Raw genomic sequence first — 72089 nt, forward strand, 5'->3', positions numbered from 1 at the left:
AGTTTATGACACGACCTGTTTGTATGGATGAAGGTTGCAAGTTCCACGTCATTACCTGGGAAAAGTATCGCATGTTTAAATAAACTGACACATCATAGTTACTGAATACAAAGACTGAGTATAGCGTTCCCACGATGACTCAAGAAGGCCTCTTTTGTAATTCTCCATATTACGAACTATGACTTATAAAGTGATATATATGTTCCCCATACACATTGGGTGGTGTATAATTAGAATCGGCGTGAACGCTGTTTTTTGTGTTTTTAAATGTGATCTCTTAGCTCACCAGGGCCCACTTGCACAAAGCGATCATAGCGTTACGACTGTCTTATGGCTCTGTGTATGGGAATGACGATCGTCGTAGCTCTAGTGAGTGAGTGAGTGAGTGAGTTTAGTTTTACGCCGCACTCAGCAATATTCCCGCTATATGGCGACGGTCTGTAAATAATCGAGTCTGGACCAGACAATCCAGTGATCAACATCATGAGCATCGTAGCTCTAAGATCGCTTTATTCAAGTGGGTCCTAGAAGATAATCGTAATTAGTACATCTTTTACCTTTTGGAGGTAAGTGAGTGAGTTTAGTTTTACGCCGCTTTTAGCAATATTCCAGCAATATGGTGGCGGGGGACACCAGAAATGGGCTTCACACATTGCACCCATGTGGGAATCGAACCCGGGTCTTCAGCGTAACGAGCGAACGGTTTAACAACAAGACCACTTTGGGTTTTTGGTTTTTGTTTAACGATGCATTTTACGATATTCCAGCTAACAAATGAATCTAGAGCAAATAATTTAGTGACTGATATTATTAGCAAAGGAAGATGCAGTTTGGTTAGCTTAACATACTATGGACTCGACCAGCTCGAGTAATGTCCCATGCTACCTGGTTCGGGGGGCTTGTGAGGTAGGCTAGTGGTTACAGCGTTCGTTACGCCGAAGGCCCGGGTTCGATTCCCCACTTGGGTACAATGTGTATTTCTGGTGTTCCCTGTCGTGATATTGGTGGAATATTGTAAAAGCGGCGTAAAACTAAACTCACTTTGTCAGTTCTGGGGTCTTCTCAGTGTGGCTGTCGTGGCAGACCCCGGGAACGAGACTATGTCCCACGCCGCCTTGGTTCGAAGTCATGCAATCACCTCAAGTGACTGAGTCTGGCGAACATTGTATTGAGTTCGAGTGAGTGAGTGACTTAGTTCTACGCCGCTTATAGCAATATTCCGGCAATATCACGGCGGAAGACACCTGAAATGGGCTTCACAGTAATGAGTTCGAAACCACTCAGGCTACTGATATAGTTTACAAAATATGGAGCGTATTTACTTTTCAGTTTGGCATTTAATAACATACTGGACTGGGGGATATTGTCGATACCTTAATGCCAAGCGTAATCATACCTAGACACACATTTGTATTCTCAGATATACAGCAACTGTTGCAATTTCATTAAGATTCACATTAATGTTTGGTTTGGTTTCTCAAGAGTTTTTTAACTACTTCGCGGAAATTGAAACTCTCCCAAAGTTACTGTTTACTATTTCTGAATGCCATTTGCAGCTGAAAGGGCAGATCTTTCACAACGCATGCTCAGAAACGAGTACGCCTGCACGCGGGCTGCCGAAGGATGGTGGTGGTCTGCGTCACACAACTTGACTCGGCGAGTGTCGGCGGTAAACCGCGAGCGATCGCTCCCTCCCTACCCAGATCCAACCCAATTAATACACATTGCATTGAACCTGCGAGCCGAGGCAGTGACCGAATACCGCCGAGTCAGCACATACGGCTTTACTGGACCGAGAGTAGGATGGGAATAAGGGAAGCCAAGGAAAAAACTTTTATGATGGAAAGTGCAAAAGAAATGTGAATTTATTTCATTTCTACAAACAATTGGATTATTGTATTCTGTGATTGTGTTTTAAGAAAAGATATGTCGTATTTTTCGTTATGTGAGGCGCGGGTATGATATGCCACGGAGTAACACCTTATCAGGATATCAATTAATATCTACACACTTGGAGGTAGGTAGTGGGTAATTTCAAGGATTTCGACACTCTACGAGGAGATTTTCATACCTCACTGGGATTATATGCAGTACGAGTAACCCGGGTATATTGGTGAAGTGCGCGGCGGCCGCGACGTTGTGCTGTGAGTGTGACTCAAGGAAGATATATGCTTGACGTCCAGTGACAGGCGGGCAAAACTGACAGGATTTCTTAAGCGTTTTCCACAGATTATCTGCGCAGATTAACGGATTAAAATGTCTGGTGTAGGGATTCTACTGGTGCTATCTTTGGGATGCTTCCTCGGGACATGGGGACAGATGTGGGAATGGGGGCCCGACCTGGAAGGACCCTGGTGTGCAAAGCGTCGGGGGCAGCAATGCTGTGACGACCGGGACGACTACTGTTCCGTCCCCATCCTCGGCACCGAGTGCTACTGCGACGTCTTCTGTAACTCCACGGCCTACGACTGCTGCCCCGACTACTGGGAGCACTGTCATGGAGTAGTGAGAGAGAGAACCACGCCGCTCCCCATCATCTATACCACACCCCGGATACCCGTAACGACAAGTAAGTGTTTCACCTCCCATCTTCACCCCTACCGCCTTATATAGCCCTTTCAAACAGTACACCCCGGATACCCGTAACGACAAGTAACAGTTTAACCTCCCATATTCATCCCTACCGCCTTATATAGACCTTTCAAACAGTACACCCCGGATACCCGTAACGACAAGTAAGAGTTTAACCTCCCATATTCATCCCTACCACCTTATATAGCCCTTTCAAACAGTAAGTCCAAAGATAAAGCATTTAAATCCTTTCTGATGCAAGATTCCGATATTTGTACCAGTAACCACAGTCCTTAATGAATTCCTCGTATATCACGACGACGTCTTAATTTATGTGTTGGTTACGCCTGTGCCTTAATTAACAGGGAACGAAACTTTGAGGTGAACCCCTCTTGTCTTGAAAGCGTGTGGTCGAGTTTGTAAAGTAATAACAATTTGTAGAATGAATAGAGTATGTATTATAATGTCCACATCATTGGTGACGTGTGTTCCGCTGATACAACGTATGTAGCTCCCGACTTGGACATATGTTTCTTTCAACGATAATTACATCTGGGATTAAGGGTTGCACATATTGTGGGATATAGAAGCAGTGTGTGGCGCAAGGCGGTATGCTGAGCCCTTCATTCTTAATGTCTCTTTACAAATTCCGAAAGCTGCTAAACAGGAACACCTTTATTATGGGTAACCATTTTGATAACATTATTACGAACAGTTACTATAGAACCTTAATTCATAACAGTAAATCAATAATGTTATATGCGTATAAACTCAGAAACACCGTTCGCTGTCATTTCATCCGTGTATCGTTCAGACACTGTCTTCGATGACAATGCAGCACCGATTCCGGTACCTCATATGGCGGGCACCTGTCCTTCTAACCCCTAAAAACCCAAATCCCCAACCCAGACCTCCCCCAGCTATTTCCTTTCTGGTTTCCGAACACAATATGTATCCGTTGGACATTCACTATCGGAGACACTCCGAGATTGCCAACATACAGTCGTATTAGTCTGGATGAAAAAGCGGTCTCAAAAGTTATGGTCTTGTTATTATTTTTCTAGTTTAGCTAAAGCGATGAGAGGGGAACATATTTTTCTTCCAACCAAGAATACAACAGGGTACATACTGAATTCGGCTCTTGTATACCCTTGTATACTCCCAGACCCAAGAGTTAGTGAGTGAGTATGGCTTAACCCCGTTTTAAGCAATATTCCAGCAATATCACGGCGGGGGACACCAGAAATGGGTTTCACACATTGTACGCATGTGGGGAATCGAACCCGGGTCTTCAGCGTGACGAGCGAACGCTTTAACCACTAGGCTAACCCACCTCCCCTTCCCAGACCAACGAGGAAAAAGTAAAAGGGAGTCCAACTCAAGTCTAGTATGATGAGGCAAATCCAAACTACCTCAGCTCTCTCTTGGAATTAACTATAGTTCAAGGCTCCGCTTTGATCACATATTTCTGTAGATATATATTTTTAAATAAATTTACTTTATTTCTGGGACATAATGTCTGTCTAAGACAATGTCATTGTCGAGCGTGACAATGTCATGAAAAACACATCATGAAGTCGTCGAAATGTATTTGATTGCTACATGAGAGTGACGTACAGGATACAAAACGTCCACGTGAGGGGTTACAATCAGCAGCTATTATCAACCTAAACACATAAAGGAACGCGCCGATACTCAACAAACAGTTTCTTCCTGTAACCTTTAAAGTCATCCGTCAACCTGAAAACATCAGTACGACATGATGATAAACACTGTATGGCAATCTCGATCATGTTTGCACTGGTAACTGTTATCAGTAGCCTGTGCCGTAATGTTTGCTGAAACCCTTAAATCTTTTCAGGTCAGGAGCGTTGTAAATACATATGGTAATACTAATATATTAAACGATTGGTTGACATGTAATGTTAATATAATATCTACAGATGAAGTTATGGAATCTTAAGTGTTCTTAGCGATATAAGACAATACTGCTTCATTTCTTATTGTTCTTTGTGGGTTAGTGTAATGTCTTTGTTGTGTAGGTGACAAAAGGTAAGATGGATGAAAAGGAATTTAGGATGACAGAAAATGTATGTATCAGCCATACCTGGCTCCATCACAATCATGAAGGAACTAGACACCAATCTGGTACTGACAAGCATGTTTTCTTTATTGTTTAACGCCACAGTATCCCAGCACTCTGAATACCGTCCGTTAATATTCTAGTCCGAACCAGACAATACTGTGATTGATATAATGAGCATGGATATACACACTCGGGATATCACATGCATCAGAGATCGTGACTACCAAATCCCGTTAATCGTCTGTTACGACAAGCATGGGTTGCAGAAGACCAAGTATCACCCCAATATTTAACAAGGACTCAGGGACTTATTAGTTGTTATTTTGATATTTTTTATTTCTTGTTTGAAGTCACTTTATGGGGGGAGGATACACGTTGTTGCTTTACGTATTCGTTTTCTTCTTAATGCGACGACCCGTGAAGATCCGGGGTAGAATAGTTCTTCAGCAACCCATGCTTGCCACAAAAGGCGACTATGCTTGGCGTAAGAGGCGACTAACGGGATCGGGTGGTCAGGTTCGCTGACTTGGTTGACACATGTCATCGGTTCCCAATTGCGCAGATCGATGCTCATGCTGTTGATCACTGGATTTTCTGGTCCAGACTCGATTATTTACAGACCGCCGCCATATAGCTGGGATATTGCTGAGTGCGGCGTAAAACTAAATTCACTCACTCACTTAATGCGACGAATCGAAGGTTTAAATGAAACCAGATGATAATACATATCACAAATCGGTCTTTTATATATATCAGTTTTCAGCAACATATAATCCATCGATTTACATGTTCAGCTACGTTTGACAATGTGTTACATTATATATATCTCGGAAAAGAATAAATACAAAATACATAATCACTGACTACCATACCCAGCGTGTTCCGTAACAATGGTTTTCGCCCATTGAAGCAGTTTTCCAGTAAAATGGGGGACATAAGGGCGTTATCCACTATACCCAATGGTAACTCTCACCCCCACCTCTTCTACAGATACTAGTATATACATTAACACTGTGTCAAGCAAAACACAACCGACAATTATGAAACGATTTGTAAACATGTCACAGGTTATTTTCCGCTGCAATGCAATCTGTCAGCCCCAATGTTAACGATAACACGTGCTTCGCGACATTATCAAGATGCTGTCTGACTCAAGTTAGATTATATATATTAACTAATTACTGTCTGCATCCAGTTACGGCAACTCGTTAGGCATATAGGATAACTACACTTGACTTTCATCATGACACACAATACTTATAATTAATACTTCAGTCAAACATTCATCAGTGCAATACTATTTAAGCTGCATCAAATACACGTGGTTCCCTTCGTTACTCGATACAACTACTTACAGCGTCTGTCGACGTCAGCCGGCATGCAGGGGGTTTAATTATGGAGTCCTGGAAGGGCTATCGACAAGCAAAATTTGTCAGAATTAATATATTTGAGCGTGGTCTTCGTGTCTCCTGATATTTGGATAATCGTGATTTTTTGGGCAATTGTTTTTGTAAGGTGCAGGGACAGTGAGTGAGCGAATATGGTTGTACGCCGCTTTTAGCAATATTCCAGTTATATCACTGCGGGGGACACCAGAAATGTGCTTCACACATTGCACCCATGTGGGGAATCGAACCCGGATATTCGGCGTGATGAGCGAACGCTTTAACCACGAGGCTAACCTTCCACCCCGGTGTAGAGACAGAAACATGTCGGTTTTAATATGATAAAAATAACGAGGAACACCTAATGAAAGCGTCCTTATCCTGTTAATAATTACACATTACGTTATGCAAATTGTATACTAAAGCAGTCATTTTAAAGATAACATTACACAGATGGACCATGCCACTGAGACATGAGGATGGTTGCCCTATGATGCTGGGCGTACAACACGGAAGTGATGAGAATGTTGCCAAGTTGAACAGATTAGTCTGGTTCCTGCTCACGCTAGCGCCGGCGACATGAACCCTAATGGCGATGCGCTAAAACTGCAAAGATCAACAGCGTGCATGCATTGTTGCCATTCTCCGGCAAACTGTCAGGAAGTGTGTTGGATCCACAAAAACAGCAGATTGGGAGAGAACCTCACCCGCGATCCAACGTAGAACATATGTAACCCTAGTCTAAACATCCGACACGCGAGACAAAAATTATATGCCCAAACAATTATCAAGGTTGTCCTATAAATACAGTGAGCGCAATTTCGTCAAGGATATCACTGTTGCTTACTCAGGGTATATTTCTCTTCCATAAATACTGGACCAATACAAAAGAAATTAAGGAACGGAATTTATTCCGGTGAGATTAACAAAGACGCCATTCTCTTATGATAATTACACGCACGTGTAGAGAGGAATACATATTTATTGAATACATGAAATCAAGACCGTCAGTTATCTCTTCTTGGCGTAAGGGGCAGGGGGTAGTCTAGTGGTTAAAGCGTCTGCTCGTCACGCTGAAGACCTGGGTTCGATTCCCCACATGGGTACAAGGTGTCACTAACTCTTCTGGATTTAACGATGTGAGCTATACGCCAGTGACGGATATAGAGTATCTGTGGTCGTGATTCAAATGTAACCAGCAAAGTCTATTTGATTTTGATTTCAATCTTTCACTACTCTCAGAGAAGAAGGAGAAACATATTTGAAATATTTCTGAAGATGTGACCTAATACAAAGTTGTTATATTAGTGATCCGAGAGTAATATCACTATGGTACATATTAGAGTCGGATAGATTATATTGGAGATTACATCAGGGCTCGAGACAAGTGTTTGAGCTATTGACTGTTCTACATTAATGCATTAAATCGGCGCGGTGGGGTAGTCCTGTGGTTCGAGGCTTCACATGGAGACAGTGTATTCAGCTCATTTCGGGTGTCCTCCACCGTGATATTGATTGAATATTGCTAAAAGCGGCGTAAAACCATACTCACTCACACACTCGTGTATTCATTCACATTATGTTGATAGTTTTCTTTGGTTATTTAGCGTTTACTCTTTTAATCTTTTCTATTGTAAACCCACAAGTTGTTGGGTTTTAAAAAAAAATCTGCTTGATGTGCTGATATAAGTTCTGATTAGTATGCGATTTAATAACAGTAATTAATAAGCGAGATGAGGCACAGTCTTCATGATTCAGTTGAGTGGAGTTCATGTATTTGTGATGCTTGTATCGAGTCAGTGACAAGAGATCTGTAAAGACATACCTGTAAGTTGCTTTAGGTAAGCACGTACAGTGTTGTCCGAATAATGGATTATCGAAAATTTCCTGCGTATTTGTACGCAATGAACAATAATTACCAAATGGTGATATATTTGCGTATTTTACGCAAGCACGTATCTATTCAGGTGCTCTAATTCATTCGTCAGTAAGTAGCTCATTTATACTCTTGAACTTTGAGATGTTGATCTCCCCATCTTCGTCATGCAGTCTGCTGTAGGTGTTCAGGTATGACACCTGATTTGTTATACCTAACACCCAGTTTAGAACCTACATCTAACACTACCTTCGCCCTCTTGTCTTAATCGCTCATACAGCAGATCTGCCAACAGAATGTGAAATGGGCCTTGCATGCATGGCGCTTATAAAAATACCCCGAACGCGAACAAAAGAAAGTATTTATGTGTTCCGCCACGTTATGAAAGAGCTACTGAGAAGCATCTCACTGGAAGGACATAGAAGGAGCCTAAGCCTTGACCCCCCCTGTCCCCACCCAGACACTCAGAAGGTCCTGCGGCCCGTTCCTCAAAGCGATCGTAGTGCTAGGGTGATCGTAACTCCCATACTTTAACATAGACTTACGACTGTCGTAGAGCTACGATCGCTTTGAGGAACAGGGCCCTGGATCATATTAAGTCATGGCATTAGCATTTAGTGATTTTACATTGCACAGAAACATCTTAAACCGTACAGTGGCATCTGCTTCTATTGGACATTTCTTAGGATTATGGATAGAGTTAATTTTATCATTTGATATGAGTTTTCCTGTTATGTTTATAAGATCACATGACGTTAGTCGTCCTTTCTTTGTTCATTGTTGACTCGCATTTGCAGTATCCCTTGTAGGACCTGATAAATGAGTTTGGAAGATCATCCTGGCAACAGAGTGTCCTCCCATTACGCAGACAGGCAGTTCGCAGACGCCGTAAAACAACAACGGTTCAATGGACAGATTAGGCACTCCCTGTTACCTACACATTATAATGGAATAGTCCAAATAAAAACACAAGAAAAAAGCTGAAACTATATTATTTACTTGGCGGAAAAGACACTAATTTGAATTTTGATTGCTGCAATATTTAAAAACAGTTGATTTTCATAAACATTTCAGTTTAACCTTCTCGTCTAACGGGAGTTAAAAACACTGATATCCTATTATTGGGAGAGGGCTTTTCTAAGATGGATAACTGTGCTCAATCCTTTTCTTGAATGAACAAAATATGTTGCAATCAATAAACACAATCAAACCTCTCAGGGACAAACCTGTTTTTATATTCGATAGTAATTGTTAGTAAACAATTATGAGAAGAGAAGACAGATTATCATTTAATCACAACAAAGTTCTATTTATACACAGTGAAACTTCTCAGTAACGAACCTGTTTTAAACTCACCCTACTCTACTCACTAGACAGTGGACCGTTCAATTATACCCGTAGGTTGTTACCCTAATTAACCTTCTGTTTCAGTGTCTGTCAATTGACTGTCTGTCAAATGGGTGTCTGTCATATGGGAGATAACTGGAAACAGGATGGCAATGAATGTTCAATGAATCGAAATTTGGTTTTGTTTTCAAATAGAAAGACATTTCTAGAGAAATATTAAATTGTATATGGATGATATTGCGGATATGTAGGAATTATAGTTTTAATTTTACATAATGATTCGGAATCAAGTACAATTTGAAACTTTGCTCAAAGGTTTCTAACTTTTCCTGTAGAAAATGAAATGTTTCCTCAGGTTACCCTTGTTTCAGCACAAGGATATCATGGCTGCAATATTGAAAAGTTGCCTCTTCGTGCGTGTGACAGGTACCTTATCTCCTATGTCTTCAATATACATGTACTACGCACACTTAGCTAAGGATCACAAAAATTCACAACTTTACTTAAGCGTAGATTTATGCTTTGAAATTATATCCATATAAAACTAAATAAATAGCAATATGGTAACCCCTCTTTAGGCAAACAGTCACTTTAATCTAACCTTGCACTTGATACATGCCTAACCATATAATGGTTTTCATGGCACCAAACAACCATTTGCAAATCATGGAACGAGTCATTGACAAATAAACAACACATGTACATGTCAATAGCAGGTATGGGATCCACAAGATGCAATGACATACTGAAACCTAGGATGCATGTTTACAATACGCTTAGATATTTAAACCAAATTTGACCCCACATCATAGTTTTCTGTTGAATCCATGATTTGATCCTTTGCAATGTGTGAATAGTATAAGATACATTTCGTTCTGTAGTTTAACTTCTATTAACGTTTTAACCTTAACTTCTAAAACGTTTTAATATTTAAGACCTGTGTTGATGGGAATAACATTGGGTACACCAGTATCTTAGTTTTATAATGAAAATAACTTTACTATAATGTTTGCATACTATTGCCAGGTGAGCTCCAGTGCCTCCTGTCTTTTTATGTAGACGTTATCTGAATAGATACCAATTATAATATGATTTGCTGGCTGGCATTTCAAAAACGTCAGATAACTAATATCCATCACCAAATGTGGTAGTTTGAATGACAGCCTGTGAGAAACACATCCCTTTATTTGCTTGATAGCGAGTATTTTTAAGTCTCTTCCCTTTGAAGTTCCTCTTTTTAAATAGCTGCGGTTTAAATGTCCAAGACGAGGTAACATGAATGATGTACTGTATTATTATGAGTGCGTTATATGTTGTATAATATATACAGATTGACATTGTCAAGACAACTCTGAGCTTCTGTCACAAGGTTGTTGGCTTGGAGGTCTGTCGAGGGGTTACAGTTTTCGTTTGACTTGAAATGCGTCTTACAGATACACGATAATGAATACCACTTTATAAAGAATAAAGGCTTTAAAATTTAAATACTAAGATGCACTGAAGCCTTGCGAAGTTACTTGACTCCATACCCATGTATATATGTGTGAACCTGTTCTCGTCGCTGTATGGCTGATATGACGGTAATTTTGATTCACAAACATACACCAGGGGTCGGTTCCACAAAGCGATCTTAGCTCCATTAGAAGGCTAGAGTCCTAATATCGACACTCCGCTTGTTGCGAAGAACAGATAAATCGAGCTATTTTAGTACCGGGGCTACTAGATATCAAGCTTTAACTATATATCGCTTTTATTACAATTAGACGTTTCTTCGACTACATTGTTTTGTCGCGGGGCAGGGAACTGTCTCCTTTTGCGACGACCTGGTATCATCACTACTCTAGTGAATTCTGACAAAGTTGGAATGTAAGATCGACCCCGCTATAAGCAGGATTTTTTGTGCCTATGGTGTTTTTTCGCTTTTGTTACGTTATGATCATGGGTGGGGTTTTGTCGCTTTTGTTATAATATGATCATGGATAGGGTTTTGTCGCTTTTGTTATGCTATGATCATGGATAGGGTGGTATCACTTTTGTTATGCTATGATCATGGATAGGGTTTTGTCACTTTTGTTACACTATGATCATGGATAGGGTTTTGTCACTTTTGTTACACTATGATCATGGATAGGGTTTGGTCACTTTTTTTACACTATGATCATGGATAGGGTTTTGTCACTTTTGTTATAATATAATCATGGGTAGGGTTTTGTCACTTTTGTTACATTATGATTATAGAAAGTGTGTTGTTGCTTTCGTTATTTTGAGCGATAACTTATCCATTAAACAAATGCAAGACATGTACTTCCGAAAACAAATAAGACGCAAATAGACAATACATATGCTGGGCTAGGAAGGGAAGGACAGAAACGTGTTTTCGACTGTCCTGCGGATTACAGGTATATTTACTGATGTTGTACAGACCTAGGTGTTAATCCGTAGTGACTTACGTGGTGTGTACGAACCTACTTCAATAGCTTTACGCCGAATACAATTAGCTTGTCCGTGGGACATGAGGGAAACATGAGTGTTCATTTCTAAAACTATTCTTTGGAGGAAGTTGGGAAAAATAACTTGCCCATGATTTCAAGTCCATTTTTACTTGCAGGATGAACACTGATAATTGAAATATGCAAAATGAGGTATAGTTTCAAGATATAGTCAACTGATAAAATGATAAAAATCACCGGGCAAAAGAAAGTATATACTAAATGTCTTAAAAACAGGATTTAACCGAAACGAAGTTCAACGGAAAACGAAACTGAGCTGAAATCTCAAGTTATCAAATATGAATTACCTTATCAAAGACATCACCATCGTAAAGCCATTTCTTGTTTATGTTTAGCCACCATCTAGCATGAAGGTTCACTTTGCCCGGCAATTCACATTATACACACTGAGTATGGATATACAAAGGTGGTGTTTGAACGACTTGCATCAACAATGCCAGGGCTGCCAATCCGAAGTGAGTGAGGTTTAGTTTTAGGCCGCTCTTAGCAATATTCCAGCAACATCACGACGGGGGACACCAGAAATGGGTTTCACACATTGTACCAATGTGGGGAATCGAACCCGGGTCTTCGGCGCTTTAACCACTGGGCTACCCCACCGCCCCGCTGCCAATCCCCCAGAGCAAAGTCCCACATAAGTAAGGTCATAACCTAGTCTGCCATACAGACCCTGAAACAAATACATGTATATCCAAGAACGCCCATGCAAGTCTAGACTTCCAAAGAAAATGAAGAAAGTTTCTGATCTTATATTTTATGCTTATTGTTTATGAACGGTATTTTTCTGCAAAATATGTTCATTTCAAAGACTAGACGTTAGTCTAGATCATAGCCAACGGATTGCCGGAATCGTTGAAATCAGTCATAAAACATGTTTTATTACATTTTATGGTGCACAAAAGTGTATCAAAATATCACAATATTAAAATTAATTACGTCAACTTCAAGCCTCCCTTGCTCTGAATCAAATTTAGAAGAGAGTATGTTCATCTCTTGGATGTCTTTGTTCAGCGATCAGTTGGATAAAGTCATTGGCGCTATCAACCCAGTGACCACGAATGTAAACTGATAAACCACAAAGGCACCTGGAAACACTTGTACCCTTTCAGTCTTTCAGAGCGATTGTGAGTCGCTAGCCTCCCTTTTATCTACTGTATTCAGAATTCCCTATACGTTATTTATACATAGAAGTCCAGGTTTTGCCATTGTATTACGTTTATAGTTATCCACCCTTGCCTTATACTGAAACCGACCGTGAAGGTCCGGGTTAGAATGAACCTTCAGTAACCCATGCTTGTCGTAAGAGGCGACTACCGGGATCGGGTGGTCAGGTTCGCTGGCTTGGTTGACACATGTTATCGTATCCCAGTTGCGCAGATCGATGCTCATGCTGTTGATCACTGGATTGTCTGGTCCAGACTCGATTATTTACAGACCGCCGCCATATAGCTGGAATATTGCTGAGTGTGGCGTAAAACTAAACTCACTCACTCACTTATACTGAAACCCATAAAGAGAAAATCGATTTGAAATGAAAGACTAAGAATCATGTTAGTCATATATAAGACTGCTGAACACCCCTATTTGCATAGAGTAATTTACACAAGTCACAGATCGAAAGTCGTAAGCACATACCCATCAACCAATATTATCCTGAAACTCTGAGCGTTTTCTTTTGAGTGTCCAATTTGCGCTCGTGTGCTTCCAAACCTTCCCGGCATGAAAAATGAAAACGTTTCCCTGTACATTAGCACGTGAGTAAAGAAGTAGGTATTCTGCTAAGAACCATTCAAAAACCATGAATATAATTCAGTTAAGATGCGTCTATCATCAACATACATTTCCAGGAATGTATTTAATAACGTTACATGCATCAGCGTCTAAGGAATTCACACAGTAACTAGTTCCCTTGGAGTGACACATGGTAGATACAACTTGTTACAGCTCCAAGCACTTTCACAACGGCGCCGGTTAAGCGACAAAAGACCCGCTCCGACGTCATAGACTAAACTAATGGCGACGACATCGTTTCCAGATTGGTGTACGTCGTCAACATATCACCCGCCGCGAGAAAGAGGGCAAGGACAAAACCTCATTGTGTTGAGGAACTGACAGGACAGAAGGAGGAGATGCTCTGCATACATGATGTGTATGAATATCTTGCACACTTTATGTGTGTGTGTGCAGCTTGCACCACTGTATGTACACAGCTGCTGTTCGTATTTGTTCAACCACTGACTTCGGAAATGGGAAGCAGCTTGAAGGATATGCTGGTGAGGGAATCGTGGTTGCTGCTTGACCTGCCAACCCATGTGATACACACACGCTTCCAACCTGCTGATTGATTGTTCCCTCTTAAACATCTCCATTGCAAACTGACCCATTTCTGATATTGACAAAGAAGACTGTAGAAGCGATGTAATAAGAGTGCAGGATGTCTGAACCTGACTGGCAAGAGCGCATATTGCATTGTGAGAGCAAGATGCATTGGTTAGTTGTGTGAAATACACAAGCGAGAGTGCATGCCACGTTATGAGCGCAAGGTGTCACTGTGTAAGTTGCAACAGTCTGAAACAGACAAACCAGAACGCATACGGTATTATGAGTGCAAGATGTAATGTTTAGATGGCAGTAACAGACAAACCAAAACGCATACGGTATTATGAGTGCAAGATGTAATGATTAGATGGCTGTAACAGACAGACCAGAGCGCATACGGTATTATGAGTGCAAGATGTAATGTTTAGATGTCTGTAACAGACAAACCAGAACGCATACGGTATTATGAGTGTAAGATGTAATGTTTAGAAGTCTGAAATAGACAGACAAGAACGCATATGGCATTAAAGTGCAAGATGTAATGTTTAGATGTCAGAAACAGACAAACCAGAACGCATACGCTATTATGACTGCTAGATGTAATGTTTAGAAGTCTGAAACAGACAGACAAGAATGCATACGGTATTATGACTGTTTAGATGTCTAGATGTAATGTTAATGAAGTCTGAAATAGACAGGACAAGAGCGCATACGGTATTAAGAGTGCAAGATGTAATGTTTAGATGTCTGAAACAGACAGATCAGAGCGCATACGGTATTATGAGTGCAAGATGTAATGTTTAGATGTCTGAAACAGGCAGATCAGAGCGCATACGGTATTATGAGTGCAAGATGTAATGTTTAGATGTCAAACAGACACAGATGTAATGAGACCAGAACGCATATGGCATTAAAGTGCAAGATGTAATGTTTAGATGTCAGAAACAGACAAACCAGAACGCATACGCTATTATGACTGCTAGATGTAATGTTTAGAAGTCTGAAACAGACAGACCAGAGCGCATACGGTATTATGAGTGCAAGATGTAATGTTTAGATGTCTGAAACAGGCAGATCAGAGCGCATACGGTATTATGAGTGCAAGATGTAATGTTTAGATGTCTGAAACAGGCAGATCAGAGCGCATACGGTATTATGAGTGCAAGATGTAATGTTTAGATGTCTGAAACAGACAGATCAGAGCGCATACGGTATTATGAGTGCAAGATGTAATGTTTAGATTTCTGAAACAGGCAGATCAGAGCGCATACGGTATTATGAGTGTATGATGTAATGTTTAGATGTCTGAAACAGGCAGATCAGTACGGTATTATGTGCAAGATGTAATGTTTATGTCTGAAACAGGCAGATCAGAGCATACGGTATTATGAGTGTAGATGTAATGTTTGAATGTCGCATACGGTATTGTGAGTGCAAGATGTATAAATGTTTAGATGTCTGAAACAGACAAACCAGAACGCATACGGTATTGTGAGTGCAAGATGTAATGTTTAGATGTCTGAAACAGACGGACAAGGTATCAGGAGTGCAAGGTCCAAGTTTTAGAAATGCCTTTTGTCATTTTGTCTTGAATGTACGTCGAGTTGTCTATTATAACAATTGAAAGCGTCTGAATCAGGCTAGGAAGGTCACCTGTGATCTGTTAGTTATTAAATACATCGCTTATCGACCATAAGGATTCCGGGTTAGATCAGATTCGCAGCCTAAGGGGCGACCAAACAGATTGGAACTTGGTTTCATATCATGTCATGATATACCGACGTCGTGGAATGTTTTTCAGTATAGCAATCACCTTATTGTCTGGTCCAGATTGGATTATATACAGACCCCATCAGATAGCTCGAACATATCTGAGTGTGGCGTTAAAATCAAACAAACAAAACAACTTATTGTCCGGCTCACGAGTCCCCAGAAACGCATGATGGATAAGAAAGGTCCAGTTGTGTGATAGACAAATTCTCTAGTAGTAGGAATGTTATGTGGAAGATGCATTGCAAAGCCGCGCATCCTTTCCTCCCCTTTATGCATCAACTGTACACTTTGCTAACATGTCTTTAGAGCTTTAATAGATGAACGGCATCCAACACGATTTGTTTGATTTGTGTGGGGTTTGGAGACTAGGGATAAAAGTTGGGGGGTGCCAATGAACCACTTAAATCGGTTCCTTTGTTAAATGCTAGAAATGTCTATTAACTCATACCATTATAAATTAGAATGATACCCGTTACAGCTAATAATTTACGACACCGAGTGTACTTGAACACCCAGCTCATTCAACAGGTACTTTTAGAGTTTTTATGCGAAAGTTTAATCACCTTCTCCCTCTCCTTTTGATCAGTACGGTAGAGTGCCTGCTTGACCCGGATTACCGAACGACGTCAAGATCCTAGTATTGACACAAGTAAACCATCTGGGTCGAGCACTTGAATAGACTGGGGCGTCGTGGAGAAGGTGTTCACTGCAATCCCTTTCAATGATGATAAGCAACATAAAGTATTTAAAACCACCTTTTCATGCTGCACATGGGCTCGAATCCTCTTGCGGCCCTGTGTGCTATGTATTACCACAATCTCCTATTTAATTACGTTCTAGAGGTCTACATGTAGGTGCTGCTGAGATTTATCTCTGTAACAAAAACCGTAAGCATGCTTGAATCTCTTTGAATTCCTTTTCGTGAATCCTTGTGAAAATCAAGAGGATGGTTTTGGAAATTCGTGCATGGTGGAAATGTATACGTTAATTTGATGAACATTCACGTCGAATTAATAGTGAGATACTTCGCATTTTCCATTAGTTCTTGTAACAGATATGTTTGCCGTGGTCCCTAATCCTTTCAACCAAACTGAGGACATTCTTTGATTACTTTTTACCTTGGTACAGTCGAACACCGTTCGTGTCGAAGTTTAAGTGACGTACGTAAATGCTTCGAGTTATCCAAAGTTCGACAAAATCGGAAATTGTTGACTAAATTAGGAATATGCAGGGACAATTTTTTACTTACGACAGTAGGTTCGACACATTTAACTTCGACACAATGAGTTTCTTTTCAGTGGGTCGCTCTCAGGGTATTCGATTGTAGAATGTGTTCATTGTGTCGACTGTTTTTCAAAATATCAGTACTCATGCACTAAGCAATCTTAAAGTATTATATATAGTTAAGGTGCTTTTAGCGTTAATCTCCATTTGTGTATGAGAACCCTGGGTCCCCCTTTCGTACAGTGTCACGGCTGTCGAAATTCCCATAGTTTCACTTAGATTGATGACAGTGTTAGAGCTGAGATTGCCCAAGGTGATTACAACACGTGAACAGGCTTATGTCGTCGTACCCTAGTACCTCAACAACGCGGAACGTCCCCTGCCTGTCGGTGTAGTCACAAAGTGCCGCGATATGGCAGTATTTTTCTGTCTGTGGAGTTCAACTGAGGGAGATGTGAGTTTAGATGGGTTGTAACGGTCGTGACAGGGTACCAGAGGGGGAACTATGTGCTACGGTTTAGTGCATGGGTATAGGGGCGGGGACAGGAGCGCTGAATTGTCAGGGTTGGATTTGAAGGTAGGGTGTGTTGTGAGGGTGGGGTAGGGTGCCGGGGGGGTGGGGTGGGGGACAGGGGTCAAATTGTCAGTGAGTTTAGTTGGGACAGGGGGGGGACATCGGGATTGGCCCATTGGGGAATGTGCTTGGGTGTGAGTGAGTTTAGTTTTACGCTGCTGTTAGCAATATTCCGTGATTCATAAGTCAGGTGCGTCAGGGACTGGGGTGTCAGACAGGACTGGTGTGTCAGGGTAATGATCTGACGCGCCAGGGTAGTGATTGGGTAAAGGGTGGATCTGAGGTGTCAGGGTGGTGATCTGAGGCGACAGGGTAGTGATTGGGTAAAGGGTGGATCTGAGGTGTCAGGGTGGTGATCTGAGGCGCCAGGGTAGTGATTGGGTAAAGGGTGGATCTGAGGTGTCAGGGTGGTGATTTGAGGCGCCAGGGTAGTGATTGGGTAAAGGGTGGATCTGAGATGTCAGGAATCAGTCACCATCCTGGACGTGGATGGGGAAGCTGAGGTGTGAGTGATGGGTCATTCTGTTAAGATGGTACTGGAGGCTTTTCAGTCTCATCCCAAACAAAACATGCTCGATGCTGTTGATGTTCAAATTCGTTCAAAAATAAATATACTGCGTGACATCAACTTTTAAAATGAGGAAATGGCCCAATTTTGAAGAATAATCAATATCTAGTCGTCCATCCTTCTACACTCAAATCCAATCCACTCTCTAAAACCTAGAGTTCCTGATTCTATCAAGGCTCTCTATTGTACTGCATTCTGTGTTGTACACAACACTCACGAAGTGGGGCTTATACACAAACAACCGTGCTGATCAGTGCAAAATGCATAGCTCGTTATGGGAAAGTAATTTCGTTTTCAGTCCATGTACGTGGTTGCTGAAGTCTGACTTTTGAAATGACTCACAGCCTATCATGTGACCTTCTGCCTTGCGATATTAATGACAATTAGCTAATGCAACGTTCTAAGGTCGGATGGTCGTGACACAACAAAGACCGAATTCGTGTCCCTGTTGCGATTTCTTTGTAGCCTGAATCCTCTTCCAAAGCCAGTGAAACCCAGCTGGTCTTAACCCCATTATCCCGGAAACCCAGCCCTTTGGACGAGTGCGTGCGTGCGTGCGTGCGTGCGTGCGTGCGTACGTATGTATGTATTCAAACACTGTGCTGTCAGTACCCTCATAACTCCAGACATTTTGGCACACTGCTTTGGCAATGTATCAAACCATACGATTAAATTTACAGTGTATATGATTGCACTTGTTATGATTTACTTCCTAGGTTGCTTTCATAGAATGGCATTGTGCACAAATAGATACATGTCGCGACTGTAACGGTGTCAAGTTAGTTTGCTGAACAATCGTTGGCATTCCCGAGTCGGTTATTGTCCCGAAAACAAACCTGAAGGAAAGGAGATATGGGGTTTTCTGTGGGGAGCGTAGATCTAACGTGTGTTTTTATTTTATATCATTTTAGAACAAACAAATTAGCATCAATGCTGTGAAATACATGCTTTACTCTTTGTATGTGTCACAGGCCAAATAAAAGTGAAACGCTGCGTAACATTGAAAAGATTGGAATCTGTTTAACCAAACGGAAAAGCTACGCCAGCTTTGGGGAATCATTGTTTTAAGAAAATGTCATTCGACTTCGACAGTAAGAGAACTGAACGTTCAAAAATACAGAGAGAGAAAAGAGATACGGGTTGATCGAACCACATGTAAGTAAGGTTGAGGCAGTGGGGTAGCCTAGTGGTTGAAGCGTTCGCTCGTTACGGCAAAGACCCAAGTTCGTTTTTTCAATATGGGAAGAATGTGTAATAAAGCTCATTTCTGGTATTCCCCACCGTGATATTGCTGGAATATAGTTTAAACTGGCGTAAAACCTTACTCCATCACTACAAGTGTAGTCGAGTTATTTATATATCTTGATCAGCTGTCGGCCTCAAATTATGATTTTGTGTACTGAACTGAGCGTACTTTAGTACTTCCGTCGACCCTGTAAACATGCGAGCAATGTACATCGCATGATGAGTTAACTATGACAATGCACTCTCTACCTCAAGGGGGTGCTAAGTTTAATTGTGTCGTAAGGCGTGGGTTTGTATCATTATGTTGTTAGTTAAGTGCAAATGATGAGTCCACACGTTTTGGATGAACCGAAAACTGGTTTGAACTTTTCATTTTATGCAATTACGTCACTTGTTACCTCCGTAATTACCTATCGTGTGGGTTTTCCGGATTTGAAATGAATACACACAATTACATAATTGAGACATGAGGGTGTCTCTACATGATATGTGACTCTTCCTATGACAGGGGAAGTGTGACAAACAGGCGTCGTGACATGACCGACATATTGGATTCATTCGGCCTCTTCCGTGACAAGCCGAAGGTTTCGGTTGATCAACGGAAAGAGACGAGTGATCACGACTGTCAACGATCCGAAGTGAGTCTTAGACGTAGTATGGCGGCAAAGGACTACGATCAATAATAGTTGGACGGTTTATAGACACAATTGTGATACAGACAATCGCATTAGCACAGCGAGGGCCTTGTCTCATTATCATAACTGACTATATGGGCTGCTATCACAACTGTATTAATTAGTGCGGTCTGTATATAATCATATCTGTAGTATGGGAACCAGGGGTAGATATCACGAACAGAGCCATGACGTCAGACGGCATATGACATATGTACAGTTAATATTCCTTGCTTCCTATTGTTTTTTAAAACCTCCACAAATAAATATCTCTTATTAAAAAATACTAGTCTCTCGTACAGACCCTGAAGCAAATATATCCAAGAAAGCCCACACAAGTCTAGAAAATTTGGCAAGTCTAGATTTCCTCAGCTTCTGAAAATGAAGAAAGTCTCAGGGCTCCTTTTCATTATATATATATTTTTTTTAGTATGAACTTTTTTCAGTAAAATATGTTCATTTCAGAGACTAGTTGTTAGTCTAAAAAAATACATAAGACTATACTTAATCTACATGCCATCGAACATATCAACACTTATTTTGCAATAATCTGTTTTCAAGTACAAGTAAGTACTGTCAAATAGAATACTAGTAGTCGATTGTTAAATTCATAGTGCCCGCTACGCAAAGATCTGATATCTACCGTGGAATGACAACCAGGAACTGGGCATCAGCCAATTAGAAAGAGGTTCTCTACACAGTGAATTCACGGTCACCCCCCGCCGCGTCAGAGAGCAGCGCGTAAAACATGACTGCCCCTTTGGCAATCGGTTTGATCAGAGTACTCGCACGTCACTGAGAAGATATTTTCAGTTATATTACGGCTTGTAGATGGACGATGGAGTGAGCTTGAATGATACAGGGTTAAGATATTTACTACTTTGGTGAAGTCCCAAGTGTATGGTGCTAAAAAAATTAGAATCAAGAACGATCCTTGAATTTAGACCCATGGCTCATACTAAAGGGACGCAACTCTGCATAGCAAATTGCTGACGTAACCGCCTCTTGTTTTTTTTAAAAAAGACTAAAACATGATCAAGCACTCAGGGACCGAGACTGTGATGTGGTATGCTTCGTAGCGCCTTGGTGGCCTTGTGGAAAGAGTGTTAGTCCGCAAAGCGGAAAGTCGGGGTTTGATCCCGGGCGGTGCGTATCGACAGATGCACTTGTTGTTACTGACTATGTATGATGTTGTCTGACGATGTACATTAAAGGGGATGTAACAAAGACTCCATAGACAGCTAGTTGTCAGTACGCCGTATTTAAATGTAACGTCGGGTAGCGGCATGGTATGTCCCGGGGATACCGCAATAACACCGGCGCGCACGCACATGCACATCGCTTTATAATTGCATAACTTTTGAGTGAGTGAGTCCCGGGTTTTTAGCGGGACGAGCAAACGCTTTAACTACTAGGCTACCCCACCGCCCCGCATACAATTTGAACATGAAATATCACATCAGACCTCCGTATTCCTACGGTGAGGCCTGGGTATGTCCGTTATAGGCCAACTGTTAACCGCTAAACACTCTTGGCCACTATTACTCTCACATTACCTGCAACAACATGGTATTTTGAAATCACACCACGGATGTATACGCCAATGTCATACTGAACGTCGAGAGCGTTTTATCAGATTCCAGACATTGACTGCAGCGTTCAGCAATATGTGACTGGGTAAATCCACCCTTCATGACCTACTTCAGAGCAAAGTATCGACAAGTCAGCGCAGCCACAGTTGTATTTTCCGCCTCGTCTTAAAATCCTCCTTAGACGAAGTAACGTTCACGGGTCGTAAAGTATTGAGTAAAATTTCCCTATTAAGTCTAATATGCCATTGATGAACTGACACGAAACTTGATAGATGGGACCCCTTTAGACCTGAGTACATGTTGTGACATTAACTATTGGTATTTCGTTTCTTTTTTCATCGCACATTTTGACAGGCTACGTTCTGCTCATATTTGCGTTCCTGACATTTAGCTTAACATCCGCTTATCTCAATGCTTGAATGATACTAGGGTTGAAACGGATACTGGGAACATCTTTTAACAATTATTTATTATAATGATTAATTATACACACGAAATATCATTAAATCTTAGATAACAGTACATTAGCGCATGTTATTCCTTTATACCCTCATTTGTCTTGCATGGACACTTATAAAAGGGGAGGTGGGGTAGCTCAGTGGTTAAAGCGCTCGCTCGTCACGCCGAAGACCCGGGTTCGATACCCCACATGGGTACAATGTGTGAAGCCCATTTTCTGGTGTACCCCGCCGTGATATTGCTTGAATATTGCTAAAAACGGCTTAAAACCCAACTCACTTACTTATGAATATATTTTAGTGGTCCTTGGGCCCCTCGTGGGACTCACTAACTCACTCAAATGTGAGATGTGGCAATTGCAGAGCAGAATCAATCTCGTGTACAGGATCCGTCGACCATTAAACTTGGAGGTGATGGCATGTGCCCTGGCTGACTGTTTGTGGTCACACCCAACGACACGGTGATGTTCATACCGTCAACCACTTGGCGGCCTGGCCATGATTTGGTACATCCAGTCTCCGGCAACCGTATCTTTCAAATTCACATTATTTCCTAACTGTATAACGCAGTTTGAACTAAAGAAAGAAAGATATTTTCACCTAGTTTGAATTTGGTATGCGTTAGATATAAAGTATTTCATTCGGACTGGGTGAAATGATACTGTTTAATTTATCAGCAATATCACAACGGTTGAACATGTATTGTACCCATGTGAATGAATGAATGAATGAATGCTGCATGAATAATATAACATTTCCAGCAACATCAGTGTAAGAGGCTTCAACCATTGAAAACGATCGAACCTATATGCCTGCATTTAGTCGCAACAACTGATTTACGAACGACAATGTTCCGAACACATCTCTGTTACACGCCTCCTACTCAACCTACTGTCAATATGTTAACGGAACGGTGGGGTAGCCCAGTGGTTAAAGCGTTCGCTCGTTACGCTGAAGACCCGGGTTCGTCTCCCTACATGGGTACAATGTGTGAAGCCCATTTCTGGTGTCCCCCGCCGTGATATTGCTGGAATATTGCTAAAAGCGGCTTAAAACCATACTCACTCTCTCACTCAAGCATGTGTTAAGAGGCATCCCCTCCAGGTCTGACACCACACTCAGTGTTTGTTTCCACGGAGGACGGAACGAAGAACAAATAACCAATTGACTGTGGCCTTTCTGCTTCAGCTTAGCCTCCGGTCACATTACGGGAAATCTTAGAGTTGTATATCAAGGAATATTGTTGCAAGGCCAAGGAGGGTATTCCAAATGTCGGAGCGTTACTTACACGGAATTAGATGAGACATCGTATTTCCGTGTCGCCCAACTTGTATGAATCATGCATTGCACTCTTACAACGTGCTACAACCCATAATTAATTATCGGTGGGCCACAGAGGACCGCATTAAGGCATTCAGAAAACAATAAAAAGGCAGAAAATAGGAAATAAACTCAACGTGGTTCAGTTAATTAAAATAATACACTACGGTATTTCACTACTTGGATGTTAATTAGTGCATAATCTGGGTTTTACAGCACACGGGCATGAGCGTCCAGTAGCCACAAACACACAGACGGGGCGCAGAAAAAGACTGTAGTGCTTCCACTGTTTTCATTGTCCTATATTCCTTTATTTACAAAACTCTTGTAATTGAAGTAACGATTAAATCTTAGATAACAGTACACTAACCCATGTTATTCCTTTACAGCACCCTCATATGTCTTTCAAGGACACTGGAAATAAATTATGGGGCCCCTGGGGCCCGTTTTGTCTGTTAAGACAGGACCCTGATCATACATGAATGTCAACATTCAGATTAAGTGAGGTGAATGTTGAGGAAAGTTATTTTAAGATCATAGTGTTAGCTGCAGTTGCCATACCTATCTATAACGCTGGAGGTCAGTCGTCTCAACCGTCGGAACTTGATGTAGTGTTGCCTCCTTGTGGTGTGCCATAAACATGTTCCAGGGTTCGAATCCCGGTACACTTACACCTGCCTCTCTATGGGCTTTCCTCCCACATCAGGTATGCATTGTGGTGCTGAACCTCACTCACTCACCCACCCACCCCCACTCACTCACTCATATGTCAGATGTGGTAATGGTAGAGCAGAATCTGCCCCGTGTACAAGACATGACGACCATTTGGAGGTGATGACGTGACCAGACTGATTAGCTGTGGTCATGTCCAACGACACGGTGATGTTCATACTGTCGACCACTAGGCTCCTTGGCCGTGATTTAGCACATCAAGTTTCCGACAGACCGATACCCATTCCTGTATTTCAAATTCACGTTAATTGGCATTGACATTTAAATTAGAACATATTACCGTAACAATGTCCCTCCGCCGTGTGCACCTTATGTTCCTGATTACAGAACAACAAGTAACAGAATGTGTTGATTGGTACAAGGTAAAAACTACACCTCATAAATTGGGCCCGCGTAACACACACTGTAATGGGAATATCCTAATCACATCAAGGTGTTGCACCAGACAGTCTACTTCTCCACCCCGGTCCCGAGGGGGCGGATAACTACTACCGGGGGCAGGTAATGAGGCGCCCTCATAGACGACGTGCAGTCACACCCCCTAAACGCCTTCGTGATAACCGACAACGTGATCGCCAGAAAACACTTGTAAGTAACGGCTGAAGTTCTTGCCGTTAGATAAAACCCAAATGTCATCCGCTGCAGGCTGGATATTTTGGGGTAGGTGTTGGAAAGGTTACGGGGGCTCTGGAACACAGCGGAAAGCTGCGAGCCATGCTAGGAAAACTTACAATGTTAACAAGGACCCTCGTTTATCCACAACGTTTGTTTGTCTTAAGATGTTTTCGGGTTTTCCTAAAACTCGCAAATGTTTGACGAATGCGGCACTAGGCCACACTGAATGGCATCCAGACGTAAACTTTGGATTGCGTCCGTGTAGGAAGTAGCGTTTTCTGTACGTCAGAGTCCGAGTTTTTTATACAATGTGTGTACAAACCTGGCTTTTTACTGCATTTTTACGGGATGTGAAATGCTGAGTTGATTTACATGTTCGCAGTTGAATTTATGTTAAGAATTTGCTGGTGTATAAATAAGCTTTAAGATGTTTGACTGTTCGTGAATATCATTTAGGTTACGTCCAAGAAATGTATGTAATCAAGTTTTTATTTTGTATTTTATTTTTTAATTTATATATCTGGTAAACCATCCCGAAACAGACGAGTACAGTCCAAATACACATAATACAATCTAAATACACGCGAATATAGTCCTCGTTTAAACACATTAATACAAACACAAGTGTCATGTCTGCACGAATACAACGCCAAAACACACATGAATACAATCCCAAAACGGTTATGAGCAATCGCGCGATAACCTTTCTCTAAATACAAGGAAAGTGTGAATGTGGGGGATGCCGCTGTCAGTCTGTAACCGTTTGTGTTGGATTTCATTGCAGATATGTTACATACATTTGTGTGAATTATGTTCTTGTGTCTAACGCCTATTCCGGTGAGAGACGGGGGGTCAAAGGACACTCATTACTGGCACGAGGCTACGTGTAGTAGGTCAGTTACGTGTTACATTTTCCTGTTGCGAAATACCGTTTCTTCTTCGTACGTCCTTCCGTTTCCAGGACCACCCGTTTGTAGATTTCTACTTCTTGTATGTGCTTGAAGAAAACTTGAAAGAAATAAAAAATAAAATGTATTCCATGTTTTGATCATAATCTTATTCAATACTTCACATAATTTGAAAAAGTAGGTAATTAAAAAAATAATACTGCATCTGGATTAAATGAATTACGGTCATCCAATGAACACAAACATTTTAGCCTGTGTGTTTGCTTTTTCATAGTGTGCATTGAAAGAGCTTATTGAAGCCTTGTAGTGCGATATTTCACCACTTTGGGCACTATGGCAATATACATATATACGCACAAAATAGTACAGGTGTTCAGTCATAAATATCACATAGAAAAATGAAAAAGAAACAAGGCAAAGGCATTCTGTTTCTATTTATCTATGTGTGAGTGCGCGTGCGTGCGCGTGCGTGCGTGCGTGCGTGCGTGTGTGTGTGTGTGTGTGTGTGTGTGTGTTTAAACCTGTGCGTTCCCATTTTTGAAGACTGTATTGAAGCAACATATTACACCATTGTAGTAGTTTATGTTATTTCACATTTGCTCACGTTGGGCTCTATAAGGCATAATGTCCATGTGTGCGTGCGTGGATGTGACTGAGTGAGTGTGCGCTTGTGTGTGCGTGAGTGCGTGTGATTTTGTGTAAAAAGATGACTGTATACTTAAGTTGCAGGAAGGTTTGTATTCATTGTTCGGTTATATTCACAAATGGCTTCGTCATCTTGTCTGAAGTGCGGTGGGTGGGTTATTCACTCTAACTATTCACTGTGGGACGCCGGAGTCCCAGTTCGAATCCCACATGGGTGCTATGGGTGCAGACAACCTTGACGTGATATTGTCATTGTACATTGCTAAAAAGCAACACAAACCAACACACACGCTCAAACCTCGACGATTGTATCGGCCCATCTACTTCCATTTCCATCACATATCGCCTGACCGCCGTGATATTGCTGGAATATTGCTAAAAGCGGCGTAAAACCCAACTCACTCACTGACACATATCGCCTGAACGGTTTAATTCGGTCACCCTAATAACTCGACAGTATCCAGTTCGAGTAATAATCGCATCAGGATTTTTAAGTGTGTTAATTCCTGAAACGGGAGACTCATGGTCCACACAATTAGACAGTGTAGAGTGGTGGGTGAACAGGCAGTGTCTACTGTTTCAGGGTTTAAGAGGATCCGACACATTGTCAACGCCCATATGTCCACGGAGTGAAACAATATCGCTTACTAAGTATTCTGGCATTATCGCGTACTTGGTATTCTAGCATTAGCGATTATAGAGTAAGTTATAAGCGGGATTTGGTGGAATATTGTCACATGGAGGCAGAGGGCTATTTCCCTATAGCTGGCTGTATTTGTTGTAAGTTCTCATTAACAGTTCAACATCCTTAATTATGGATATATAACACAGCACAGTAACGGATAGAACGAGAAAAAATAAGAAAAAGCTTTAGTTTTACGCCGCTTTTAGAAATATTCCAGAAATATCACGGCGTGTCCATGTGAGGAATCGAACCTGGGTCTTCGGCGTGACGAGCGAACGCTTTAACCACTAGGCTACCCCACTGCAATTAAAACAACAACAGCTAAAAATCAGTAGTGAAAAGATCAGGTCACTACAATTTATTTTTAACAAATTATTTTTAAAAATCAAAGAAACAATAAAATAATCAATAGCATGTAACCAATAATTCTAAGAACTTTCAGTTAACAAACTTGTACACTGAAAAATCAACTCGATGTTTGTTGTTAAGAAAAAAACCCACATATATCCCAACGAATACATAGTTTGTTAGCCATACTAGAATACCACCCGTAAACTATTTTGATGATAACATTTTTTTTTCCATCAAGGATATCATGCTCAAATCCTCGACAAATATATTCGTGGTACAGTCATTGAGTATAATATCTATTCAGATGTCAGTGTTTCACCTCATACAAACTCAGTAAGTGATGTATTAAACTTCGCGTGCATGCGATTATTTAAGAAAACAGGTTGTCTATGTATGTCGGTCAGTATGTATGATGGCCAGCACGTCGATGGTCAGTGTACAGATACTTACCATGGAATGCAGTCACGTCACGTAGATATAGCCCTCATTCCTTGGCGTCCCCACATAGGGGGAATACCAGCCACTTGGTCAGCCAGCACACGTCCACATACACGATGGACGGGGCGGTGGATGGCACTAAGGGTTACACGCTGATCCACTGTGATGTTGATAATCACAGCCGTAATGTGGCCGTAATCCTAGCCGCATATGATATAGTAATCATAACAATACTAATACTGATAGCAGCAACACAAATATGAACAGTATCAATGATAATTACAATGACGATCATGTACTCAATAACACCGTTAATAACATATGCATAGCTGGGTACCCGGTAGGAATAGATGGTAACATGATTCTTATCCTTTTAGCGCCTCACTAGCAGCTTTGGGAGCTGAGCATGAAAATCGAGTTCAGACGGTTCCATTAATATGTGGTAACAATGTTGTGCTTTGTGTATGTCTTGCGTGTGGATTTGACGTTTTGTAACTATGCAAATTAATATACAAAACAATAAAAGAATGAAAAAATAAAGGAACACATACATAAGTGAATATTAATAAAGGAACCAGCAACAATAATGATAGAAGAACAGCAATAACACTAATACACTGCTTATATCCATGCCGGTTTAGTTAATTAATTACAGTTAATTACAGTTAAAATTGCTTGTTGGGACCGGAAAGTCGTGCCGGAATACGGAATAGACAGGTGCCGGATTAGATAATGTTTAAATGATCATAATATAGTTGGGACCATAACTTTATGCCGGTTTTGACAGTGTGCCGGATTAGACAGGTGCCGGTGTTGGCAGGTTTCCCTGTAATGACAACAGCAACGATTTCTACTAACAGCAGTAATATTACCAGCAATGACAGGGAAAGGATTAATACATATTAACAATTGTAATATTATTCTTCGATAAGGAGGCGACGTGAATGACAACGACGATGATACAGCGGTAATATGAATACTTATTTCAGGGGGGTGTGTTCTTAAAGCTTATAGCCAATTTCTGGTGTCCCCCGATGGTGATATTGCTGGAATATTGCTAAAGGCGACGTAAAACCCAACTCACTCATAAAGCTCCTCAAGATACGAAAACTTTGTCCACGACGCACACGCTCTTGCATACACGTACGCAGGGTCACAACCATAATTGTGCGGGAAGATGAAGTAAGTGAGTGAATTTAGTTTTACGCCGCACTCAGCAATATTCCAGCTATATGGCAGCGGCCTGTAAATAATCGAGTCTGGACCAGACAATCCAGTGATCAACAGCATGAGCATCGATCTGCGCAATTGGGGACCGATGACATGTGTCAACCAAGTCAGCGAGCCTGACCACCCGATCCCGTTAGTCGCCTCTTAAGACAAGCATGGGTTACTGAAGATCAATATTCTAACCCGGATCTTCACGAGTAGGAAGATGAACTGAACCATTAAAGTACAACAGAGGATAATACGTGATGGCAGACATTGACAATGTAGATGCTGAAAGCTTTGGATTACAACCACATCGGTTTAATTTACCCTAATATTTCTGGTGTGCTCTGCCGTAGTATTGCTGGAATATTGCTAAACATCTCACTCACTGTTATGATATTATATAGCTCGAAACAATCAGTTCAAGAGGCATGTCTCGTTCTGGACCCTCTTGACGCCTTTTCAGCTTGACAAAAAGTCCTTCGTGAAATTATGAAGCTACTCTTAATTTCAACGTTGTTCTGAATTTGACCTGTGCCATGAATTAACCAGCTGTTCTGTTACGCCCGTAAACATAAGGGCAGGACAAAGAGCTTTCGGGGACTAAATGACACATTCTGATAAACATTTGGGTGTGTGTTAAGGATTAACTACTCGGTAGGTAAAATGGTCAGAAGGATTGAGCACAATCCCTAGGATTAAGTAGGCCCCCGGTATCCTCGCCATTGAATACACAAATCATACAGACCTTTTGTGTGTAAACTGTGGCCCAGAGATACGCATTGCTGTCGACTTTCGCTATGTTGATTCTTCTCAGTGAGATAATGCCTCTCAATCTGATGTGTTTTTATTTTAATGATAAAAAGAAACTTGAGAGGCTTTTTTCGGTTAACGCCTCTCCGGATGGGTCTCCTTCGGTGTGGTGTAAGATTGACGTGGAGTGCCAATGTGAAAAGTGTCACCCATCTCTGTCAATATCGCCGCTGTGGCGGATAAAACACATGGTGCTCAGTTTTCGTGTCGTGATATATACACAAGGATCAGGAATCCATTAAATCTGATATCTTGTCAGCTAAGATTTACTCATGTCGATCAGAAACACGCATTTATGAAGCCTGATGGTATGAGATACGTTTCATATTGTCAAAGAAATGTTTCTGATTGTACAAGGCTTATGACATCTCATCAACTGACTGACTGAGTTTACTTTTACGCCGCTTTTAGCAATATTCCAGCAATATCACGGCGGGGGACACCAGAAATGGGCTTCACACATTGTACCCATGTGGGGATTCAAACCACGGCGGGTCTTCGGCTTGACGAGCCAACGCTTTAACCATTCAGCTGCCCCACCGCCCCTCCTTTTAAAGGAACAAAGTCAGATGCGTTGGCTTGGATATCTGAACCTGTAAACGGGGCTATTCCAAAGCATTATAAAATTAGTGCAATGAGTTACGCCTCTGTTAGCAATAAACATCAACAATCAACTATAAGATCCGCATATTGTCCTCGTGCTTGGAGTCGAACCCTTGACAGCCCGTCTTAACAGATCCAGTATAAAATGACTCGACATATATACTCATGGAAACGAATAAGGGAACACATGAAAGTATATACAAGTGTTCCTTCATTCTTTTCCAGGTTTCTTCACTGTGGGTGAAATTCTGGGAATAAAAAAAGGAACACTTGTACTTTCATATGTTCCCTTATTCGTTTCTATGAGTATATCAAAAGATCATCTTTTAAAGATGGTCGTCATGTCTGTGGTACAAAGAACGACAGCAAAGACGTGTATGATGCTGCATGTGTGTCAACACCGTGCCTTCGTCGTATATGTAAAGCTACCTTCAACTGAAGAACACGGAACCATGTGATGTAGAATCATATGATGTAGAGATTCCCATCACAACATACATGTTTTGGGTAACCGCGTCACGTTACAACATGCCGCGAGTGTCCGTGTTTCCGTCTGTTGCACCACTACACACTGAACACGTCGACACCACATTCTATACTCGCGAGGAAGAAAGCCGTTGCTTTAACCTATTACCTTAAAAAAATCCCCCTATACCACCGGGAGCCGTGACCGCATATAATTCCATTCCGCCACCGGAATCCAGGCCTACTTTTGGTGAAACCCGCGAAATTCCCATGGCTTTACGTCTTTTTTGTCGATATTGACGTGTGATACTTTACAGACGTGTGTGACATTTACATGTCAAAATGGCCACACCTTGACGATTTCTCCGATGAAAAAGGCTTTCATGTTACTGATATATAAGTCTACACGGAGATAAATGGATCTATAACGGAGACATCTCAACCTTTCTGGCGGACGTGTGTTAAAAGATGGAAGGGGAATGTAATTTGGAATTAACTGTAAATAGTATGATCAAAGCGGACCACAAAGCAAGGCGTCAGAATAGGTCACCAGGACCTCGTGTTTATCATAGGCGACGGGGGCAGTGGGGTAGCCTAGTGGTTAAGGCGTTCCCTTGTCACGCCGAAGACCCTGGTTCGATTCTCCACACGGGTACAATGTGTGAAGCCAAATGTCTGGTCCCCGCCATGTTATTGCTGGAATATTACTAAAAATGGCGTAAAACTAAACTCACTCACAGGCGACTAAAATGAGGATTGGATGGTTAATATGCCTGACCATGACCCGTTTTAAAATACAGACACCATAGTACGAATTTTATCTTCAGTCCCTAAAACGAACATTTGTTTTGTGATTTTCTTTTGACACAAAACAGTAATGAGCTCTGAAAATCTCTTCATAAGCCCTTAAAAAATGTAGAAATTTAAGTTTTGATTTTTCTGTTTCATGGCATGTAAAAGATACAATCTGACCCCCCACCCCCACCCCGCATGTCATGTACAACATCAATGCCAACCCACCCCATCCCATCCCAGTTCCCATAATTTTATAACCATGTTTCTTTAATATTTTTGTGTAAAAAATTGCTGACACCCACTCCCCAACCCCCATCCACAGAACAAAATGGATGACCCCCCTTAAATTGCTGAGGCGTGCCACAAAGCTTTGGTCCTGGTTTGAATCTCATTTTCTATGTGAGTATGTTACTACGTTAGCCAGCACAACAACCGTGCTCTTGATATATTGGAAATAATGTTCGATGCTCCTTTAAAGCAAACTGCACACTCACTCACTGACTCACGCACAAACACACCCACTCACTCACTCAGCCTTTCTGTTGTGTCGATGTCGATGCGGTCTATACGTATCACTGTTGGTTGACAAACGAGTGTGCGTGCGGAGGTTCAAATCATCTGTTTAATATAAAAGACGTCAATATGTGAAATGTGAAACAAAGGCCACACCCACCTCTCCGTTCTGACCCAGATAGCCAGTGGGCACTGTGGAACACCCCCTACACGTTCCATACAGAGACATTTGTTGACACTGCCCGCGATCTCAGAGTCTCTCCAGCTAGTCCATATGTTTGTGTACTCTGCGATCACAGAATGGACACTGTCCCCAAACCTGACCCTCGCCCATCCCCTCGAATTAACAGGTGCGTGATTTTAACGCGTTGTGGTTGACTGTGTCTCTACGTAGATTTACATCCATGACGGACTCAGTAAGAGAATATTTTACAAACCCAGAGTTCTAAAGTACTCAGTCTGACATGACGACTTCGGTTATGTAGATGTCTCTGTTGTGATGAATTCAGTAGCAATATGATGCAGTGATACGAGTTAGGACTTCACAGAACACGTTATTGAAGGAGGGAGGGATTATGTTTGTTACGCCGCTTGTAGCAATATTCCAGCAATATCACGGCGGGGCACGCCTGACATGGTCTTCACACATTGTAACCATGTGGGGAATCGAACCCGGGTCTTCAGCGTGACGGTTACCCGACGTTTTTTGAAGACATAGAGTAGGCTTTAAAGAACTGGCAAATGCCTTGAAGTTTCTTATGCTGTTTACATCTGAACACAAAAAATACACCTATGTTTGAAGGTGACTAAAACTGAAAGAAACGTCAAATGTTTTTCAATAGTGATATGTTTGATACTGGTATCATGTTTGTGAATTGGACTTTAATTTCGGCGACTGTTTCTAACCAAGGATGTTTAAATAACGTTTGTAGTTTTTGTTGCCAAATTCACGTTTCAAATGTATACTTTCTATTCCCCGTCAGTTTATGTAGAAAGTCCCCTTGGTACGCTGTTTCGGATTAGTTTCTATCGTGTTCCTGGAGGTAGTTAAGTCGAATCCCCATCGTCATATCCGTAGTGACTGAACGCATGTAATACCTACATCTTAGAGAGGCAGTTACACAAAGTACTGACTCCCTTCCCACATCCGTTATCTCCGGTTATCTCGAGGGTTCGTTTGCTTCCTTCCTGTTCGTGATAACAAAAGTTCAGCGATATTTTAGCCCGCATCCCACCCAGTGAACACCGTGTAACACGAAGCTTCACTTATACGTGGCTGGAACGAAAGTAGAGGATACATTAGGTCAGGCCAGGTTCAACATTTAAAGCAACTTCATGCCTGGCAAGGTGGGCTTAGATGACCACTGCATGCTGGTCAGTCGATAGATGGTATCCACTGCATTGACCTCAACAGCCTTTGCCATATTCCTTGCAGGTGCCCGTGCCGGTAAAACAAGCACTGGCTCAAGTATTCAGTTAGATAACGCTATCGGTGCCACTTTGTTAGAAGTGGCAATGGAATGGTCAGCCGTACGGTAGAGGGTAATATGTGGTTATTATTTAAAGTCATATACAGTAATGTCAGCTTTATTCCATACAGACCGCCTCCGTGGTGTAGTGGATAGAGCGTCCGCCCGGAGAGCGGAAGGTCGCGGGTTCGATCCCCAACCGCGTCATACCAAAAGACGTTAAAATATGGTACATGTTGGTTCCTGCCTGGCGCTCGGCATTAATGGGTACAACAAGGACTGGTCGGCTCCGAGTCAGTATACTGTGTCTGAGTATTCATGCTTCACTGCGGCATGGTATGTCAGCGAGCTAGCACTATAAAACCAGCTGAAGTCTGGGCTAGTACAAGCAGCCGCACATACACATACACACGCATGCACGTCGTCATATGAGCGAAATATTCTCAAGCACGACGTTAAAACCCAATTTCACCTCACCTCACCTTATTCCATACATTACTTGATCAGCAAATTATTTTTCTACTGTCTTCTGTTAGATTTATACTGTTTATTTTCTAGATATTTTGGCTACGAACCTGCGATCACAATGGTCCACACAGAAAGTTACTCAATGTCCTTAGACGCTATGATTTACGACATCTGGTGAGAGAAATAAGATAGTCTTATTAGACAATATATATCTACAAATCAAGGCCAAATGGAACTCGAAACGATGCCTAATTTCAGATCTGAGGTAATCCTAGACTTGCCAAATATTTCTAGACTCGAGTTAGATGAATTCCTTTTATTTTATTAGTTAATGTTTAGGGAGACAGACTGTGATTTACGAAGCAAACGCACATTATTGATGCTGCAAGTATTGGTCTACACGTAAAATACAAGCCGATATCAGCAATGTGCTTACATACAGAATGACATTAATAAAAGAGAAATGCATGCATTTGTATTTCCTTTATATGGACAATCCAGTGTGATCAAATTCCACGTAGTCAAGGTATTTTTTAAGGTGAGCGTCTATGTGATCGCATAGATATAAAACGTATCACAAAGATGAAAGCTTCTGGAATATCTACCGCCACACCACTACTGCAGGGCGACGTTTGGATTTGAATTATAAACTGTCCGTCAAAATATAAATTTTATTGAAAATATATAAATTAAGCTCACGAGGTTTACCCCAGACTACCTATTCACAAGAGCAAGTATTATTACAGACTTCAGATAAATCAGCCGACATCCAAGGTTCTACCCCTAAAGAGAACAGTTTAATTAGATATACACGGTTGCCAGTAGTTGGATTGACATCCAGAATTTGAACGATTTGCTGATTTTGTATTATTTTTTTAAAAACATACTCTTTCCAAGAATTTTGTTGACGATGCATATTTCTGTTTATGCATATATTTAAAATTCTTTGTTGGTGAAATGACAACTTGTCATCTCAATCCACAATCTGGACACAATCACAGAGCTGCGTGTTAAGGGCTGACATGCAAAATATGGGTACCACGTGGGATAATACACACTTGACGTAGATACACAAATTACAGATAAAGTTCTCACATGTGTCGGGCATATCATGCCGAGATTACAAACATATACGTTCTCAGAATTTATGAATTAATAACTACGAAGAAGATGAATGCCTCTCTGTTGTCAAAAGCTTTGATGCGAGCTTGTCGACCTCAGGCGAGTACACTCACATTTTTAATATCAAAGGGGGCTGGATATAGCTGTCGGTATAAAGCTGTCATTCTCGTCCATTGTTTTATAAACAACAACTGCTGACCACAGATGGTCAGCCTGTCCAGCTTGTCACTGTGTGTAGCAACAGTGTGTTGTATATGTCCTAGCCACTGAATGGTGTTAATCTATAGAGGACATCAGAAGTGAGAAGACAGACACCGAACGATAATGAAGAAAGCGTTATGAGATTCCATATAGCTGTATATCAGAGACGCCATCACATATTTTGTTATGATCATATTTTTCAGTATTAATTTCAATATTAGAGGTCTGTATTTATGATACAATAATGAATATGCATGCCCTTTCTATGCTGATGTACTATGCCGTCTGACGTTTCTTGTTCAAAAGTTCTTTGACCACGTTGACAACATTAAATGTTAATTTTTATGGCTGACATGTGTGGGACATCTTCAGATTTGACACACTTGTGACAAAACTGATGTCCTAGGCAATTCGGGGCGGTGGGGTAGCCTAGTGGTTAAAGCGTTCGCTCGTCACGCCGAAGACCCGGGTTCGATTCCCAACATGGGTACCTATGTGGGTACTTATACCTAGACTAACGCTTAGAATCAGTCAGAATATATTATTTTTAATTGTGATAATAATAAATAAACCCATTTAACTTGAAGAGGGGGGCGGTTATCTTAATGGTTAAAGCGTTCATTCGTCACGCCAAAGACCCGGTTTCGATTCCCCACATGGGTACAATGTGTGAAGCCCATTTCTGGTATCCCCCGCCGCGATATTGCTGGAATATTGCTAAAAGCAGTGTCAAACTAAACTCACTCACTCACTGAAGAGGAGCCCCAATGAGATGGAAGATTCAGAGCCTGAACCTGAGGAAATCTAGACTTGCTTCATTTAGGGCTTTAGCATTGCAAGGAGGGCAAGGCAGTAGGGAATATAATGTGGTTCAGAGACTGTGAGACAGATTTGTATCATATGATCTCATGAACAATTGCCTTATTAAACGTGTAGCCTACTAATTTAAACGTTAATAACAAACGCATTTTGAAAAAAAATGAGATGAAATTAGCCTTTTCTTCACGTTGTAGTAAGTATTCCAAGGCATATTTGAAGCCATACGTATTTCAACCCACTATCAAAAGCTATACTCGGGACCTTATGCAAAAAAGGTCGGACACTCAAGTAGGAAGAAATAGACTGTATGAATTGAAGCCAACAATTGGTTATACCTACTTGGTTTGTCAGTCAAGACGTGATAAGGTAATTTTACGACGATGTCGTATTTGCCACAGTCGGTTGCCTCATGGACCCCCCATGTGTGTCTCTTGCGATGAGTTTTTCACCATCAAGCATATTCTGCTTGACTGCGTGGACTTATCGTCTGCAAGGGACTCACATTACGAAGCAACAAATTTGAAAGATCTGTTCTCCCGCGTGAACGCTCATCTGATAGTGAACTACCTGAGGGAAGTTTATCTGTATCATAAATTGTAACTGTGTAATGTGACTAACAAATTGCCTGCTTTTAAATTGAGTGCTATGACTATTTCTGTTATTAAATGACAATGTAATGAATATATGTTTTTGAAATAAAACTCATTTGACTCTGTACTTACAATGTTTACTAATGCAGACTTGTTCTCGTCACTATATGGCTGGAATAATGCCGATGTGACGTAAAACCCAACTCAACTCAGCTCAACTCAATTCATACAGTAAAACAACTAGAACACGAACTCCGTTTATTAATAACCTTCGTTTGAAGAGTCTGAGGACTGAGTTGAGTACGAGATCGGAAGTAAGCAGGTAATCGTATTCGTGAACGTTTTTCTACCTCAGAGAAATATGTTATTATCAACTCCTATTAAACATAACATCTGACTTAACACACTATGAAGGGATGGTAAAACGACTTTGATCAACTGGCTACGCCTGCAACATGCTGCGTCCTTCGTATTTATTACAGAATATATGTACATAATAACAAATATAAAAACTTAAGGTGTTTGCAAATTTAAAGCGAGCATTAATATTTAAATTTAACATTAAAATTTAATGGGGTATACTGACTCGAAATACGACATTAAGAACATAGAAAGTTTTCCTACAACAACATTACTTGCGGGAAAAGCAGTCTACCTGCCACAAGACGAAATTCGTTTTCAACTTAGTTCAAGCCCTTTGAGTGACAGTTCACACAAATACGTCTTGGTGTGTCAGCGTTCGTAGACACAGTTATGCATAGCTGTCATGGTATGGCGTGGGATAAGAAAGTTCATTGAAGACGGACATCAGAGCTGTCGAAGTGCTTCCTCCTCGGAGGTCTTTTCCATAAAACGAGCTTACTTACTTACGATATATCTTAACATTGAGATCGCTTTGAGTAAAGGCCAACAGACTGTGCCTTTGTCAGTTGGTTTCTTGGAGTTACGACCACGATAACGTTAAGATCACTTTGTGATTGGCCTCGCTCCACAAAGCGATCTTGGCGCTAAGATGATCGTAACTTCCTTACTTTAACATTAAACAGACTGTGCCTTTGTCAATTAGTTTCTTGGAGTTACGACCACGATAACGTTAAGATCACTTTGTGATTGGCCTCGCTCCACAAAGCGATCTTGGCGCTAAGACGATCGTAACTTCCTTACTTTAACATAGACTTACGACAGTCGTAACGCTGACATGACTATGTTATTGGCCTCGCTCCACAAAGCGATCTTTGCGCCAAGATGATCGTAACTTCCTTACTTTAACATAGACTTACGACGGTCGTAACGCTAACATGACTATGTTATTGGCCTCGCTCCACAAAGCGATCTTAGCCCTAAGATAATCGTAACTCCCTTACTTTAACATAGATCTACGACAATGTGAAACGGATCCCCCGTGTTAAGAGAATTTCAGTGATCTGTTCATGTACTTTTCACCACTATGTTGCATTTACGCCAAGTGGAACCTGTTTCTTCTCATAGTCGAATATGGTTATTCTCGGGTGTTTAATATGTATATAAATATGAAGTGTCTCAAACGTAATGCTGATCTTTTCAGATAACTGTATAAAGAATGGCGTGCTGTACCAACCTGGTCAGACATACAAGGAGAACTGCAACGAGTGGTGAGAGTATTTTAATATGTGTGACTGTGAAACGCCGCAGTTACAGGTGTAGTTACAGGCCGCAGTTATATTCAAGCTGCATGTACGTCATGTCAGTCTGTAACTACAGCAGGACCAGATCACCGGTTGACAACATGACGTACACAGTTACAGACCACCGGATGACAACATGACGTACACAGTTACAGACCACCGGTTGACAACATGACGTACACAGTTACAGACCGTCGGTTGACAACATCACGTACACAGTTACAGACCAGTGGTTGACAACATCACGTACACAGTTACAGACAAGTGGTTAACAACATGACGTACACAGTTACAGACCACCGGTTGACAACATGACGTACACAGTTACAGACAACTGGTTGACAACATGACGTACACAGTTACAGACCAGTGGTTGACAACATGACGTACACAGTTACAGACCATCGGTTGACAACATCACGTACACAGTTACAGACCATCGGTTGACAACATGACGTACACAGTTACAGACCACCGGTTGAGTTACACAATTACATACCGGTTGACAACATGACGTACACAGTTACAGACCACGGGTTGACAACATGACGTACACAGTTACACACCACGGGTTGACAACATGACGTACACAGTTACACACCACGGGTTGACAACATGACGTACACAGTTACATACCACTGGTTGACAACATGACGTACACAGTTACATACCACGGGTTGACAACATGACGTACACAGTTACATACCACTGGTTGACAACATGACGTACACAGTTACAGACCACGGGTTGACAACATGACGTACACAGTTACATACCACTGGTTGACAACATGACGTACACAGTTACAGACCACGGGTTGACAACATGACGTACACAGTTACAGACCAGTGGTTGACAACATGACGTACACGTTACACCAGTTACAACATGACGTACACCACCGGTTGACAACATGACGTACACAGTTACAGACCACCGGTTGACAACATGACGTACACAGTTACAGACCACGGGTTGACAACATGACGTACACAGTTACAGACCACTGGTTGACAACATGACGTACACAGTTACATACCACCGGTTGACAACATGACGTACACAGTTACAGACCACCGGTTGACAACATGACGTACACAGTTACAGACCACCGGTTGACAACATGACGTACACAGTTACAGACAACTGGTTGATAACATGACGTACACAGTTACAGACCACCGGTTGACAACATGACGTACACAGTTACAGACCACCGGTTGACAACATGACGTACACAGTTACAGACCACTGGTTGACAACATGACGTACACAGTTACAGACCACGGGTTGACAACATGACGTACACAGTTACAGACCACCGGGTTGACAACATGACGTACACAGTTACAGACCAGTGGTTGACAACATGACGTACACAGTTACAGACCACCGGTTGACAACATGACGTACACAGTTACAGACCACTGGTTGACAACAACATGTTGACAACATGACGTACACAGTTACAGACCACCGGTTGACAACATGACGTACACAGTTACAGACCACTGGTTGACAACATGACGTACACAGTTACAGACCAGTGGTTGACAACATGACGTACACAGTTACAGACCACCGGTTGACAACATGACGTACACAGTTACACACCACGGGTTGACAACATGACGTACACAGTTACATACCACTGGTTGACAACATGACGTACACAGTTACAGACCACCGGTTGACAACATGACGTACACAGTTACAGACCAGTGGTTGACAACATGACGTACAGAGTTACAGACAACTGGTTGACAACATGACGTACACAGTTACATACCACTGGTTGACAACATGACGTACACAGTTACAGACCACCGGTTGACAACATGACGTACACAGTTACAGACCAGTGGTTGACAACATGACGTACACAGTTACATACCACTGGTTGACAACATGACGTACACAGTTACAGACCACTGGTTGACAACATGACGTACACAGTTACATACCAACTGGTTGACAACATGACGTACACAGTTACATACCACTGGTTGACAACATGACGTACACAGTTACAGACCACCGGTTGACAACATGACGTACACAGTTACATACCACTGGTTGACAACATGACGTACAGAGTTACAGACCACCGGTTGACAACATGACGTACACAGTTACAGACCTCCGGTTGACAACATATTATATGCTTTAAGTGGCCTTATAATGTGTCTCAAGACACGCTATATACAGTTAAACCCAATTCCTTAAAGAGTTAAAGTCACACACAGTATATACACTCAATGCCCGGATAAGATGTCATTATTACATCAAATCCTCGTTGAATGTCACTGTAAGTGGATCCCAGTGTGGAGCATGTAACATTTCAACAAGGAAAGTTTATTTACTTATTCTTAATTGGTGCACTTTGCAGCACATGTTGGAACTACTTCATCTTTTGTTTTCACCCTAGCAAGTGCGAGGTGTTCTCCGGGCCACCCAGGAGGTTTGACTGGCGCTGCAGCCAGAGTGTGTGTTTGATCAGACCGGAACTCATCCGCGCAGTGAATGATGGGCGATACGGGTAAATAGACTCAGCTTCGATAGTTAGCTCATGAAACAATTGTTATACTAATTGCAGCATGACTGAAAGGTAATAATTTTTGATATACACGCAATTTACCGACTTCTTTTGGTTTCCTGTTTTCCAACAGCGTTATACCCGTGAAGGTCAGGGTTAGAAGTGATCTGCAGTACTCATGTGTGTCGTAAGAGGCGACTAATGGGATCGGGTGGTCAGGCTCGCTGGCTTGGTTGACACATGTCATCGGTTCCCAATTGCGCAGATCGATGCTCATGCTGTTGATCACTGGATTGTCTGGTCCAGACTCGATTACTTACAGACCGTCGCCATAAAGCTGGGATATTGCTGAATGCGGCGTAAAACTAAACTCACTCACTCACTCACTCACTCCAACAGCGTTAAAACAACAAACGGAAGTTGAATATTTCACAACTGAAATATGAACAACTCATTAACCGACGGGCACTCGATAATTATCATTCATGCCTTGAATGCGCTCTAAGATGGAATACGCTGTAGGTTATGGTTCCTGTTTTCAGTGTAGGTCAAAATCAGTGTTGTGATCAGTACAGGGACTTTTATTTGGCTAAAGCCTTCCCTCTATTGAACATCATTTCACAGATGGACAGCTAGCAACTACTCGGCGCTGTGGGGGATGACGTTACCTGATGGCATCAAATACCGCCTAGGGACGTTCCCGCTAGACTCGAACGTTGTGCGCATGACGCCACTCAAAGTGAGGCTGGACGAAGTTCTTCCGGAAGCATTCGACTCCAGCCAGAAATGGCCTGAAGTCATCGGCCCGATAAGAGACCAGGGAAACTGCGGTGCATCATGGGCCTTTTCAACAACAGGTATTCGCTACTGATGGACACATCAGGAACAATGATTTGTGTCTTACATAAGGTACTGAATACACTGCCGTGACCGATGACAGCTCGGGCAATGTATTCTGGCCAAAGAACTACTATCAGGGTTTTGCCTTTACTTAAAAAGGTTGGTGTCAAGGCGACCACAAATAATTAATTTTAAGGGTTCTTAATCTTAATCTTGTTCTTGGACCTTTGTTAGTCCGGTAATCTAAGGCACCTCAATTTGTAGTGATGAGTTGCTTTCCTTGTGCCGCTCAGAAACATACGAAGGCGAGTTCGATTCTAGATTTCCTTGATGTTACTTATGGGTTTATAAGCTGCATTCTCGTGCGTATATGGGTTTTGTTTAACTGATAAACGTATATATTACACCAGGCTTCCCTCCCACATTAAACCGACAAGGGTTAATATTATCGAAATACCAAAGCAGCTTAGTCACAACTCACTCACTCACTCGTATTCTGTCCCTTTATTTTGAAGCATTGTCGAAAATTCTGAAAGTCAAACCATACATTCCGATAGGTCATCGTAATCGGAACCACTGACCGTTGTCAATGTCTCTGCTCCAGCCGTAGCATCCGACCGCCTGGGTATCGAGTTTATGGGTGACTACAAGGAGGAGCTCTCCCCTCAACACATTCTGTCTTGTAACAGCGACAAGCAGGAGGGTTGTGCCGGGGGTTTCCTGGACCGAGCCTGGTACTACCTCAGGCGGAGAGGGTACGTCCTTATGCCTAGCTTCAAGTCACTTACAGAAAATCGTTAGCCGGGACATTCCCTGAACCGGAAAAGTATTATTCCGGACGACACATACCTTGCAAAATAGATCTGGATATCCCAATAATACTTCTGAATGATTTGGACCATTTAGGGATTGCCACGATGTGGATATAAAGATCAGGTTCCGATCCACGAAGCGTTCGTAGAGTTACGGCCTTTCCTAACTTTGTGGCTCATAAAGGGCTTACGAATAACGCAGTCCTACGAAAGTTTAGTGGTGTAATTGCATTTTGTATTTATCCCATCTTAGTAACACAAGAACGTTTATGGGTCGACTTCCAAATTCAAAATGAAGATAATTATAAATTTCACGATATCCTTGTAATTGTATAGAATATATACTCATAGAAACGAATAAGGGAACACATTAAAGTACAAGTGTTCCTTAATTTATTTCCAGAATTTCACTCACAGTGCAATACATACCTTGTGAAGAAACCTTGAAAAGAATAAAGGAACACTTGTACTTTCATGTGTTCCCTTATTCGTTTCCATGAGTATATTTGTCCGTCAGAATGTCCTTTTATTCGACTTCAAGCGTTCACATCAAAACCCCGATGGGTTGTCCACGGAGATTAACTGATAACAGGGTAGTGAGATAACCTGTACGCAAAATATTGCTTAGTGGAGACTGTGTGAACTGTTCGCTGTGAAGCAGCTATACTTTGTGTTGTAGGCTTGTGACAGAGGAATGTTACCCCTACTCCAGCGGAAGGACCAGCACTATCGGCGAATGTCTGGTCGCACCCCGGAAGCGCCAGGGCAACTGCCCCAGCGGCATCGAGTTTCGCATGGAGAAGCGCTACAAGACCACGCCCCCCTACAGGATACGTCCTCTGGTAGGTGATGCAGAATGTGGGATGCAGCTGGTTTCTAGGCTTTGCGCAAGTAGGGGTGCAATTTGTCTGCAGTTGTATCAACATTAGTAGAATTAATTTGAGCAGAAAACTATATGCTTACGATTTTTAACACGACGATGTAACGTTTCATGTTCTTACCTGTGTAAATTGGGTTAGAATTTGTCTTAAGCGACCCATGCTTGTCCCAAGTGTCGACTAACAGGGATCGAGTGGTCAGGCTCCTAGGTGCGTAGATCAATGCTCATGCTGCTGATCACTAGATTGTCTGGTCCAAGCGCATTATTTACAGACGGACGTCATATACCTGAGATAATGCGGAGTGCGGGGATAAACAACAAACAAACAAACAAATAAATCTGTGTACATAAACTAAAGTCATACGTTTATTGGATAACGAGTTACAATTCTATAACGTCATATATTACCATCTGTGATATAATTCTGTAACGCCGTGAGATGCGTCATGTGTATTTCAGTGCCTTGTGTTGTCTTGTGTACCGCCGTGTTAAGATAGCTTCTATAAACCCACACATGCGCCGATACTAAAATAGAATATTAATGTTATGAAGAACAAGGACATACAGACAAGACACAGTAAACAAAATACGCCAGCGTCCTTAATTTACCTCATCCTCAGCGGTGAGGGTCTGTTACAAGCCGAGTGAAGTTGTTCTGCCAAAGCTGCCTGATCTTGATCAATGAGAATGAAACAGCGAAACATATGCTTGTGTATACGTTGGTAAATATCATAATATGTCTTCAGCCTGTATTTACAATGGCGCTGCCTCTCATCTTGAGTCAAAGTGTCTGCCACTGGCGTTTGATCCTTTCTCCAGTACAGTGTGAATAACTAAGTGATGTTTTACGTCACTGACACCATATTGTAGCTATTTCATGGTGGTCATGGCAAATAATCGAGTACATCATACACAGATACCCATTCGCAAGGTTTGTGCAAGACTTCGTAACAGCAAAAGCTGTGATCAACGCAGAAATAAATGAGTTACCCCCAAACAACGTTAGGCATTACATCGTGTCCCTCAAGCCAACTCATATTAAAATGGTTACTGGATTTGATTGCAATCATATGTATGTTTTTGGTTTTGGTGATTAATTATTAAATATTAAACGTCAGTGAAAAAGAACAGTCATGTCCTCAGAAACAGATTCCATTTGATGTTAATGTGAAAATAGTGAACATTATATGAACGGACCACTGAAAATCTGTTATGACACCAGGTGTTCGCGACAAGGGAACTAAGAATGTCAAAATTTGAAACAGTTTGCCTTCAACCTAAAGTTAGTATTTACTGCCCGAGGATTTATAGAAGACACCTCTTCGTGGACACCTGAAAACCAGTGATGACGCCAGCTGTTCGCGAAAAGAAATAGTCGTCTTGTCTAATTCAAAGGATGAAATAAAAACAGGCCAAGTGTTCTTACGTCCACAAGAATACACACGTCTGAACCTGCAACAGCGAGCGCGAACCGGTTAGTTCCACGTTGGCGCAGACACGAATTCTTGCTGTTGATGACAGCCACAATGGCGTTTCGTCGCCGTCCGCATTATTTCGCCTACATTTTCCAACACAGTATACGAATATCAACCAATGCACCAATGATTACATAGTACGCAAATATGCAGCTAACACGAGTGATCTCCCTTTCTCTCCAGTATCTGTTGCGCGATTCATGTCACTGTATCTGTGAGCACCCACGTACCTGCCTGCGCCTCTTGTAGTCTGTTTGTGGAACTACTTACAGAACAAAGACGGCGTAATGGGCTTTCTAACATCAATATCAGACTGGGCTATTCACTTGTCAGATTGAACAGCTTTTCTTGTCCACCTATCTGTCAAGGGAGACTATCCTCAGATTACATACACAAGTATTTACTTTGATCTTTAATTGTTGACTCAGTTCTCAAGATCGTATCCCTGTTGAAGAATGTACGTAGGGCAAGTTTGTACTTTTTTTAATTGAAAGGAAATTAACGCACGGAAACAATAATATATTTTGTTGAAAACAGATAGATTTAACGTGAAGTGATTCAATAATACTAATGCCAATGTGATCTTATACAACATTCCACAATTTTCTCGCTGAATGGTAACATTCAATATGGTTTCCATAACAAATGAGTTAAGTAGCAAAAATGCGAGTATACAGCACAAGCCACGACCTTGATTCAGTCTGTCGTCAACACCCAGATGTTTTCTCTTCCTTTTCTTTGTTTCAAGAGAAACCAGTCTGAGTCGAGTGGTCTCTTAATATAACAATTTCCAGGTGGGATAAATATCAACTACAGCTTCTCCCACGTCACATGTCGGGGTCTACGTCCCAAACCTGTAAACTCCGGTGCATCCTAGAGTGTTCAGACAGTATTCCGTATCAGTATTAACAGTCTCTCTGTCGAATGCCTACCAGAACCGTAGGTTACTGGGATATAACGATATGTCACCATAATCACCTTGTCAACCCGCATAGGTTGATGGCGGAGGATGCTGATTGGTCAAAATGTTCTAACTGATGTAAACGTGTATATTGTTTAGGTCACTGCTCTTTAATGACTGTGAGGCTGCCAACTTTGAAACATGATATATTTTGTCGAGGCTTATATATGTGTTACCAATTATTGCTACATGAACTTTTTACTCACTTACCACACCCGTCGTGGAGGTCTATTGTATAAACAGTTGCTAGGTGACAAATCTACACACCACGCGCCGGGTCACGAGAACTAAGAGCTTTATTAAGTACATTGTAATGTATCCTGATGTGTACCTGCCTCATGTCGCACACTTGTAACCTTTGGTAAAATATTGTTGCAGTATTCCGAGGAGGCGAAAATATGTCTACATAAAAACTTTTAGGATTTTTTCACAAATCATTGGTGTCTTTCACAGATATATTGCAACCAAGGAGGCGTGTAAGTAATCGAGTCTCGAGTCGGTTAACCAGTGGTTAATAAAATGAGCATCATTCCAGACGCAGTCGACCAGGTCATACAGTGTAACCTTCCAAGTCGTAGCTCTACGGCTATTATTCTCTGCTTGACACGCCACTGGAGTTCTCCTGTTATGACGCATCTCTTACCTGTTTTGTGTTTGCTATAGTGACTTTTACAGGAACTGTAAATATAGAATGGCGACTACAACACTCTGCCTTGTTTAGGAGTACATCCACTATATCTTCTTTCTCTTCTTTGTTTGAAGTATACAACAGCACTTTATTATTTGTTCCTCTGATTTTAACGGAAAATCAATCGATCACGGATGGCTGTCATGTTGAACTGTTTCTATATTTGCAGGAGAGGGAAATCATGAAAGAAATTATGGACAACGGACCAGTCCAAGGTATAGTATACAGTAGTTATACCCCAGTATCTAGGCGCCTATCAGGCTATACACGTGTATTTCCTGCAGCACAACGGACCAGTCCAAGGTATAGTATACAGTAGTTATACCCAAGTATCTAGACGCCTATCAGGCTATACATGTGTATTTCCTGCAGCACAACGGACCAGTCCAAGGTATAGTATACAGTAGTTATACCCCAGTATCTAGACGCCTATCAGGCTATACATGTGTATTTCCTGCAGCACAACGGACCAGTCCAAGGTATAGTATACAGTAGTTATACCCCAGTATCTAGACGCCTATCAGGCTATACATGTGTATTTCCTGCAGCACAACGGACCAGTCAAGGTATAGTATACAGTAGTTATACCCCAGTATCTAGACGCCTATCAGGCTATACACGTGTATTTCCTGCAGCACAACGGACCAGTCCAAGGTATAGTATACAGTAGTTATACCCCAGTATCTAGACGCCTATCAGGCTATACACGTGTATTTCCTGCAGCACAACGGACCAGTCCAAGGTATAGTATACAGTAGTTATACCCCAGTATCTAGACGCCTATCAGGCTATACACGTGTATTTCCTGCAGCACAACGGACCAGTCCAAGGTATAGTATACAGTAGTTATACCCCAGTATCTAGACGCCTATCAGGGCTATACACGTGTATTTCCTGCAGCACAACGGACCAGTCCAAGGTATAGTATACAGTAGTTATACCCAAGTATCTAGACGCCTATCAGGCTATACATGTGTATTTCCTGCAGCACAACGGACCAGTCCAAGGTATAGTATACAGTAGTTATACCCCAGTATCTAGACGCCTATCAGACTATACATGTGTATTTTCTGCAGCACAACGGACCAGTCCAAGGTATAGTATACAGTAGTTATACCCCAGTATCTAGACGTCTATCAGGCTATACATGTGTATTTCCTGCAGCACAACGGACCAGTCCAAGGTATAGTATACAGTAGTTATACCCCAGTATCTAGACGCCTATCAGGCTATATACGTGTATTTCCTGCAGCACAACGGACCAGTCCCAGGTATAGTATACAGTAGTTATACCCCAGTATCTAGACGCCTATCAGGCTATACATGTGTATTTCCTGCAGCACAACGGACCAGTCCAAGGTATAGTATACAGTAGTTATACCCCAGTATCTAGACGCCTATCAGACTATACACGTGTATTTCCTGCAGCACAACGGACCAGTCCAAGGTATAGTATACAGTAGTTATACCCCAGTATCTAGACGCCTATCAGACTATACATGTGTATTTCCTGCAGCACAACGGACCAGTCCAAGGTATAGTATACAGTAGTTATACCCCAGTATCTAGACGCCTATCAGGCTATACATGTGTATTTCCTGCAGCACAACGGACCAGTCCAAGGTATAGTATACACTAGTTATACCCCAGTATCTAGACGCCTATCAGACTATACACGTGTATTTCCTGCAGCACAACGGACCAGTCCAAGGTATAGTATACAGTAGTTATACCCCAGTATCTAGACGCCTATCAGAGTATACATGTGTATTCCTGCAGCCCACGATTTATATTAGTTCTTGTTTTTTGGATCCGTAGATAAATTTGTGTGAAGGAAGTAATTTTTATAATGTGTGTTGTTCATGCTTAATTGACAGTTATTCACTAACACATTCTTCTTAAGGCAACGTTCAATTTCATATTGCTTGAAAACATCACCACCTTCAAATCAGTATTTGAAATAAATAACTTTATGCCCTTATTTCTTTTATGGAAGTATGTTTCATTTTTGTGAAACAACGTTTTTACGTAACTGCTACAAGTGACACAGGCACTATCGTAAAACAACAAAGTGACCGATTTGTCGCTTGTGGTTGCGAAGCATATGTCCGGACAACTTATTGCCTGTAAGTGTGAAACTGGATGTGTGGAGATTTTCTTTTCCAGCCACATTCACCGTGAAAGAGGATTTTTACATGTACAAGGGAGGCGTATACCGCTACAGTGAGATCACCCGTGGTGAGGCCAGCGAATCCAGTCGAATAGGGTACCACTCAGTGAGGATTCTCGGGTAGGTCATATACGAGTGCTTCAGACAGTTTAGACTTTCCCAACCCCTTTTGGTCTGTTATGTTATGTTGAACTGTACCCATCGGTGTCCTAATGTAATGACACATATACTGACCCTTGTTATGCCACACACACATGTGACCGAACAGTATTGTTGAATACGATGTCCATAAGAAGAGACAAATAGTTAGATTTTATTACGCTTCTTATGGTTTAACGCTCTGGTTTGGCGGAAAACCTCGACCTCACCTGCCAACTACCTTGAAACTGGTAAACCCAATTACGGAGGTTGGGTTTTCATACGACACAATCGGTATCAGTTGTGAGTGAGTGAGTATGGTTTTACGCCGCTTTTAGCAATATTCCAGCAGTATCACGGCGGGGGACACCACAAATGGGCTTCACACATTGTACCTATGTGGGGAATCGAACCCGGGTGTTCAGCGTGACGAGCGAACGCTTTAACCACTAGGCTACCCCGCCGCCCCAGTATCAGAAGTGACCAATACGAATGAAAAGTGCTTTCAGTAGCTGGGGCCACAATACCTAGGCTCATGGGTCATACTATGTTATTTCTGGGTTCCCTTCACCATCTTGTTAACACACCGTGATATGACTGCACTAAGGTTAAATAATTATAAGCTGTCAGTAGCTGTCGGCTTCATGGAATAATGTTGGAACTAGTTGTGGTTGATGGAGGCATAGCATGGTGGTTGACGCGTTTGTCGATTTCGAATCCCCACGTTTGAACAATGCTAAAGTAGCGAAGCTCCGTGCGTGTTGGGATTATATGCCTTCACTACTTTCACCAAATGCCATTAGTACAGGGAAAATTCCCAGCAACTTCCTGTCAGTCTACATGGCAGTTTGCAGCTTCAATATACATTTTTGCACACTTATCATGGGGTCGAACGGAGCTAGTCACCCATCCCCTCACAGTATCAGTACAACCACACACCGTATAAACTCCCGTATGTACACCTGTTCCCGTATGTACACCTGTTTCTGCGACTGAAACAAATAAGAAAGACTGTTACAGATATCGGACGGTGATGCATTTGACATCATAGGTACCTTTTATATAGTTGTGTATTGGACTCTAAGCTTTCAGCGTCTCAGCGTTAGTTTCAGCACAGTATTACTAATGGTTTGATAACGTTTTAAATTTTGTGGTCAATTCCAGTTTCCACGTGTAAATTTTCTTTTGCCCAGCAACTGGCGGATCCAAGGGGAGGGGAGGTCAAGCCAAGCCAAACACACACCCCCCCCCCCCCTCTCTCCCTTTGATAATTCTTGGATCCGCCTATGCCAGCAATGTGTTTCGTCTTGTGGTACCCTCGATAATGTTTGTGAACAGAATTTTGAGGATGATGGAGCAATGTCCAGTATATATTTTCAGTGTAGCATAGCCTGTATCACATTTCTTTCTTCATCCAGATGGGGCGTCGAGCGTACATTTCAAGGCGATATCGTCAAGTACTGGGTAAGCCGACATTTTGAAATTACTTTGACTGATTTCAAGATTAATGGATATGAAACGTACGTAATATATGTCGATCTAACTCTATTAACCTCTCCTTCATATAGATATCCAGTTCTGTCTCCAGTGTGTTTTCCCTTTGTATTCTCGAGGCAATCAAAATTGGAATATACGGGTCACAAATTCTTTTGTCATACCCCGAAGAAGTGCTCACTTACCAATGGGCCCGTAAAGAATTGGTCTACAGCGACTAACGGGATCGTGTGGTCAGACTCGCATGTCACCGTATCCCATTTGCGTAGACCGGTGCTCATGCTGTCGATCACTGGATTGCCTTGTACAGATTCTAATGTATTATTTACAGACAGCCGCACTATAGCTGGAATGTTTAATGAGTTAGGCATTAAACAGAAACCAACCAACCAACAACTTGCAAATGTATTTGTTCACTTGATTTTCTGGTCCGACCGTCATTACGTAGTTTTGATATTGTCCAAGAAAACAAACAATAAAACAATAAAGCATACAAAAATATCCACTTCATTCTATACAACCAATCAAAATCTTTACTCTCGTGTATTTTCCAGCTGTGCGCCAATTCATGGGGCACCGACTGGGGTGAGAACGGCTATTTCCGTATCGTTCGTGGTGAGAACGAATGTGAGATCGAGGCTTACATCGTAGGGGCTTTCGGGAAGGACAACCGGCGGCGCAGACTCATCAACCAGAGGAGACTGAATCGCATCCGGGACGGCCGGAAGTTCCGGAGCCTGAATCTCAGACGTCGGCGCAGGCGCAGGAAAAACAAGAACAAAAACAAGGACAACAGACGCCGATTTAAGAAATCACATAAATCTGTAAAGAAATTATAGAAATATGTATTAGGATTTATGAAATAATACTATTGTACATGCATTTATACGATATTGTAGCTATGTGTGCATTTGTAAGAGCAGTGTTAAATTGTTTAAAGTGTAACCTCGCATAACAGTACTTATCCCATCTGCGGCGAGCTGTTCATCATTAAGCAACATTTGCGTACGAAGAATATGTTATGTTGGTTTATATATATGATTGTATATTCTATCTTCTATTGATCTTGTGTAACAGTGTTAGACTATATTCTATCAATTTGTTACGAGGTGGTGTCAAACTGAAATGCAGAGGTTAACCCAGAAATCGGTGCGCACTGAATTGAGACACAAATAAATGACCACAAGATCAATAAATTATGTTTAATCTCCTAGTAGAAGGCTTCCGTTGACAATGACATTATTAAGCGTCAACAACGTGGCAGCAGCTGTTACTGACGGGATATTGTTTGAATGTATTCACAAATGTTCTGAATTGTGTCACTGTCAAATGTCTTGACGAAGGCCAGTCTTCGTTGATTAATACAGAATAGTGTTGGAAGCTGGAAACAAAAAGAGCGTTTTTCAAATGGATATCCAAACCACATTGGCATGTTGATGAGATACGAGTCAAGTCGCTCTCCTGTTACTCTTTGGTAGTCGGCCTTATAGGAACTGATCACCCTGATAGATCACAAGCGATCAAAACACATCCAGAATGAATTGTGTATGAATGAAATGACACAATACCAATGATCCAGTTGTGTGCAATCATGTATAGTCCATCCTTACCCTATTACTGCCTTCCACCTACAAGACTTTATTGTATGAAGACCTACCTTTGTTATATTGGTTCTATTGTTTTCTGTTGAAAACGCCTAGTTTATTTGTAGTTGGCATTAGTGTTTTGTTTATTATGTGTACTTATTAGTTTGTACATACATTTCCACCCACAATTTATATATTCTTTTCGTGTACTATAATAATTAAACCACTTCCTCCGATGACTGTTTCTTGTTGCGTTGTGCAATCCGCAGTTCAGTAGCTGCATCGACCATCGCCCCGTACCATCACTGGTACAGCTGTATTGAAAAAACAGTAAACGCTAATATGTAATACATAACAAGCAAGTTCATGTAGCTGCATCTACTATCGCCCCGCACCATCACTGGTATTGAAAAACAGTAAACGCTAATATGTAATACATAACAAGCAAGTTCATGTAGCTGCATCTACTATCGCCCCGCACCATCACTGGTATTGAATAAACAGTAAACGCTAATATGTAATACATAACAAGCAAGTTCATGTAGCTGCATCTACTATCGCCCCGCACCATCACTGGTATTGAATAAACAGTAAACGCTAATATGGAATACATAACAAGCAAGTTCATGTAGTTGTATCATTTGGCATTAGAATATTTCTTTAAAACGCTACATTGTGTATTATTTTGTATTATACAATACTTAATATATTACAATTATGCTAATGTACACGCCTTTTCTATGGAGAACAGCATGGTGTTGGACATTATGGGGTTTATATTGATGACTGGAAGAGTCAGAAGTGGATGTCCGTGATAAAATACAGAAGGCACCTCAGTGGCCTTAAGCAAGGATTGTACAGCATGTTCAGCTTGACCTGAGCTGCTCTACATATGCATGACCCAGGAGGTCAATTGTCTCAAACTGCAGGTCGAGTTAACTTCATTAAATAGGGGAGCCGTGAATGTTAAAGGTAAGGTGAAATTGGGTTTAACGTCGTGCTTGAGAATATTTCGCTCATATGACGACGTGCATGCGTGTGTATGTGCGGCTGCTTGTACAAGCCAAGACTGAAGCTGGTTTTATAGTGCTAACCCAGAGATACCATGCCGCAGTGAAGCATGAATACCCCACTCAGACACATTATACTGACGTCGAGCCGACCAGTCCTTGTTGTACCCATTAATGCCGAGCGCCAGGCAGGGACCAACAAGTACCATATTTTAACGTCTTTTGGTATGACGCAGTAGGGGATCGAACCCTCGACCTTCCGCTCTCCGGGCGGACGCTCTAACCACTACACCACGGAGGCAGTCCCGTGAATGTTAAACGACCTTGTCTCGACTGTTCGAACATGTTGACGATCAACTGATAAAGGTGCACCCCTTCACAATAATAGACCCAACCAGTTGTGACACGGTCGCGCATTGCAATTTAGTATTCACTTGATCAGGTCAAGCTGAACAAGCTGTAAAACTGAATAAGTTCAAGCATCCACACGCACATACACACACGTGCATGCAGTTCGCTATGTAAGGGCAATAATCACCAAACCGTCGGTGAGTGAATGTCCCTTTACGCCGCAGTCAACAATTATTCTGCTGTATGACATAGAGCTATTTATAATCAGCGATTGACAAGGCAAGCCAATTAATAGTATGAACAACGTTCAACGTCGTTGGGGCATGGTGACCTAAGAACCACGTTACACCCACTCACGTATCGACTATTGTTATATGTATGTCACTATATATCCCAAGTACATAGTGGTTATCGCAAGAGCTGACTTAACTGGGGCTCGGACGGTCAGTCACTGTATGTCATCGTGATCTGGTGGTGTGGGACTTTGTTCATACTATCAACCACCAGCATACACTTACAGGAAGTTGCATGGAAATATTTGTGTAAAAAGTATTATCAATATTGGAAAACACATATATTATACATGTGTTACATAATCCAAAATACAGAGTTTGTCTTCATTGTATTCTCGGGGGGTGGGGTAGCCTAGTGGTAAAAGCGTTCGCTCGTCAAGCCCGGGTTCGATTCCCCATATGGGAAAATGTGTGAAGCCCATTTCTGATGTTCCCTGCCGTAATATTGCTGGAATATTGCTAAAAGCGGTGTAAAACACAACTCACTCACTCATTGTATTATTCTATCTCAATTCAGTAGACATTCCTTGGGACCCGTGAAGAGCCTGGTTAGAATTGGTCTTCAGCAACCCATGCTTGTCACAACAGACTTCTAAAGGAGTCGGGTAGTCAGGCTCGCTCACATTGATGACACATGTCAGCGTATCCCCATGGAGTAGATAGATGCTAATTCTGTTGATCACTAGATTGTCTGGTCCAGACTCGATTATTTACAGCCCGCCGCCATGAAGCTGAGTGTGGCGTTAAAAAACAAATAAAACAATGCGCTACTACACTCTCTGTGACGTCGGCGTTTCACGTGCAGCACGTTCTACATGAAGTACTCGGAAGTATACTGTTCACCACATCAGTCGTTTCACGGTGGCTGTGAAAAGCGAAGCAATCAAACTGATCGAAGCGCATGTAAAATGTGCAACATTCGCCTTAGTTTATTGAGACTTGCTGTACCCTGTGATCATGGGGTATACATGGACGGGTGTATTTTAAGTGTATGGTGCGCTACACAGTTCCAGCAAGCGGAGCTGTGATCATATGTGAGAGGTCGGTGGACTGATCAAGTAAATTAAGTTAGGTTTTTACACTTAAATATAGTTTAGTTACTACTAGGAAAATTGCAAAATGAAACCCTGCATTCACCAAGAAACCGAACGCTGAAATCTAACCGACACACAGGACAGTTCTTTTATTGCGACTCGGCCATTTAGTGAAAGCTCTTTTTGTCTATAGATTATACACCCAGAATCCTAACGATCATTAATTTTATATACGTAAACTCCACAGTGTGAATCAGTAGTGTTGACCGTGCTGACTAACAGTATGGACCAGTTGACCAGCAGTTTGGATCAGTAGTGTTGACCATGCTGACCAACAGTATCATGTGAGTATGGACCACCTGACCAGTAGTGTGGATCAGTAGCGGTAACCATGCTGGCCTATAGCGCGGACCAGCTGACCAGTGGTGTGGATCAGTAGTGGTGACCATGCTGACCAACAGTGTCATGTGAGTATGGACCAGCTGACGAGTGGTGTGGATCAGTGGCGGTAACCATGCTGGCCTAAAGCGTGGACCAGCTGACCAGTGGTGTGGATCAGTAGTGGTGACCATGCTGACCAACAGTATCATGTGAGTATGGACCAGCTGACCAGTAGTGTGGATCAGTAGTGTGGACCAGTAGTGTTGACCATGTTGACCAACAGTATGGACCAGCTGACCAATGGTGTGGACCAGTAGTGTTGACCATGTTGACCTATAGCGTGGACCAGCTGACCAGTGGTGTGGATCAGTAGTGTTGACCATGTTGACCAACAGAATGGACCAGCTGACCAGTGGTGTGGATCAGTAGTGTTGACCATGTTGACCAACAGTATGGACCACCTGACCAGTGATGTGGATCAGTAGTGTTGACCATGCTGGCCTATAGCGTGGACCAGCTGACCAGTGGTGTGGATCAGTAGTGGTGACCATGCTGACCAACAGTGTCATGTGAGTATGGACCAGCTGACCAGTAGTGTGGATCAGTAGCGGTAACCATGCTGGCCTATAGCGTGGACCAGCTGACCAGTGGTGTGGATCAGTAGTGGTGACCATGCTGACCAACAGTATCATGTGAGTATGGACCAGCTGACCAGTAGTGTGGATCAGTAGTGTGGACCAGTAGTGTTGACCATGTTGACCAACAGTATGGACCAGCTGACCAATGGTGTGGATCAGTAGTGTTGACCATGTTGACCTATAGCGTGGACCAACGGACCAGTGGTGTGGATCAGTAGTGTTGACCATGTTGACCAACAGAATGGACCAGCTGACCAGTGGTGTGGATCAGTAGTGTTGACCATGTTGACCAACAGTATGGACCAGCTGACCAGTGGTGTGGATCAGTAGTGTTGACCATGCTGGCCTATAGCGTGGACCAGCTGACCAGTGGTGTGGACCATGCTGACCAGTCGTCTTGCTTACCGGTAGTGTGATGAGCTCGACTAAGTCAAATTCAGCAGGATTATAAACGGGTTTGCAGGGTTTTGTGGGTGGGGTACCCTACCAGTACACGCCTAAGCTGGGCACTGGGTGGCTACAGCATCTGAACAGTCTGAAAACATGCTATTGTTTACCGATGTCGTCGATCTGCTGTGATTAACCGTAGGGGAGGAGATGGGAAATCAAGTTATTGTTTCGTTCCTCTCCAGACGTGCATGCACGTGTGTGTAAGCCTGCTGGTACCTGTGCCGGTTCCATGGTGCTGGTCCACTGAGATACCGTACAGTTCACATGGATATCCCACTCAGACACCGTGTAGTGACTCCGAGTTCTATGCCGAGATACATACAACGTAACAACAACTGCTATATTTTCACGTCTTTTGGAATGACACAGCCAAGGAATCGAACACCCTACGTACCGCTCAGACCTTCTATCAACTACACTGCTGCTAAAGTTCAAGTTCTGTTTGGGTAGGAAGAAATGTGAAACATACTCTGGAAACGGACCTGTTACCGCGAAGAAACAAAGCCTCGACTCGCCATTTGGACGTATTTGATGTTTTAAAGACTGTAGACAGGACTCTCCGATAATGTAGGTCCACAAAGACAATGCATAGGGAACTCGTCAATCAACAAGGCCATTGCGTGTTTTGCAAGTTTTCATTTAACAGTTGATTCACATTTAAAATGGTTTAAATAAAGTTGCGTGTACTTTAGAGTTTGTCTTGTGTCCAAGTTCTTATAAATATATGTATATTCGGAATTTAAAATAATAATGATATCTGTAAACAACTTTTTAAATCTTTGGATCTCAGTATTTTGGATATAACGCCACTTTCAAACGTTGTTCAGTCCCGGTGTATCTTCTCAGCATGGGAGGAATGTCACACGTGATACAGGTCTGACACACTTACCACAATGTTGAAATCCATGTACCAGCTGATGCTGCTCACAGATCAACCGCCACAAGACGTTTTCAACACTGACGCACGAGTGAAAATGGTGTCCCTTGCAATTCCATGTTTGACTTGTTCATATATTCCTTTGATATGAGGGTGATGGGGTAGCCTAGTGGTTAAAGCGTTTGCTCGTCACGCCGAAGACCCGGGTTCGATTCCCCACATGGGTACAATATGTGAAGCCCATTTCTGGTGTCCACCGTCGTGATATAGCTGGAATATTACTAACAGCGGTGTAAAACTAAACTCACTCACTCACTCCTTTGATATGTCGGATGATCAGCTGCCATGCCTTTGCGTGTGTTTGTGATGAGCACCACCTGGGTCAGGATACGCTCGTGCCGTCACAAATCGGTAGTGATTCCTAAATGCATGCAGTTTTATTGTTGGGATCGTTCCACGGATTCTGTATTTAGCAGAGATTCTTATTGAATATCTTATGATAGAATTCTTCCAAGGGAATTCAAGCGTCTTTGTTTGTACGGTTCATTCAGAATATTATTGCATTTTTACAGTATCGACATGGGTAAGCCTATTCCCAGTTAGTGAAAGACGTAATATTCCATATAGTATTGTATGGTCGCTCTTAAGAACGCATGGGGCGGTGGGGTAACCAAGAGGTCAAAGCGTTCGCTAGTCACGCCGAAGACCCGGGTTCGATTCCCCACATGGCTACAATGTGTGGAGCCCATTTGTGGTGTCCCCCGCCGTGATATTGCTGGAATATTGCTTAAAGCGGCGACAAACAAAACTCACTCAAACAACGCGGCAGATATTTTGGGTAGTTGCGGTGCTTCGGAGTGACTATGAATGACAATACTACTATGTTTCTTACACTGGGGAAATATACCCCTAACATTGCCATTAATAGGAAGTGGGTTAGATACCACCCATAGTTAGACAATGGTCTGGCACCGCAACACATTGGTGCCGGTTTAAGACTATACTTAAAGGTTTAATAAACAAGGGTTTGATTGAAGCGGTGGGAGCGCTGCATATGGCACTTAGAACTGGAATTTTAGACAAAGAAACATGTTTCATGATATTGGCTTGTGAAACTGCAGCCACACCTGTTAAGATGAGAAAGTCTGCCGTGTTCTCACGTGTAGAAAGTGGTGTATAGACAAAATATACAGATGTGTGGGACTGAAGGTTATTTGGAGTCGGCGGAAGTTGACTGCGGTGGTATATATCGTAGTACAAATAACTAAAAAGCTATGCAATTTTGGACTATACAAGAGCATTCCGGTGAATCAATCTGACTCGGATTTGTGAATGTTTGAAAAAAACGTGGAAATATGTTCATATTGATATTCAATATTTACCCCATGTTATTTTATGAATACATGACACGTTTATATGGAAAACAACTTCTTTTTTTATACTGTATAAAGTAAAGCGGGGGTGAGGGTAATTCTCAGAAATAAATTATCCGGGGACATGTGTCTTAGGAGAACAAACTGACATAACACCGGGTGTCTGAGGTGTGATTCTGATGACATTTTACGGAAGCATTATCCTAGTGTCATGAAGTTCGAGTGACATTCTTGAATCAGAAATGTGATATAACATCTATGTCAGGCTCTAAGAATCACACCTCTGCTTTGACATACGCCCTCAACCGTTCCAGCCTGCTTCTTCAATACGTTGACGGGTGTGTTTGATGTTACGGGATCAGGAACGAATGATATTGTTGTCTAAAGGTCACAGTTATAGAATTTCAGTCACTAATATTTTAGACCGGAAAAAAATCTCATATTCCGTGTCTTCCTAACTATCAGATCAAATTGAATCACGAATTGAGCATAAAGTAACACGAAATGTTTCTTTTTCCGCCCCCGTTTCCCAACGAACATCGTAACCCCTTCCCTCGGGCTAGTCAACGTCTCAACCTCCTGCCCTTCGCTAATTGGCGAGACTTCCTTGCCCCGCGGGATTTCACGAGAAGTGCAACAAACATGGCGGCTCTGTTTGCCAACTGAAACAACACTTGACGATACATCTCTATTTTCCCATCGACTCCTTACAGTGGCGCCATGCTATTGTTTCCAAGGTTGGCGTGTAAATTGAGTCATCAATGAGAACACTTGATGATGATGTGGTGTTCTCATGTTACTAGGCACGACCAGTATGTCTGCCGTCGCCAGGAGTGGTCAGTGACAGGCATACTGATGGTCAGGAATGGGAAACTCGTCAGGTCCTTGGTGACCAGTGTTGAGTAAACTGGACACTTGGATAAGGGGCAGATACTTTAAATTGTTTTGGTAAAAGGATACCATGACTGAGATGCCATATTTAATGTTTATAAACATGACCCTCTCTGCAGAATCGATGTCAGTTAATCGCCGTCAGCCATCCTTCGTCGTGGACAAAAATATGTTAACGTCGTTTCTTACTTGACCCTAATTAATGCAGATGTCGTAATTTCATTTTAATAGTTCTGACTGACTCCAAAATGAACAGGTGAAACCAAGAAAATAGTAAATTTAGTACGAACTCTGATCTCTGATATAACTGTTAAGTTACAAAAGGAAAACAACATATTTCTGAGATTGTATTGACACAAAAAACGTTTCACTGGACATGATGGACTGGTTGTGAATATAATCTCAGTTGGTTTGTCCACCTTTCAGAGGAACAATGCTATGTAAACAGGTCCATCAATGTTATAAACTGTCGGACAAGACAATGCATATAAGTACACTTGAACCAAAACATTACAAATGATGCCAAACGTTACTGGACTTAAACAGTCACCGAAACAGTGCAAACGTAAGGTCCAAAACACAACTATGTTCCCTGGTCTCTGATTAACATACTTGTTTGGTTGTTGAAACGTGTCTAGGGTATTTGTAAGGCCAAGACAATGGGATACATTGCGGACCAAGGGCTCCATTCAAGAAGCAACCTTTACTAAGGTTAACCTTAACTCCGATTCTTTAACATTGCACTAAGGTTACCTTAATGACTTACGATCACCTTAGAGCTTTGTGAAAGGAGGCCCTGGTCAATATGACCACAAAGTGACGCGCGTATGGTGATGTCAGATCAAGGATAACGTATGCTTGTGAATCTGAAAATACTTAGATTTTCGAAGCTCTCTTAGCGCTAAGATAGTCGTAAGTGCCATACATTAACATTAATTTACGACTATCTTAGAGAGAGCTTCGAAAAACTAGGTCCTGGTATTTTAACCAACAACGTCTTTTTAACCAGCTGCAGTGGAGTCCGATACGATCATAGGACATAACTTTCATTTAAACGAATCATAAGACAGAACAAGCTCATAGCTTCTGTCGACACTGGGCATCCTTTCTGGCGACAAGAGTTGACTTGGTTGGCGATCCCGATCGTCACATCGAAGACGCTGTTTGATTCCCCATACAGAAAGAATTGTGTGTTCTCACTGTCTCTCGCTGTGATGTTGGCCGTTTATGTTACCTTGGGGCAAACCTTTACACATTCACTCACCAGAATTTTTAATATTGAAAGTTTAAAATACATTTTTAATGCGCTATAACAGATGTTGTATATAATGGCACTACGATGTTTCTCTGCCTTTTCGGTTATCTTTTGAAACCACTATTGAAGGTTCAACCAGCGCTTCGAATCCCATTGCAGTTGATATAAACATTTCGAAACATTTCTTGTACCGTTGTCAAGGAAGGAACTGTGGAGAAATAGCGTCTGGACCTGTACAAACCTGTACTGACCAACAAACCATTTAGTTTATCCCTTACTTTATAACATTCTTGGGCGGTTGGGTAGCCTAGTGGTTATAGCGTTCGCTCGTCACGCCGAAGACCCGGGTTCGATTCCCCACATGGCTACAATGTGTTTAGTCCACTTCTGGTGTCCCCCGCCGTGATATTGCTGGAATATTGCTAAAAGCTGTGTAGAACTCAACTCACTCACTCATTCATCACCATCTACGTCGTCTTGGTGAACGAAACATCCACGGCAATACTCTTCGCGATGTTTAGCGGGTAAAAAGCCGTGGCAAAGAGTCAGCGATAAACTAGACGCTGTAAGGAGTAAAACCTTTTGTTGCCTCCTAAAACATCTATGCCAACGTCACCGAAAAACACTTTCAGTCAACACGGCCAGTGATTGACCTCAGACTTGTGTGAGATTGCTTAGGAGCCAGACACATGATGGTGAACATGTATTTCTCCTGAGACATCCGCCATCTTGATTTCTGTCCCGGTTGGCGACTCAGAGGAAAACGATCACCTGACAAACAGCTTGAGTTACATATTGAAATGTCACACTGTTGTAACATTTCTTTCGTACTTTCCCCTCAAAAGTTCTACATCACGACTTCCGGCAAATGACGCCATGGTGTCGCGCTACTTCCGGTTCTGTGACACTAGCGGTGTGAAACGGGCGGCCGACGGGTATCACCAGGGAATACCCGCACTGATCTTTGAACAGTCTAGCCCTTTTTACCACGTTCAACTCCCTGGGCAATACGGGCCTGGAACAAATGTAGGCGACTGACTTTGACATTGTTCAGTGCTTAAATCATCTAAAGGAACTCTCTCTGTGGGTGGGATATATGTATTCAATGAATACTACGCGTTCTTGATATCATTGTGTGGAAGGGATTATAATGGCACCGATGATGAAATGGCACCGATGTCGAGTGAAATAAAAAATGTATAAAAAACATTGCACCCAGCAAAGGTTTACGACAACAAGACATCAAGATAAAATAGTTTCGCATGTTTTAACATGCACCGAATGCTTTTTTTCATACTCAAAAACTCTAATGCAGCGTGCAGACATTAAATGAGTTCTATTTCAAGTGTAAAGTTTGAATACTTAGAAAACACATACCGTGAAAGTATGTAAATGTCAATGAAAGATTTAAAGAAAAAAAATGAAATTACAGTAAGACCATTCCCGTCTGTCGCCCGTCAAGACAAGCGTGGGCTTCTGAAGACATTAATATGATATTAAGCTCGATTTTTACGGGTGACAAGAATGTAGCAATTCTAATTAAAACAACAAAGCAATGAAATCTTGACTCTCAAACGCCGAGCGTTTGTGGTAATTCCGTGCGTCACGAGTGTAGCGTCCTCTCCATGTCACCACCACTCCTCTATCTGTCCTATTTCAATCATCAATATTAACATAATGCTGATGACCGATTCCAGCATCAATATACTCCCACGAGGTAAAGTCATCTGCACACTGAGACCACGTGATCAGTTTGATTTCATTGATTTTTCTCATTGAAATACGACACGGTATCGATGTATGGGAATGATAATTCATGGACTTTGGAGCATAACATTGCACTCATCGGGTTCATATAGAGGGAACAGAATAGATTCTGTTAGAGAAAATACATTCCAGATTCATGATAATAATTCACCTATATGTGACTCAGTGTGCACATAGGCGTTTACGTGCCTGGGTTGATATAGACGTGCTACTGGACGAGGCACAAGCTGGTTTTAGACCCGATTATAGTACATCTGATAACTTATTTATATTACAATCATTATGTACAAAATACCTATGCAGCCTAAAGGGCGATTTTATTGCGTTTTTATCGACCTTAAGAAAGCCTTTGATTTTGTTGACCGCAAGAAATTGTTATTCATGTTACATACCAAAGGATGCCATGGCAAAATGTATAATATTTTAGAAGCATGTATGGCTCTGTTCCAGCCTGTGTTGGAACTAATTCTGGAAACACTGAAACGTTTAATACTTTCGCTGGCGTGAGGCAAGGCTGTGTCCTACGCCCCTAACTGTTCATTTTTTATATTAATTAACTTGTAGATACTAAATAATGAAATATGTGTTACTCCTAAAATCAAGGATTTACTACAAAACCTTTGCTTGCAGACGTTACGCTTTCATTTATGGTAAACGGTTTGCAGAGACAGTTGAATATTCTTCAAAGATTTCGTGACACATGGTGATTAGAGATGAATATAGAAAAAATCTAGTATAGTCGTCTTTAGAAACGGGGGTATTGTGGCAAATTCTGAAAAATGGTCATTCCCCGGCAAAAATATGAATGTTGTTTCATATTATAAATATTTAGGTCTTTTATTTTCCAGTCGCTTAAATTGTTCGATGGCATGTAAAACCCTCGCAGCACAAGCTAGTAAGGCATTATTTTCCATTTTCAAAGTTTGTAAAGTTCATAAGTTTATTTCATATGATTCTGCTTGCTTAATATTTGACACTAAAATAGCGCCAGTTTTGTTATATGGATCAGAAATATGGGGAGCAAACTATTTCGAATCCATCGAAAATGTCTATGTGTCATATTTGAAAATATTCTTACAGTTGGTAAATGTGCTTCCAATAAGCCATACTTGGCGAAACAGGTCGCTATAACATGCATATTGCGAGTCAAATGAGAGTTATTAGATATTGAATTAAACTCATAAGAATGCCTGATTAACGCTACCCCGATCAAAGCTATCAATTATTGTTGCCATTTGATAATCGTGGAAAAACATTCATTTTTGTCAGCATTTAAACAACGAATTAAAGATATTTATATTCAGAATTGGTCCGAAACAGTAAATTCATCCAGATGTTTAGTTATTATTCACAATCTAAATCGATGTTCGGACCCGAAAAATATAACAGTGTTCTTAATGATAAGTCACTTTTAAGAATTTTAATTTTTTTAGAATATCTCTACATGCCTTAAAAATACAACGTTTTGGAAAATACATTGGAAGATTTATCATGTTCTTACTGTTCTTTTGTTAAAACCGAAGGATAATTTCACATATTATTAGTCTGTGAAGCTTTTCCTGCCTGTCGAAAGAAGCAAATGTACTAATTATACCCTACAAACGATGTATAATCTACTTAATTCTAATAATGCTGATATTATCCAATATGTTGCCATTTGATAATCCAGTAAACATTTGATGTCCAGTCTTAAATCACGTGTAAAACCATTATCTCATGTCACGTGACCAATAGTTGCCATTAAGTAACTCAAATTCTACTTTGGGCCACTGGGCCTCAACTATTGAATACAATCTGTCTGTCTGTCCGTGCACATATGAGGGAACGGTGGTGTTAGCAGACTGTACTATTTGTGAGGATAAATGCTGAGGAACTTTGGAATCACAAGGTGTCGAGCAAGGTGATGTTTCAACGATATCAGGCAATCTGAAATCATCAGATATACGTCGCTTTATATAACAAACAACGAAAAATTAATTCAATTCCCATTCCACTCATTGCTGACGGCTCAAACAAATGGGGTAAGTGTCGCAACGTTCCTAAACTATGATTTCACTGTATTGTAATCCGATGACGTCAATGTATTGCAACGTGACGTAATAACACTATGACATCATCACATGAATGTCGCTACGAGCCATTGCGGAGGAAGAACAGCAAACCAACATACTTATAGGGACAACATCTGTACATGTAAGATTAAAACATCTCAAACTATGACGTTAATTATAACCGTATTCTCAATTCTCTCCAGTGAAGCAGTTTAGGGAAGAGATTATTGCAATTAGTGAAAGACTGTGTAACTGACTTTCTGTAATTTCTCAAATGTTTGAAATGTATGCATGGATCAGTCAGGATGTTGGCAATGTTGATTATTTTATATCCTTGTTTAAGCAGAGACTTTCGGATAATCTTAAACAATGTTGGTCCACTTCAATTCAAAATTCTAATAAGTGTTTTTATTACTCCCAATTTAAGACATTTTTAAATGTGGAAAGGTATTTAAATTCTGATATTCCTTTACATCTCAGATCTGCACTCACTAAATTTAGATGTGGAAATTTTAATTTAGCTGTTGAAACTGGAAGATACAATAAAGTTAATTACAACGAGAGACTATGTCTATTTTGTAAATTGGATGACAAAAATGTTATTGAAGATGAATTCCATGTACTCCTTAAGTGTGAACGTTTTTCTGATTTAAGGTTAAGATATATTCAGAAATATTTTACTGATGTTGATCCAAATGCCAATTTTATTAACATTATGAAAACACATAATGATTGTATCATACGAGATGTCAGTATCACGTACTTCAGCGCATTAGAAATGTTCCTCTTGCACAGCATGTGCACTAAACTATCTATATCATATGCAAATGACTGTATGATGGGCCTGTGGCCTTTTACTGAATAAACTTGTCTGTCTGTCTGTCTGTCTGTCAAATGTTTGAAATATGTTGAATTCCCTTTTAATACATTTCAGCCACACTTTCGTTATTGTTTTGACGAACAAGAAGCTAATTTTCGTTGAATGGATTTCCTACCAACTTCAAATGTTTCCGATTTATTTAAATTTGCAAAATCTCGTGGATCACAGAAGAAGAATATATTCAGTAAAAAAGACCACAGGCCCAAGAACAATATGAATGCATAAGATATATACATAAAAGGTGCTTAAGTTCACAACATACGTATTACATATATTCACAGCATATAAGCTGAAGATATGTACGTCATACACATTTACACTAATCAGCAACATAACAAGCTTCTTTGATAAAGTTCGCATAAGATAACTATAGATTTGGGGTTGGCATTTTGGAGAAGATTTACAAGGCAATAGTTATTTATATATTCAATATCTAACATATATTTCAGTCGCAACCTATTATAGATTGGACATTCAAGCATAAAATGTAACTCATCTTCCTGGATGTTCTTACAAAATGGACAAAATCTTGATTTTCCCGGTATAACTTCTTTTCTACCAGTATTCTTCGTGATTTTTAATTTTTAATTCACTTTACCTTAAAAGTTTTTCATATCATCTTACATCTTTATTATGTCTTGTCAATAGGTATGATTCCATTTTCAAAGTTCTTTTAATGGTAGAGTAGAAATCTAATTGGTCATTTAACATTGAAATAATACACTGATCATTACAATCCGGAATGTCACCTTACTTCTTGAATCAGTTGACAAATTATATTATCAATTTATTATATTGTCTTCATTTAGATTCCATATACAGCTGCTATATACGGGACACGTCCATTGATTCAACTTGACACCCTCTCCCATTATGTATGTTATGTATCTTATCACGAGATTTATATATACTCTTCCAAAAAAAGTAGGGGAACTTCATTTTTAATTTACAATTGAAAAAATTGAGAGCTATATCGGAGTCAATCAATGTTGATATGATAATAATGAATGTTTTGAGAGTGCATCACCACTTGCACTTCCTTATGACCATAGTTGTTTGTTCAGTAATCACTCTTGAAAGATCAATGGTGCATTTCGTGAAATTTGCACGTGTACAATTTTCATTTTCAAACAAAAAAAACAGGCTAGAAACAAAAAACTAACAACTGTGTGATGCAAGTAATTGTCAAAATTAATAGTCTACAGTGATTTATTGACCTTCTTGAAAACCGTCAAAATCAAGAATGACACCCCATGCACGTGTATGGGGCTACTGCGTTGTGCACGTGCATCCAATGTGTTGTGTTTAGGGGTGATGATAAAGAGAAATGGTGGTGCGTTCATAAGATGTCTGTCTTTGAACAGTTTGTTAACGCTTATACTTCCTATCCAAATTGAAAGTTCAGGTTCCCTTACTTTCTTTGAAGAGTATAGAAGCCCGTTTGAGTTAATGATGAGAACAATCTTTGTACTTGGTGTCCTTATCTAATCTTATGTAATAGTTTGATAACACACTCTTCAAGCACAAGACTCTGAGGACATTCCATTACATTGAAAACCTTCCTTATTGGAACAAAACCATGCTGAAAAATAACATTTAATGGTCCATCCACGTACTACCGCGTGCAAAAATAATCCCAGACGTGTTGAAGTCCCTGAACAGCGCGACGGGCACCTGTTTAGCTGTTGTTGTCATAAACAGTTACTCTCCCGATCTTGTTACTAATCATTTTTCCAATCGTTTAGTCGCGGGGACAAAACTGGAGATCTTTTATTATTTCGGCACATTGTCGAACTTGAAAAACTTCTTGTGTTTAGTGATCCCTCGAGTTTTAGGGAAAAGCTCAATGTGATTTATGCGCCATGTTGATTCCCAGGTCTCGCATGATCGCGCCATAAAATGCGAGAACGTGACCTGATGATGTTACCTTTTTTCTTGGGTCCCCACTGGGTGCTTTTTACCGAAGAACGTCGCGACTAAATCGTTGTTCTAAGCGTAAAAACAAACAACAATGGCATGACACATTGTTGTTAAAAAAGGAAAAAATAAGTCATTAAGATAAGAGTGTTACAGATAGTTTGACATGAATATTACAGCAGAAAGTGAACTGACGAAAAACAAGTCGTTGCCTTTGATAATATTAAACAGACAAAGTTACTTGCCAATTCAGACAAGCATCATGTGAGTTCTCACTGCATCTGCTCTTCTGTTCTAAGCTCTGCAATGCTCTGTTCTGCTCTGCTCTTCAATGCTATGTTACATGCTACAAGGGGCACGTTTGTTATTATGAAAACAATTCACATTAGGTTTGGCTTGTTTCTAAACTCTCTTTTCTGATATGATATTACTATTATTATTTTAGTTACATTCATTTAAGACGGTCGGTGTTTTTTAGCCCTTCCTATTTGCATATCGATCACAAAAAAGGGAATTATATAATATTTTCATGACAAAGATCGCATTGTCAACGAATGGAAAAACGTGTGAAGTCCCTCCCAGTATTGGCACTATTTGACTCGAATCGCAATACCTAATATTACACGTAAGCCAAAAAAACTGGAGGATTTTTTGTTGTTTATGAGCTTAAACATCACGCCGACTCCCCAATATTGAAAAGTGATGACAAAAATTAAAACAGTGACTTACAATTAAAACAGTTACTTATAACTAAAATCCTTTTAGATGTTGTCTTAAAAATTGGAGAAACAAAAAAAAACACAACAAAAATTCCATAACGAATTAAGACAAATCGCAGGAGGAAATGTCAAAATTATATTTCGAACATACTTTGTGAAATGTTTGACCTACTGATTCGAATACTAGTATAAGGGCAAAATATCCACTCTCATCCTTAACATTATGATTAAAAATTAACATTATCTAGTAATTTAAAATTATCCTTATATTGATAATTATGTCTGGATATGGAACGCGTTGTACGATGAAGTTTCTTGTGCAACCAACAATTATTTCCAAATGTGAATTTTGTCTGACATTCCACGTCATGTTAAACATTTAGTAAGCCGTCATTGCCTTGCTCCTGTAGGCCAGCTGTACTGATGTAATGGTCACCCGTCGTACTACTTGTCATAAATCACTACATGTCACTGATTACTTCTGCGCATGTGTGTCCGCCATTACCAATAAATGCTGCTTTCCAAATGACTTATTTTGTTTGTTGTCACGGTCGTTGCTACTGTCAACACATGTGGTATGGATGTTTCCCATAACCAATTATCACTAATTAGTGCACTATTCTCACCTCGTGTAATTTTTTGACACAGCGTTTAACAGAAATCCCGGTTCATTTGAAAATATCAGAATGTCCAACGATGGTAATATGACCATTTCACTAAATGGTGGTATTTGATTGCGGGTTAAGTTTCGTCACTGCCACATATCGATGCAGCAGAAGGGGCAAACATTATGGATTGTTGTTCAGACATTAAATGAATCCGTGGTAATCGTTTGTCACGAGGTACCTTTTGACGAATTTGAAGTCGGATAAAATTAGAAATGAAAATTATCATGAGAAACAAATTAAAGGTAAATTCCAGTGTACAGTTATTAAAACGATCTGTATGTATGTATAACGATATGTATGTATGTTTCTATGTATAACGATATGTATGTATGTATGTATGTATGTATGGGTGTGTGAGTGCGTGCGTGCGTGCGTGCGCGTGCGTGCGTGCTCCCAAGAATGTAATTGGTGTTCACACTTAACCATTGATTGAAGTCATCATTTTTGTAAAATATTATGCCTTGAACATGAAATCCATTGTGTATAGATTTGCCCTTTGAAGGGGCTATTGTCATATTGTCATATTGTTACATACACAACTTACTAACACCCCATGTTTGTCAAATAAGTAGTAGTTATGTGAAGTAACTTTAGCCATAAAACTGAAACTTCAATTTTGTTTAGAATATCTGATCGTGAAGCCAATAAGGCGCTGGTCCTCCTGTAGGTTATCATGAAAACCCGTTACCTAACCAGCACAATATGCATGCAGAGCCGCTACTGGTGTACATGAAGCTCTGTTGATACATATGTAAAATCACGGTGGTATGACAGGATATTACGTGGTCATGACCTCATAACGGTAATAAAACCTATCACCCTTGTAGATAACCGTGACAGTAGCAGGGCAATAACTGAGTAGTGATGTTAGCAGTATCAGCATCGTCGTGTCGCATACTGTACATTACACATTCTTCATTATTTAGCATTGTTTGATTCAATGTCTGCAGCAATGAAACTGCAGCAATCAGCAAGCGCTCAGCTATTACAAGTGATTAACATGAAATCTCTGAAATCAAGATGTTTTACAAAAAGAAACAGTTCTTAAATTATCTCATACTCATATTTAGAACTGTAGAAATCTAGCTTTGTCAATTATTACAGACTTATAATGGCTGCGCACTAGTGGCTGCGCACTGGATGATTGATTCATTTTCAGTGTCCTGCAAATTTTCCTGACGGACATGCAACAACAAAAACATGTTCCCAGCTAGCTACCTGTGGCCTTAAATTCAAGCATGAATAAAACGAGTTTTACCTTAAATGTCACAATAAAAATATTATGTATAAACAAGTTTTCAAAATTGTTTGTGTTCGATTTGACAAAACGTACGATACGTTTAGTCATCTTCGATCTTTTAAGGACCAATTACTGCGCACTGGATATACTTATTTCAGGGTCAATTAAACAGGTAGTGCTACCAAATAAATGGTAGTTAATTGCTAATTGTCCTAAAATGATCTTTTTTGATACATAAGTCAAAAGGTTTATAGTGTTAAATTTTAGTATGTGTTATGTGTAAACCTTTAAATGAGGATAATATCTTGTGAAGCTTTCTCTGCAGGTTTTTGCTGAGGCTGTTGAAGGTATTGGTGAATTGATGACACCCTTCTACAAAACATGTCAGCTGTTTAGCGGCTTTAACCATATCCATCAGGAACGGACATTTACGAAAACATATGCAATGTGTAGTCTGATATGGAGTGAGTGAGTGCACATGATATGGAGATAATAGCCAGACTTTTATACCCTAAACGCTAAGCGCCAGGCAGAGTGAATACAAGTACCATCTTTTAACGTCTTTTGGAAGATCAAGCCAGGCACTCCTTCACTCTGGGAGCAGTGGCCGTCTGGCACAGGGTATAATTTCTTAGTACATTTCTTTCTCCAGAGCACTTGTTTTTGAGAGCGTTTAATTTAGACAAAACGGCGATCCTGTTATGTGAATCTGTTTTTAATTCAATTGTTTTAAATAGAAGTATTCCTTGCCGAATAGTGTGAAAAATAAAACTATTATCGATCTCAGCCAAATGTGTAAGATATATATTATAATCAGTTTCATGTAATATAAGAAGGCAATTTCCAAATCTGTTTCGCATAAGAAAATAATTATTGCAGGGAAAATTAATGTTTTGTTTTCTCCTAAGCTGAAAATGTATATTTTCGTTTGAGTAATTTAACCGTTTAAAAAAAGATGTCAAACAGTTAAATGACAAGCATGGGATAAAATATACAGAAATAGAACACCTATGTAGCAATCAATCATCGGCAACAAAAATAACTAGATAAAGCTTCGTGGCAAATAAACATTAAATCCTGGACAAAAATCACTGGCATTCTCTATGCCGGTTTCTCGAATTATTGCAATCCTAAAAAGTATGTTAAATCTTGCCTGTGAAGCCGTGCGCTCAACTAGTCCCGACGTGTGTGTTCGTGTCCGCTGAACCCATTGCCGAGTGTATCTACATGTTTTTATTCACAGTACACCTCTAGGAATTAAAGTTTAGTTTATTACCTCAGTGAAAACATGGGGAAGGGGGAGCACTCGCAAACAGGTCTGGAACCCCCATACATCGCGTCCCAGGAGAAAGTTCCGTCAGAACCCGAAAGGACTTGTTTTCCCATTAAAGATAAAACATGTTGCAAATACTGTGATTTGGCGATTCGAGTTTCCTTCCACAAACGAAATACCGTGTTTATCGTGTTCTGGCCTAACGTTTTTGTCTCCAATTACATCTTGAATTATCTACAGTGATTCTGGAAGGTAAATGAAGCGGGGAGACAAAGGATAACCTTGGTGCACACCACAAACACGTGTATTATCAGGAGACAGAAGATCGAGCGGGGACAACATGTTAATGTCCCGTGTAACATCTCAGGCAGTGTTTCTTCATGGGGTACTGTGTGTTTAAAACATGCTAATAGTTAATGCTGTTTAAATTATGTTTATTTAAAATATGTTTCAATCCGCGGGGATTTACGAATTTTTAAGCCGTGGTTGTGTCATCCTGAAAATCAGTATTAAAGCCGATTAGCAACTGCATTGCCCATCAATGGTTTTTAGCACGGTGTTATCTGGGTGTAGATTTAGAGCTGTATTTTTATTATGAATTAGAGACCATACATAACACGTGCTTTAGAGAGGTTAAGCACATATTCTTCACATCTGTAACATGGGATGTTTTATATGGAATGAGGTAAGTAATAAAACATATTAACATAATAAGATGTTTGACAACAGGGTCTGTCCGCAGCTAGTCATCAAAACGTCTGGGAAAGAGTGAGTGAGTTTAGTTTTACGCCGCTTTTAGCAATATCCAGCA

At 41.1% G+C, this 72089-nt stretch overlaps 1 protein-coding gene and 1 long non-coding RNA gene across 3 annotated transcripts; both read left to right on the forward strand.

Moving 5' to 3' along the window:
• Window positions 1-1629: 1629 nt before the first annotated feature.
• On the forward strand, window positions 1630-58733 carry LOC124265484 (uncharacterized peptidase C1-like protein F26E4.3). Of its 2 annotated transcripts, XR_006895489.1 has the most exons (11): window positions 1630-2569; window positions 38531-38597; window positions 41059-41169; window positions 41791-42023; window positions 42611-42761; window positions 43498-43660; window positions 46992-47037; window positions 48989-49112; window positions 50549-50594; window positions 51179-51824; window positions 58723-58733. XR_006895489.1 is itself a non-coding variant. In XM_046700307.1 (10 exons), exons 1-10 carry the CDS (start codon window positions 2257-2259, stop codon window positions 51461-51463), a joined length of 1539 nt encoding a protein of 512 aa, XP_046556263.1. In that variant the 5' UTR covers window positions 1630-2256; the 3' UTR covers window positions 51464-52446. The 2 variants fall into 2 exon arrangements, 1 of the variants encoding a protein (XP_046556263.1); XM_046700307.1 differs by lacking the exon at window positions 58723-58733 and having other exon boundaries at window positions 51179-52446.
• LOC124265623 lies at window positions 17856-20141 on the forward strand. The gene is made up of 2 exons (XR_006895499.1): window positions 17856-17890; window positions 17949-20141. It is a non-coding gene; the product is annotated as an uncharacterized LOC124265623 (long non-coding RNA).
• Window positions 58734-72089: the final 13356 nt, after the last annotated feature.

The sequence above is a fragment of the Haliotis rubra genome, unplaced genomic scaffold, assembly GCF_003918875.1.
Source record: "Haliotis rubra isolate DU_JTF1 unplaced genomic scaffold, ASM391887v1 Scf10, whole genome shotgun sequence".
NCBI lineage: Eukaryota > Metazoa > Mollusca > Gastropoda > Lepetellida > Haliotidae > Haliotis > Haliotis rubra.

What these genes read in the sequence shown, in the direction of transcription:
- LOC124265484 (XM_046700307.1), top strand. Translation starts at nt 2,257, where the DNA reads ATGTCTGGTGTAGGGATTCTACTGGTGCTATCTTTGGGATGCTTCCTC. An exon ending in ATGGGCCTTTTCAACAACAG is followed by an intron (nt 42,024 to 42,610) that starts GTATTCGCTACT and finishes TCTCTGCTCCAG; the next exon opens with CCGTAGCATCCGACCGCCTG. An exon ending in CACTCAGTGAGGATTCTCGG is followed by an intron (nt 49,113 to 50,548) that starts GTAGGTCATATA and finishes TTCTTCATCCAG; the next exon opens with ATGGGGCGTCGAGCGTACAT.